This window comes from Equus quagga, chromosome 5 (genome assembly GCF_021613505.1).
Source record: "Equus quagga isolate Etosha38 chromosome 5, UCLA_HA_Equagga_1.0, whole genome shotgun sequence".
Classification (NCBI taxonomy): domain Eukaryota; kingdom Metazoa; phylum Chordata; class Mammalia; order Perissodactyla; family Equidae; genus Equus; species Equus quagga.
In genome coordinates this window covers 129,540,149-129,612,237 of record NC_060271.1, presented here as the reverse complement: position 1 = coordinate 129,612,237, position 72,089 = coordinate 129,540,149, and positions in this window count along the sequence as shown.

Here is a 72,089-nt window from a genome sequence, read left to right as displayed (position 1 = left end):
ACATATATGAAATTCTTCTGTAACTTTAAAACATAAGGATATTCTTCTGTGTTCACTTCTAAGAATTTTACACATTAGTTTCCACATTTAAATCTTAGTCAACACATATTTATAATATAATGCAAAGTAGGAATGCACTTTTATTTTTTTTCATGATAATGGATAACCATTGTCCTAGTGCTATTCATTTTTACATTCTTTGTTAACTGATTTTAATTGCTATGTCAGTCATACTTGAAATTTCAATATATGGTAAGCGTGTTTCTGGGTTCTTCTATTTTGTTCCACTTGTCTATATACCACAATGTCTTAATAACTATACCTTTATAATAATTCTCAATACTTGGAAAGGCAGGTATCAGAGTGTTGTTTTATGTCATCTTTATAGGATGTTTAAAAATCAACTTTATTGAGGGACAATTTACACATAGTCGAGTACACTCATTTTTAGAATATAGTCCAATAGCTTTTATGTCTAACAGCTTTAAGTCTGTACATGCCTGTGTAACAGCCACCATAACCTTCATGAAACAGCTGTTTTAGACATGGACAGCAGGCAGCTCAGGACTGTGATCCCTGAGAGGAGGGAAACACATCAGAGAAGCCCTTGGATTGCTCTGCCTTTCTGCTTAGAGGTACTTTCAGAAACAGGCTAACAAGGTGCAGGAATGGGGAAGCTAATCACATCAGAGCAAGCCTGCTGAGTGGAGAAGACAGAGTTTAGGATTCAGGGAGGCGAAGGCAGCTGTAATCTTTAGAGCAGAGTACTGGAGAGGCAGGAGCCAAATAGAGAATGAGCTCCAGAAATCTGTATAAGGGTCTGTTTGACTTTGTTGCTGATATTAAGCTATACACGCAAGCTGAAAAATTCCCAGAGACCACACAGAGCTGGGAGACATCAGAGTCCTGACCGGACAGAGTGGAAAGACCTCACTGAACACCTGGGACATTCAGCAGAGACTCCAGAAGGGCTGTACCTCATTAGCAGTGCTAAACCAGCCCTGGGATGAAGGGCACTCCGGACGACCCAACAAAGCTTCAAAACGAGCTTTGAAAGGATCAAGATGAACTGCAAGTAACTCCTCAGAACAATATCCAAGACTGTTTAAAAGAAGACAACAAAATTTAGCTCTCAATATTGTAACATTTACAATGAGCAGCATCCAATCAAAAACTACCAGACATACAAAGAAGAGAAAAATGTAACACATAATCAGGAGAAAGATTGGACCATAGAAAAAACCCAACAATGACAGAGATGATGGAATTACCAGGCAAGAACTTTTGAAACAGTTGTTTTAAATACACTCAAGTATTTAAAGGAAAAATGTGAATATCACAAGGAGAGAAATGGAAGACAAACATACGGAACTTCTAAAACTTAAAAATACAATGTCTAATATGAAAAAGAAAATTACTCTACCAGATTAGCAGCAGATAAGCTACTTTGGAAGTAAGGATGTTTTGTGGTTACGGATTTTCAGGATTTTTCTCTGACTTACGCCAAGATTGAGATAGGCGAGTTTCCTTGCTTTCTCCTTCTGCAAGGTGTGTATTCTTCATTCATCCTAAAGAGAGGGCATAGCAATCTAGGATTCTATATTTACACTGATATCTCCTAGTTGTCTCTGTGCCTTGGGAGAGCTCTTTATGTCCTGTCCTTGGCATCTTTTGCCTCAAAACAGAGGCTCCAATTACTGTGGTTTGGCATCTATGCTTGTATTGTAAATACTTTTAAATTTTCTGTGTGTTATGATGTTTTGACATCTTAAAAACCCTTTCTGGCTGGGGAGAGACTGCCTTTGCTGGGCCTAGCCAATTCTTAGAGACAGCAAAGGGCCAAGCTGGAGCATGCCTGTGATATGGAATCAACCAATCCAGAGCCAGGCCTCCTCTATCTGCCTTTGAACACCAGGCTTCAATATTCCTCTGCCTTAATCATACCAGGGCCAGGTGCCAGGCAAGAGGCACCACATCTATAGCCCAAAGCCCACCAAAATTATCCAAACTAGCCAGTCTTAAACTGTCCACCTCTGCTGTGGAAATTCCAACAAAGGCTCTGGTCTAAAGGTCCCCCTCGCTCCTGTCTTCTGCCTCCTGACCACCCTGGTGTCTTTCGCATGTGGCCCTCCACGGTGTGCCTGCCTCCTGTCTCCAGGACTGTGAGTACAGTCAACTTCATTTTGTCCTGGGTCTCTCCGCAGTCTCCTCTTGTGGCTGCCCTTGACCGACCATCTCATAAAAGAATACAAAAAAAGCTTTTATGCTAAAGCAAATTTTAGTGCTTGCTTACCTCCCAAGATTTCTTCTTACACAATATTTTTAGCCTCTGTAGAATCTTTACTCTCTTGCCAACTTCGTGATTCCTTTGAAAAACTTTGTTTTAAACGTTGTTTTCGTCAGTTTGAGTTGTTTTTGCACGAGGAGTATTCATGGTGTCTAATCCAACGTATTGCCAGAAATATAAAAAGTGTGACAGTTTTTTGAAGACCATCTAATATATTGAGTCACAGTATCATATGAAAAAATTAATCTCTACCTAGTGTTACATTATTATCCTTTGTCTAATGTGAGCCATGGCCACTCCATTGCTCTGGGTCCTGGGATGTCCAGGGAACAAAGGCATATTCAATCACCCCACAACAGAACAGCTGTTTCAAGGCATATGAACACAACCTAGAACATTACGTAATCCCAAGATAAAGTGATATATTACTGAGTGCCTTGATGATGAGAGAGTACTGACATGCTGAGCCAACATACAAGGCAGAGGCTCTTGGAGGGGCAGCATCTGCATGGGCAGAGGACCATGGAAATCCTCTAGCTTCAGAAGACTAGATCTGCACCCAGCCACCTACTACGTATGAGATCTTACCCAAGATGATTGACTCTTCTGAGCCTTGGTTGTCTCATTAACAAAGAAGATAAGGATCATATACATGAAAACTCATCGACATGATACCTTATAATTTGTATACTGCCAGTTACTTCTGTATACCAGGTATGACCAACTTCACTCACATGGGATTTAAATAAGATCTTTACAATTTTTTTTTTAAATTAAAATCTGTTCATGGTCTCATGTGCCAAATGAGGGAGTCAATTCTCTCTTGAGGATTCTTTCTTTCCTAATATTCCCAAGAAACTTACTCAGCCAAAAGGGGTCAGTTACTCTTGCTTCTAATTGCCATGCAATGGGAGAAATGAAGGAATAGAGTATTCATCAATTTTGGGGCAGCGATGACTTCTGCTTTGGCTGCTGTCACTATATAAAACTGTTTTTGTGTTGTCCAGTGCATCCTTGTCTGTTATTGTGATGTCCAGATTCTCATCGTAGCTACTGTTGATCTTTGCAGGAGGAATACACCACTTGCTCAATGTCACTGTCAGCCAAGTGCATGTCATACTTGCTATCTGAGATGGGTAGTTTCTGCTCACAGCCTTGGCTGTTGTGGCTGTCCACACGGTGCTCTGTCAGCTGCAGTGGTGGCAGCAACACTGTGTGGCCTGCCACACTGTCATGACCCGCTGTCTAACCTGGTTTTTGAGAACCATGGAAAAATAAATTATTTTCTTTTCCCTCACATGTTTTTTGAAAATCATGAAAAAAAGAAATTCTTTTCCAAGGTGAAAAGCTACGTCGTCCTGTGAGAACACACGGCCACTTCCAAATCACACAGTTTTCACTAATGTTCCAACTGACCAAGAGTTCAGCTGCATTGTTACATTTTCTAGTCAGCATTGGTGGTGAACTAAAGATAAAGAGAGACAGTGTGGTGTTGTAATTACTAGAGCAATTTCTCTAGATTCCTACAGAGCAGTTGGCTGAGCCTCCATGGGACATTCACAGATGATTATATCTGAGAATCCTTTGGGGAAATCCTCTGAACAGGTAGGGCCTGAGATCCAAGACATCATCATGTAACACTTTATCTTTCTTACAAGAGTGGAGGTTAACAGACCGTGACAATGTTCTCTATAAAAGTAGATACAGGTCAATTGAAAGGTTACATTTTGAGATGGGTTGGTGAACATGTAATATCTTCATCAGTATTGCTTAAAGCTCTTTAACTTAGAAACCATGCTTGCTTGATTTTAGTGTTCCTATAAAATTAGAAAGAAGTTGACATTTCTTTGTCCCCCCAGATTAAAAAAATATATATATGTTGGTTGTGGTTCCACAATTTCTATCCTGAGTGAATTGATAAAAGGAGTAAGAATGTCTCCATACCTTTCCCTCTCTCCTACAGCTTGGTCCTAGAAACTGTGGGGAAAAATGTCCTTTGTCTTCTGCCCATATCATCAAATGATCCATGCCAACTCCTTGCATAATAGAAGAATCCTATTCTTACTGGACTGGAAGTAGCAATTCTTGGCACATTACTCAGAGCAGGCTAACTGCTGTAAAAACAACCCTCAAATCTCAACAATTTAACATAGTAGAAGTTTGTATCTCCCTTATGCCACATTGGGGAAGGGCAGAAGCCACTGGGACCACGATGTTTTCGTTCCATCCTTTTCTAGACTCTTAGAGTCCTCTCTGGTTAACTAACTGATGGAGAAAGGGAGAGAGGGATGACAGAGGGAAGGGATTTTATGGGCTCTGCTTGAAAAGAGACACACATCACTTCTGCTCATATTCCAATGCCAGCATTTATCCATATTGTCCTGCCAAAGCGCAGGGGAAGGTGGGATACATAGCCTTCTTATATGGTCAGAAAGGAGTGGAGAACATGGATATTGATGAGCACTCAAAGACTCCGCCAGAGTTCACCCCTTTGGTCACCAAATATCCATTTCATTTTTCTTCACACTCTCTCTTCTTGAAGTGAGACAACATAAATCCCATCCAGTCACTACGTCTAACTCAAAGTCGAAGATTTCTGGGAAAACGCAGTTTTCTTCTTCAGGTCCCAATGTGGCATCTTGCAGCTTGACAACATCTGACCTAAAGAAAAGTCATCCGCCTAACCCAAACCCAAATATAATAGTCAATCAAGGTCAAGTTATAATAACTGTTATTTATAAGGAGGAAAAATGTGAGAAACACATTCGTCAATGATCCATAGCAATTGTGAAATCCCACTGCACAGACCCTATGAAGGCGCCCTACCATGGAAATGCAGGAAATTTCCTCTTAGCCCCTGATTCTGCTCCTTGGGAGAACTCTCTTGTCCTTTTATTATTATGATATTTTGATCTAACTGTGGAGTTTCTTCCTTGACTGTATTTTCTCCATGGCCACCTCTGAGGTTCTATGGAATAGTCTGCTCAGGTTTCATAGCTCTCCTCCTACCAGTGCAATATGGGGGCCTGAAGTTGATTCAATTCTAAAATAGTCAAAGACATTTATTTATTGTTAATTGACTGATTGATTTATTGATTGTTTATGCTCATGGTTTTTTGGCAATCAGTTTCCCCAGAGACCTAGTAGGCAACTCATCCTTTTCATTACAGTTGTCTCCTTAGGATAATAGCCACAGATAAATGTAGTTTAGAGTCACCGTTTTCAAATATATAATATTTCTTTACTTTCTGGCCCACAAACCTCTTTCTCTAAACTTAATGGAGTTCCCTTGAGTCTATCTGGAATAATGAACTTGAGTGGAAACCACACACTTAGCCTAATTTTGACCTAAGGCTGAGTTCTAATAGACGTTATTTAAAACACTTCTCTAACTTTTTCTTACGGTTTTGAGTCTAGAAGCTCAGTTTTTACCAACTTGAAATTCCAAAATTTTTTTTATCTCACTCCATTCTTTTTCAAACCAGACAGTTTTCACTCAAACTCAAGTTTTTCTTCTAATGCCTTGCTAAGCGCCGTCAGCAACATTCAATATACAGCCCTGACCTGTTTTCTGTTCCTTTCCCCTGGAGGTTGGAATCCAGGAGGCGTTTGTTCCACCTTCCAAGTTATCAATGGAAACAATTTAATCAAATGTTCTTTCCTCCAAATAAAAAGGCTCTTCGGTTTTCTGATATTGGTTTTCTTGCTTCCCACTCCTTGATTGCTAAGTCAATGCAGCATACTTCAGTTTTTATTGCAATGCCGTTTTCTTTGTTACTCAGAGTAGGTAAACTTCTGGAACAAACAAGCCTCAGTATCTAAGGTTTTACACAAGGAAAGCCCATGTCTTTCTTGTGCTACAGTCTAATGTGGTTGTCCTGGTTGAGACACTCTATTCTGAGTGATAATTTAATTAATAGAAATTTTGACTAACAGGAAATAATTGAAGAATGAGGTCTTTGACTGATTTTAATCATGTGGGTCTTTCAATTTTTGTCTCTGTGACAAAAAGAGAGATACATGAGGCCCCAAATTTGGCAGACCATCAGAAATAGCTGGTGCTCACAAGAGGCTTAGTCTATAACTGACATTGCCTGATAGAACTCTCTACATTGAAGGACATTTTCTATATCTGTGCTGTGCAATATGGTGGCCACGAGCCACATGTGGCTAACAAGCTCATGGAATGGGCCTAGTATGACTGAGGAATTGAATTTGTAATTTCTTTTGATTTAAATTAGTTCAAATTTAAGCAGCTGCATGTATTGGAGAGCACAGAATATCAATCCAAAATTTTCAAAGGCAAGGGATACAGTCATCTTCTTCTTGAAAACTTTTCTTAAAATTTTAATAGAAGGAGGATGTGGGCAGGTGAAAAGAGCTGCCTCTTCCCTGTTTCCAATTTTAGATCTGGAAAAAATCACTGTCTTCCTTGAATATACTTCACTATACAAAATAGGTCCACTGAAGACAACCAATTAATACCAACCCTTCCTCTAACTGCATGAGTTGGTATACACTTGTTGTCCAAGTGTATTGGACTTGATTTCTTCTACACTTTCTCAAAAATAGAGCCATCTGAGAGACAGGAGAACTCTTTTTTGTTTTAATTGAGTAGGAACTTCATGCTGTCCTCTGAATTTGTACTTCTCCTCAAACTACTGTGAAATACACAAAGAAGAGCCTGCAAGAAAGAAACAAATTTACAGAGATCACCGAAACCTCCATATAGTTTGGCTTCATGAAAGGCCATTTAGCTGTGCTAAGGCTGCCCTTTGATTCTAGTGAGGTTTTCCATAGTCTTGAGGTAGATCTGAGATCTTACGTGGGATATTTCAGTCAAAAAAATCTTCAAGAAGCAGGATTGTCTTTTCAGAAGTGAAATATCCACTCTCTTAACAGATGTGGAAAAAGGATGTTTCATGGAGTGTCATCCTACACTCAAGTAATTTCCCTGAGCCTTTCAGAAACGTTATCTGTTTGGCCTCGTAAAAATAATAAATGATGGCTTTGCAGCAATTCACCTAGCAGCAATAAGAGAATGAGAAACTTGCAACTCTTTTTTCCCCCAACTTAGTAGACTAGTTACAAGTTCCAAAATACAAAGGGATGTTTTTAGAATTAGATCTGTAAGCACATTGTACCCAAGATGGGATTTGAGTGAACTCCAATATAGAAAAGTCATTTTACAATCTGGAGCCATATCTCATGGGGAATGTGTTAAATAATACTTTTCTTTCCAAAATGATTGTATCTTGTATAATGAGTTTCTTATCGCAACTTCATTAAAAAAAATTATCTTCAGTTACAACTAAGAAGTTTCAAGTATGGTTAGGTAAAGATCACATTTCCATGGTAGATTCCAATTCCTCTGACTTATTAGCACCTCTTCCATTCTGTCCTGGTGTCTGCACCAGTGCAATGTTTATTGAAGTTCAATTACATGCAAAGGTTCAACATTGTGACCCATGACAGTCGCTTTGAATTTAGCTGCTCTTAATCCTCACAACAGCTCTGTGAACAGCCTCACAAAACCTGTTAGTGTTCTGTGAATATTTAATGAGATAATCCACATAAAGCATAGAGCCTGGAACAAGCCAATAAAGGGTAACAGTTCTGTCATCATCTCTGCCATGTCTACCAGAGTTCAAGGCGTGTGTGCATCTGAACAATGGCAGCGCCAACTTTCCATACGTCCCATGTCCACACATACCCAAAGTACCTGCTTTCCTTGATTTCATGCTTCATCCTTTTGTGGTCACTGGTGAAACAAATTTCAATTGACAGCTCAACACTTAAACCATTTTGCTTTGAGTATTTTCTTCTTTCCCTAAATAACTTTTTATTATTTTGAGAGCCTGAGGCTTTGTCTTCAATAAACATGTTTTAGATAAAGAGAGAAAGAACACTTTAGGTAAAACAGAAAACCCAAGGAGAAAAAGTTATTACATTTCTTCTGGAAACTAATTTCTCTCAAAGTTAGAGTATCTGTTAACTGGATCTGCTGAAACCTTGACGTCTGCACTCGCTCAGAAGAATCTTGGTGAAGTGAGTGATCACCGCAGAAGAGGAGTCTACATGGGAAGAAGAAGCCACGTGGAAAGCAGCGTCCCCACCCCAAACCCCCACTAGACATTGCTTTCAGAATTGTGCATTTTTGAAATATTCAGAGCTTAAGTTGAATATATTTAATTATTCTTTTTCTTCTAATTCATAGAATTTTGAGGTAGAATGTTAAATATCTGGAAGGCAGCCTGTGGCTGGGTCTTGGTCCAGCTCAATCACTTATTTATTTGGGGCATGTCACTTCTCACTTCTGTGAATCTCAGCTTCTGAATTCGAGAATTGGAGATGATGAAACACACTGCTGTTTCTGGAAGATTGATTAAATGATTCTTTTGAGAGAGCAATTTATAAATGCAGTACAAAAGTATGCCATCATTCAGAGATTGTTTTCCTACAATATACCATAAAGTAATTCACTCTTGAGATTTGTAAGGTGACGTTTAAAGAGAAGGGCTAGGTCATTTTGTTGTCACATTTACTTTTGTTGCAGAGAGGATACGGTCTGTGGAATGACCGAGTTGGGTAACCAATTTTGGCTGTGAATTATTCAGTGCTCTTGAATGAGTGCTCTGCAGGCCCAACATGACTCCTCGGAGCTCCCCAGTTTCCAGAAGTCAGTTGACCAGAGGATTTGGTTGATTCCATCTTTGAGCGAGATGATGAGGTAAAGTCCTTATTGCCTTTCCGAACTTGCTTCCTGAGTTAGACCCATGGATACCTTGGGTCCCACTGGGGATGATGCCCTTGAATTCTTGTGAAATGCCCAAGTTTATATCTACTCAGATGCTTGTTAAAAATTAGGGGAAAAAACCTAATGTTTTTAAAATTTAAAAGAAAAAATTTATACAAATTTTATGGCAAATTGTGAGAAAGTCAAAAGAGTAGTGATAGATAGGGAAAACATTTGCAACACAGAAGACAGGAAAAATGTTATTTTAACATATACAGAGTTCCTACAGGCTCTTAAAAGAAAAAAAAACAAACAGAAACCTGGGAAAAATATTTAAACAAATAATTTATAGAAGAGAAAATAAAAATAGCCAGTAGACATATAATGTGACATTCATTCTCCCTAATAGTAAGATAACTACAAGTTAAAGACTCAATATGATATTCTTCAACCCTCAGACTAACAAATATAAAAAGAAGATGTATTGGGCTGGCCACTCTTGGACTGATAGGAGTGTAAATTGTTACACATCCTTTAAAAATCAATCTAGAACTATCTCCTAAAATTAAAAATAGGAAAAACACTATTTCCCAGTAATCCCAGTTTGGGGAGTTTAACAGCAGTAAACAGAGGAGTGAAATAAAAGTGAATGGGGAATTAATTATTTGTATATTTTTGCAGTCTGTTGCTTGAGTGTTTAATAGAATAACCAACTAATGCTCATGTGATTTAATATATCTATATGATCAGAAAGAGATGTTTTCAAAATTTTAGGGCAAACGTAGGCAGCTTCAATAGAAGTTCAGATAAGGTCAGTTACAGTCTTTCCCATTCTCTGATGGACATACCACATGTGTTATCATCTGCTCAGTCTAAATGTTGGAGGATGACATGGATATTCACAAATTGAAGAAATTCTAGAAAAGGGAAAATAGAATGATAAAAGCCTGAAAGTCGTATTTCTTATACAAATATTTAATGACCTGAGAGATCCAAATTAATAGCTTCCTATCCTTTACTCTTCAATGCTCTGCAAACAGGCATCCTGCCTGACTAGTCCCAGACCTATTTATCAAATCCAAAACCTATTTTTCTTACTTGAGCTGCTTCAAAGATTACATGAGATGTAAAAAGAACTTAAAATGGCGTCTGGCAGAGAATTGTCAATAAATATTGTTATTGTTGGTGTCTTTGAATGGCCCTGATAACAACACTCCTCTTTCCCCACTTGAATTCTATCAAATGACAAGTAAGACAAAGAATTATCAGATGGAGACCAAGACATCACCATTATCACCAACGTAGCCTAAGATGGAAATCATGCTTCCTGATATTAAATGTCAAAATTAGTGAGGCTCATCTCCCTTCAGACAGGCAGCAAAAGACCAATGAGCATGTCAAAGGCTGGATTCCAGCAACAAGGATGTATTTGTGTCTCTGAATCTTCTTGCTCCTAAGAAAAAGAGGAGAGGAAGGCATATGAATGTCTCATTTCACTTTTCAAAAACATCAGTCTGATCACTCACTACCTTCTCCTGGGCCAGAGTGAGTGGGAGAACGGAGAGAGGCCAGGAGCAACACAGTAATGATCTCTCTTCATGTGGAAGGAAGTGTCCAGAATGGGGAAGAATCCTTTCTCCAAAGATTAGATAATTATTTTAGTGACTGCATTCTCTGGTCTCAGCTCACACTTAGACTAGATCTGTAATCTTCCGTTTATGCTCAACAATGTGGATCTGTGATTTGTTAAAGAGAAAAGGATGATTTTCAAAAGAAAATCTGGAAGAAAAAATACTTTAGTTCTCTATGCACACATATGCAATATAATAAACCCTAGAGAGGTGATTGCAAGGAAACAACAAAGAGCTCAAAAACATCTTACAATTCCCCCATGTGACTAGACAACTACGGACTCGGAAAAAATTTGAAAGAAATACTTTGAATCAATAAAAAGTTAATCGAGATAATTATTTTAAATTGTATTAAAAGAAATTGAATAGCAGTGGTTCTCATTTAGTATGGCCAAATAGGAAAAACAAATTATTTGTTTCAAGTGCAATGAATAATAATTATTGTTTTGAATAAGTTTTAAAACATTTTCTATTCATTTTCAAAAGTTAGAGTGCACACATTTGCTTTCCTAAGTTAAGTGATTTCCAAGTCAGATTTTTGAGTGTCTCCATTGTCTTTCTTGATTAAGCTCAGGCAATTAGAGAAATTAATTAAAAACTCTTCACCTGTGGTTCAAGGTCACCAACTAAAAAGTAATATTAACATTGCTTTTGTGCTCAGAAAGTTGTAAGAAAATAAAGTTCACTTCATGTTATAAAATAGATACAAATCACTTCATGTTTTAAAGTAGGTTTAAATTAGCACGAATTACAAAGTGTGAAATTAGCATTTTTATAGAAAATATGGATGATTGAAGGAAAATTTTTAAAGAAAGTATATTTAGGAAAAGTGTTTTAAGTACTGCCATTTCCAAAGAAGTTGAGTGGTGACAATGTATGGTAGAGGAAAAGGGTAAATACTCTTGTCAGATACCTCTTACTACCTTTAGCAATCCAAGAAATACTTTTCTGCAGACATTTATGCAGTTGAAGACCCTTAAATCCAGTGAAACCCATCCTCTTGGTGTTGGCTAACTGTCCTAGAAGTTAATGAGGAGCTACCAACATGGGCATGAGGGTGGTCAAAAGCCTCAAAAATGATGTGTCACTGATCACGTTAACGTTAACAGGCCTTCCATGGTGGATAGTGGCAACCTCTCCCACGCCAACCGCAAATCCTTTCTTCTTGGAGGAATATTTGTGGGAAAAGGGAAAGTGGGTCCCTTGAGTCTGATTAACTTCTGAGGAAAGCTAAGCTGTATTTTCCTATGAGGCCTTCAGTGTTCGTAACCAAACCAAGTTCAGTTGACTACTTCCAATGTACCCCCTCATTTTCCTTTATTCCGGCAAAGTCATCACCAAAGGTAACTTGGGGTGCTTGTATCTTCATATCCTAAAATAATCTGACATACTCATGTCACTAAATCCAATAGACAATTTCAGGACTTTTCTTACATGATCTTTCAACAGTATTTGGCAGAGTTGACGGTCTCCTCCTTGAAAAACTTTCTTCGCTTGGCAAGTGACTTTGCAGACCATGGTACTTTGCCTCTACGTGTGCTTTTCTCAAGGAGATCCGTCTATTCCTGGGGCTGAAATACCATGTTTGCGGAGGTGACATCCCAATAAACATTGCCTGTGTCTTAGCTTCAGACCACAGTCCCGTTTCACAGACTCCACCAGTTTAACACATGCTGGTCTGAACTCATCACTTCCTGCCCAAATCTGCCCTTCCTTCCTTTTCGCTAGTCAGCGATTGAACCTGGAATTCTTTCTCCATATTTCTTCCCTTTCCTCTGTGTTGTGTTAGGGAATCATGGCCAATAGCTTCCCAAGTGTTTCCAGGCTCTAAATATTACAATTATCTGCAATTCTGTCTGACTCATTTTCAAGGTAAAGATCTGCTTTGTTCAACTACCGAAGTATTTATATTTTTATTTAAAAATTAAAATGATCATTTCTGTCATATAAAGGTATGTAAAGAATGTGCTCATGTCCCAGCTTAAGAAATAGTTTAACTGAAGTCCTTTTTGAGTCCTGCCTTTATGACATTCCTTTCTCTCCCAACCTCACACCACATGCAATCAATCACCTAGATTGGGTGATTATTATTTACACGAATTTCCATTAACTTTTACAAATATGTCTATGTAGCTCTAAAAAAAATCTGGTATTTTTTTGGATATTTTAAGCTTATATGAATGATTTAAACTTAGGTGTATTCTTTTGCAACTTGATTTTTTTATGCTTGATATTTTGTGCGATATATGTATTTCTTCATGATATACACATATATGTGTATGTATGTAAATAAATGTGGATAATATTGGCTTTAGCTCCTTTTGTGTCACTGTTTGATAATATTCCATTAAATGAAAATTCTTCAGTTTATTTAACTATTCGCCTTTGAATGTCAATATAGATAATTTCTGACTTTTTTTGCTATTAAAATCAATGCTGATCTGAAAAATCATGTGCACATCTTTTTGTGCACATATGTAATAGTGTTTCCAGGATATGTGCCTCAAAGGAAAGTGCTAGATCTTAGGGTAGCATATCATTAAATGTATTAGTTATTACAGATTTCTCTTCAATTTGTACTTTCAACTAGCAAAGCTTCACAGTTTTTTGCTATATTGGGGCCAAACATAGCATTTATTAGTATAAATTTCCTTCTAAGCAATCCTTTCTCTGCATATATCTTGGTATGTTGTGTTTTCATTTTGGTTCCTCTGAAAATATTTTCTAATTTCCCTTGTGATTTCTTCCTTGACCCATTGGTTATTTAGAAGCATATTGTTTAATTTTCACATATTTGTGAATTTCCCAAATTTCCTTGTTACTCATTTCTAATTTCATTTCGTTATGTTCAGAGAATATAATCTGTATAATTTCAATCATTTTAAATTTATTGAGAATGGTTTTATGGCCTAACCTATGGTCTATCATATAAAATTTCCATGTTAATTCAGAAGAATGTGCATTATGCTGTTATTGGGTAGACATGACAGTTCTTTAGCTGTTTTCTAGGTGTAGTTGGTTTAATAGTGCTATTCAAGTCTTCTGTTTCTTTGTTAATCTTCAGCCTAGTTTTCTATCAGTTATTGAAAGTGTGGTATTGAAATCTCCAAGTACTGCTGTTGGATTGTGTATTTCTCCCTTGAATTCTATCCCTTTTGTGTCATGTATTTAGAGATTCTATTGTTAGGTGTGCATATAAGTGTTATGTCTTCCTGATGAGTGACTCTTCATTATTATATAATATTCCTTCTTTGTCTCTAGTAACAATTTGTGACAAAGTCTAATTTACACAATGTAAGTATAGCTACGACAGCTCTCTTTTAGTTACTGTTTGGCTATCTTTTTCCATCCTTTTAATTTCAATCTATTTGTGTCTTTAAAGTGTGTCTCTTGTAGAGAGCAGATAGTTGGACTATTTTTAAAAAATTCATTCTGCCATTCTCTACCTTTTTCTTTCCTTCCATCGTTCCTCATTTCTTCCTTCCTTCTTTCCTTCCTTTCTTCCTTCCTCCCTTCCCTCCTTTCTTCATTTTTTAAACATATAACAATCTTTGTTGCCCATTCCAAAGACCACAAGAAAATGATTGGAGAACAAGTAGTTTATTTAAGAGTGAATCTGGAAAGGTATTAAGGAAGAAGCCAGGAGGAGAAGGCAGTCAATAGCAAATACGTGGTCTAACTAGTTGCCACTGTGAGGAATCAGAGATTAACCCCACTGGGGAACTGTGGGAGTTGGTGCAGAAATGAAATCTCAGATTTATCCACTTATCTGCTTGAGTGGTGAGGGAACTGGAATATTTACATACCAAGCCATATAAGTCATTGGTTGAGACAGCATTATTTTTATTCTTTTCTGGATTGCCATTGGCAAGGAAAAGTAAGTTTTCATTGCTTGAAAAAGTCCTTATGTGGTTAGAGGTCAGAGTGTTTTGCACCACAATGGTTGTGCCTGAGGGGATATGAGTAAAACCCTAATGCCATCTACTCCATTGTTGCAATATCAACAACAAACAATTTCAACTTTTTTTCACTGATTTTCTATACCAATTCTGTCATATATCAAATATCCATTATATATGCAGGGTGTGTTTCTGACCTTTCTATTCTGTTCCATGGATCCGTTTGTTATCTCAGAACAAAGGCTGCACTGCGTCCTTTATTTATATCTTCTCTCTCTTTTTGTCTCATCTGTCCAGCAAGTGCTGTATCAACTTTATTGGTCTCTTCAGAGAATCAGCTTTATTACATAGATTTTTCTTCATTATTTTTTTCTATTTCACTTATTCCTACTCTTGAATTTATTATTTGCATTCTTCTCCTTTCTTTGTACTTAATTTACTCCTTCCCCCCCCTCCCTTTTTTTAGGTGGACGCTTAGTCTTTTAACTTGTTACTTCTTTCCAAATACAAGTGTGTAACGCTACATTTCCCTCTCAGTGCCGCTTTAACTGCATCCCACAATTTTTGACATGTTGTGTTTTCATCATTCAACTTAAATTAGTTTCTAATTTTTCTTGTAATTTCTTCTTCAACCTATGGACTATTTTGAAGTTGTTGAATTTTCAAATGTTTGGGGTTTTCTAGACATCTTTCCATTATTCATTTGTAGTTTAATGATATTGTGGTTATAGACCTTACTTTGCCATTTTCATCTCCTCTATTTGTGGAATTTCTTGTATGTGGATGTTGGACTTTCTAAACTGATCTTGTGATGGTAGATTTCAGCTCTGGCTCCCCATCTTTCGTCAACGCAGTGAGTTTTCTCTTCTCCCCGTGCTGCTGTTGCACCTTCTTGCTCTAGGTTAATCAGGTCAGCGGACGCTACTTCGATAGTCTTGAATTCAGCAAGAAACTTAGCACTCTAACTTCAATCTCTCTTTTTATTTTTGGTCTTTTGGAATTTTTCTTATTTTTTCACAACCTCAGCTGTATATTAAAAATACACTTTAAAACTGTTATCATTCGCTCTTTGTACTTGAATTGAATCGAGGGTTTTTTTTTCTGTTTATCTTTTTTTTCCTGACATATTGCTAGAAACAAAAATCTTGTATTAACATTTTACTATTTTGATTTCTTTTATCTTTCTTCATTATTTCATTCTAATATCTTAACTGTAGTTTTTGGATGCTATTTGCCTTGGTGATATTCCAGTGGTTTTGCAAACTAGTGGTGAGCAGGAGAAATAACACATAAACTATTTTATAAACTTCAAAGTACCATACTAAATTTTTATCACAAACATTTACCACTTTCCCTACATCTCAGACACTTTGCTGGGTTCTTTGCATAAGTTATTTCACTCTTCACCACGACATAGGAGGAAAGAGGTCAATTTTGCCAACACCATCTAGCCATGTGGAGGCCAAGCTGAGATTTGAACTCAGGTCAACCTGACTCCAAAATATGTTATTTTCTCACTGTACATCAGAGTCTCCAAAAAGGTCTGCAAAGTGCTTTGAAACACTTGAAAAGGGCTACTCCATTAATCCCAAAGCAGGTTGCTAACAACTGAAATCATGAAAGAGCATTCCTGTCTGAGTGCTTGGCAAAAGAATTAATCCAAGTGGCCATAGTTTTCTAGATACTGACAGCCAAATAGTCATTTCCTATTTTTGCCCAGAATTCTTCCATTTAACACACAAATTTAGCCACCTGCTGATTATATGTAGGAGGCATTTTGGATAATTCAGAGACATGTGCTTTAATTTTTAGACAGTAGACATCCAGCCCACACATGAGTAAATAATTGGGAAAGGGAGACAAAATTTAAACTATAGGTGCCAGAGGTTAACAATGATACCTATTTTAAACAACTTTCCCAATGACAGATGGACTATCTGGTTGGTCCTGCCTAAGGAAGTCTGAGTTGCTTCTAAAAATATTTCTAAAATAAACAATTCTCCATTTGTCAAAAATAAAATTTATTCTAAAAAAGTCCATGTGTACAAGCTCATTTGATAAAGCAATCTGGGTCCAAACAGGTGAAAGAGGCAAAGGTGAGAAGAATTGCTTTTGTTAAATTTTTAAAGTGTTATTAAGGAGACCAGATTCAGTGAACTCGTGATTGAAATCGTCTGATTAGATCGATGGAACGAACTCAAACTTCATTGCACCCGCGCTTCTATGAACAGACTGCTTTCAAACCAAAGGGGCAGCTTCCTCTTTTTCCAAGATGAACATTTAGGTTATTGAAATATATGTTTTCTGATCACAAGGTCACTCTTCAGCAATGAAACATGATTCTGGCACTTTCTCTGTCCTTTCCACACGCCCACCTCTAATATCCCCTTGACATACACCTTCTCTCCATTTGTTTCCAAACCTTTGCTAAAATAAAAGAATGAGTCATTCTAGTAGGGCTCGAATGGAAAACCCATGTGGATTTTCCAAGTATTGAAAAACATACTGAGTAAATTATTAGAGAACTTCAGAGCTTAATGGAATAATTTTGATGACTGCGAATTGTTGCTTAATCAGCGCTAATGGAAAGATGGAGACCTGCTTTATGCCTCTGCCAAAGATTGCATCTGCTGGGGATTTGACAGTATATTACTTGCCATTCTAACTCACTTATGTTCAAAAACAAAAACAAAAAAGCAAAAAGAAAATCCTACCAATCATTTTTTACTTACAGATGAGTATCACATTCAGGGGACCATTAGGAGAAAGAGTGAGGTTTGGTCTTCCCGCAAGGTTTGCTGCACATTCACCCTGGATACAAAGCCTTCTGTGGCTGGTTTAGGTGCATCATCTTCCTTATCTAGTGACCTGCACAAGTCATGTAATATCCAGTTACTACCTTTGTTTATCTGTGTCTAGGGTTAGTAGAATACGCAAAGGATAGGTAGGAAGGTAGAACAGTCATTTAATTACCTTAATGGAGAGATGGGCAGATCGGGACTCAAGAAATCTCAATTTAAGACCTTACGAGATACCTATCTGATGAGAAATGTGTCCTTGGAACATCTCTGAATCTCATTTTTCTAATGCACAACATGTGGCAAATAGCACCTGACAGATTGCCCTGAGTAATAAATAATATTTGCAGGAGCTGGAAAAGCTAATGGCATCTGGACCGGAAATGGTAAGAGGTAATTTAGGGAAAGGCTATGAGCAAAAAGACCCATTAAATCTGCTCAGTTATTTCACAATAAAACTCATGTTTTAGAGAGTGTAAACATTTATTTTACATTCTTGACAGTACAAATGACATTTTTAATGGTAGTATATCTTAGAATAGTTGTCTATTTGCATTTCACCAATGCTACACCCAATATCCACAGCAATTTTTCAGAATACCATCTCACATGTGCAGTGAATACATCCAAATATCTCCCAGAAACAAAATGAAAATCATGGGAGTCCTCAGAGAGGATTCATCCCATACTTTTCAGCGACAAGGAGCCCATGTGAAAAACAGCTCTAATTCACTGGCAATTCCTTTTTGGATTGAGTTAAAGATGGTGTTCTTGTAATTTTCATGCATTATGCTTTCTTGAATAGTACGCAGAATTTTTTTTTTTTTGCTGGGTAAGATTTAGCCTGAGCTAACAGGCACTGCCAATCGTCCTCTTTTTGTATGTGAGCTGCTGCCACAGCATGGAAACTGACACACAAGTGGTATAGGTCCAGGCCCCAGAACCCAACCTGGGCCGCCAAAGTGGAGCATGCTGAACTTAACCACTAGGCCACTGGGGCTGGCCTACATAGAATATTTTTAAACATACTTTGCACATCCATCTCCAACTTTTCTTTGTACCTATAATTCCATGCACTTTGTGATTTTTATAACATTTCTTTTATGCAGGATTTCTAGGTAAAATATTACATGAGACTAAAATCTTTTTTGTTGTTTATCTGAGATTCAAATTCACTTGATCATCTTGAATTTTTATTACTAAAATTTGGGATGGCTTGCAGAATACTAACCATCCTACTAGCCTCCTCTGGCTTGTCTGTTAGGAGTCAGACATATGTGGATTCAAGTCTCAGATCTATCAGCTGAAAGCTATGTGATCCTGGACAAGTTACATTATCTCTCTGAGCCTTCATTTTTATCATCTATAAAATAAGCATAACATCCCTAATGGCAAAGCCTACACCTGTTCACCAAAATCTGTGCATCCTCTTCTTCCTGGGCACACAGCTAGACCAAATTTCTTGGCCGCTTTTACGATTAGGAATGGCCATGTGGTTGACTTTCAGACAGTGGAATGGGAGCAGAAGTACACGTGCTATTTGGGTCAAGGCTTTAAGGAAGATGCTGAGCCTCCTCCACACTCCATGTTCCTCCTTTTGCCAGCTGACTGCAGAGGCAATGAGGCCTCAGGGATTGGCGGAGGCTGGTCTCTGCATCGCTACGGGAACCAAACCGAACCAAACCCTTACACACCAGGAACATTTGTATTCACCCTTTACGTGAGAAAGACGTCAACTTCTTTGTCTTATGCCACTGAACTTCGGGAGTTAATTTATCACAGCTGCTACCATTACCATACCTAGTGTAAAAATTGCCAGTGTAAATCAAATGCTGCCTTAAGAAATACCCAGAATAGGTGGTGTTGACTTAGCAGTTTGGCAGGACCTGTGACAAAGAAAGATATTTCTGCTTAGAATACTATTCTATTCACGTGATTAAACTGCTACCCGAAACAGACCGCATTCCTACTGACCTGAATCTCTTAAGGGAAGCAGTTAGGAAGAACCACAGTGCGCGTGTGTCTTGGCCTTTATTTCATGAGAGGTATTACAAGAAAGAGATGAACTCAGGAAAGGCCAGACTGGTGTGAGGGCAGAAGCATTAAGAAATAGAGTTCAGAAATGTGGGTTCTTGCTAGGTTGAAAAGAGAATGGCATCTGGACCCCACATGGTAAGAGAGAATTCTAGGAAAGCCCGTCAGCAAAAAAAAAAAAAAGACCCATGAAATCTTGGCAGCTAAACCAAGGGAATCAGCCCTATGACAAAGATCAGATCAAGGGTAAATCAGGCCTTTCCACTCAAGCCCATTGTTTCAGGGGGCTCCATGGTATCAAATGTGAAGTTGAGAGATAGAGGCACAAGGATTAGGAAGTAGAGAAATAAAGCACAGTTGATTATTATGTCAGAAAAAAAAACTTGAAGTCTTGTACATGGAACTGTCTGGTAGAAATCGATCAGAAACTTTTTATGGAACTGTATTCATTTGCTAGGGCTGCCATAACAAAGTACTACAAATTGGGATGCTTAAGTAACAGAATGTATCGTCCCACAATTCTGGAGGCCAGAAGTTCAAAATGAAGGTGTTGGGAGGACTGGTTCCTTCTGAGGGCTGTGAGGAGAGAATCTGCTTCAGTTGTTTCCTCTTGGCTTGTAGATGCTCATCTTTGCGTTCACATGGCATCTTCCTATGTACAAGTCTGTCTCCAGCTTCCCCTTTTTATAAGGACACCAGCCATATTGGATTAGGGCCCCCTAATGACATTAATTTAACTTGTAAAGACTCTGTTTCCGAAAGCTCACATTCTGAGATATTGGTGGTTAGAACTTCAACGTATGAATTTGGGGTGGCACGATTCAATCTATAACAGGGACTTTTTAAGGATATTATATTGCCAGAGAAACAATTAACCTAGATGTTAAAAACAAAAACAAAAAGCTCTGTGACTGGGGCCGGCCTGGTGGTGCAGTGGTTACGTTCACACGTTCTGCTTCTCGGCGGCCCAGGGTTCACCAGTTCAGGTCCTGGGTGTGGACATGGCACCGCTTGGCAAAAGCTATGCTGTGGTAGGCATCCCACATATAAAGTAGAGGAAGATGGGTACGGATGTTAGCTCAGGGCCAGGGCCAGTCTTCTTCAGCAAAAATAGGAGAATTGGCAGTAGTTAGCTCAGGGCTAATCTTCCAAAGGAAAAAAAAAAAAAGCTTTGTGACTATAAAACAACTCTTGGGTGCAAAAATTTGAAAACAGCAGGAAGTATACTGCAAAAGCTCTTCAGTCCCCAACACACCCATGGGACCATGGAGAATTACAGGCAATGAAACACTTTCCACAAGCCAGAGCCGGGGTCACGGAGACCAACGGAACAGGGAAACTCCCCCAGGGAGCGTTTCCAAGGTCTAATCTCAAAGAACTTCCTCCTCAGCCAGAGCAAGGATGCTACACCCACCCAGCAGGACACCATTGTGACTGTGGACCAGTGAGTGCCTCCTGTTTCCTGTTCTTCCCTTTCTCAGTGGGAGTTCATGGGATTATTCTGGATGTGCTACACTCTGGTATATTGGATGCGTGTTTGGAGGACAGACGCCTGCTCTTCTGCGTTCATAGCTCACCAGGTCGTGAGGAGCCACCTCTGGACTTGATGGAGAGGTCACTGGATCTGGAGATCACGGACTTGGAGCTGCTGAATGCTGCACCTCAATGGTGAGTGTGTCTGTGGGTAGGAAGAAGGGTGCATCACAGATACGCTGGTCAGAGAGTGCAGGGGAACAGAGATCGCTGCTCATCGTTCACCAATATCACGTTTTCCTCCACATTCTCCAGCCTCTTTTTCAATTAACCAGCTACGTGAGAGTATTAGCCAATGAAATGTAAGTGAAGCTATGTGTACTATTTCTCAGCCCAGCTTTTAAGAAATGGGAATATCATTTATGTTCCCATTTCTCCTTCCACAAGCATACTGAAACAAACATACTGAAAGTGACTTGGCCCTGGGGGAGCTGTAAGATGGAAGGATCCTGGATCCCTGAAGCAGCATGTGGAGGAAAGCTGTCCTCAAACCAAAATACAGACGGTCTCTGACATGGTGGTTGAACTTACATGTTTTCGACATTATAAGGTGCAAAAATGATATACATTCAGTAGAAACTGTACTTTGAATTTTGATGTTTTCCCAGGCTAGCGATATGCAGTATGATACTCTCTTGTGATGCTGGGCAGCGGCATTCCCAGTCAGCCATGTGATCAGGAGGGTAAACAACTGATGGTCATACACTTATGACCATTCTATACACAGACAATTATTCTGTTTGTCAGTTTCAGTACAGTATTCTATAAACTACAGGAGATATTCAACACTTCATTATAAAATAGTCTTCGTGTTAGATGATTTTGCCCAACCATGGGCTAATGTAAGTGTTGTGAGCACGCTGAAGTTAGGCGAGGCTAAGCTATGATGTTCTGTAGGTTAGTGTATTAAACTCATTTTTGACTTACAATATTTTCAGCTTATGATGGGTTTGTCCGTAAGTAACCCCAATCAATCTCCTAAGTTGAGGAAGATTTGTAGTAGTATCGGACTGTAATTTGAAAGAGAATTAAAGTTCTACTTTAAGTTGCTGAAATTTCAGAATTTGTATTACGCAGGTTTCCCCCGCTATCTTTCCCTTTACGCCCCTTTACTATTACAAAAGACCTACATTACTACCTGTTTTCACTAGCGGAAAGAAACCCAAAGAGGATTATCACTTTTACGAAAAAAGGCGAAATGCGAAAATAACGTTCATTTGTTTTGCAGCGAGCTGTTACAGAAGCAGCGCCCTCCCCGAGCAGTGAGAAGGGCGCCACCACGCTCCTCTCCTGGGAACTACACTTGGCGTCTCAGCATCATGCCGCCATAGCTGTGACCTGTCTCTGAGCATCTGAGCTTCATCTCGGTCTATTTTGGTGGGTTATTTTTGGGGTCTGGGAATGCTCAAAAACTTTTCCCATATAAATTAATGGTAATTGCTTCTTCGCTTTATGCCATTTCAGCTTATGTAGGTTTCATAGGAAGCATCTGCTTTCAGATGCCTGGGGAAACCTTGTAGCAGGTAGTGTTTCTCTAACTAGTACCTCTGTCTAATTTTAAGGCTCTCTGCAGACCTGGGAGTATACAATTCTACAGTAAGCATCAAGAGCTATGACACACCTGAAAAAAATAATAATAGTAGGTCTACCATTTGTTGTACCAGAAATTTTCTAGCTGTTTTGCATTTTATTTACTCTTAAAAATGAAAGATAACAATAATATCTGACTATCTGATAGCTGGTTGCATCTGCTATTGATTTTTCCTAGTATTGAAAATTCAACACAGCCCAAGGAAACACAGAATTGTAGAATTTTCAGACAAGAAAGGATCTACAAGTTAGCAGGCATTATCTTCATTTTACAGACAAAGACAGTAGACTCAGAGACGTTAAAGAAATTTGCCCAAGATCAAACTAGCAGTTACTGATAAAGATTGAACTTTGACCCAGCTTTACTTTAAAGATTCTGTGCTTGCAACTATGCAACTCTGTGCAAATGATTTCTCAAATATTATTATCTGCAATGCTAATCTTTCTCTGTCGGTCTGGTCTTGCAATCAGGCAAAATCATATTCAAATCTTACTCGGCCACTGTCTGCTGTGTGGTTGTGAGGAAATCATCCACTATCTCTGAGCCTTAAGCACCTCATTTGCTATGTCAGTCTATTAATAGCTAACATATAAAGTTGTTCTGGGGATTAAAATGTGATCCAGTGCATAAAACACAAAGAATACAATGTTTTCTAGGCAGAAAGTACTCAATGATAATTATTGTTATTGTAATGAGGATGGTTTTAGAACAGGAATGTTTTTGGTTATATGTCTTCTATCTACGGAGAGGTATGAAGAAAAGACTCAGAAGACTACTACACATCTTTATAAATTGTAGTGAAAACTTCATACTGTTATAATAAAGGGACAGTCTCTGTCTATTCCTATTTCACTTTAACTGCAGCAAATGAATTAACCACAGAAACTTTCCATAAATAAAGAAAAAGAACCCTAGCCTAAAATGGAAGTAGTAAAATTTATCCCTGGCATCTTTGAAAACAGGAAGGTAATGGACATAGTGTTACTGTGAGACGCCATGATCCAGACTAGGAGGTTTCATAATCTAGTCTTACAAAAGTTATAAATGAGTAAAGCTCAAAAGAATTTATGTAATAAAGGCATCAACACAAATGGAATGTAAATTCTCTTTTCAAGCTGTGATGAGAGATGAGATTACAAAATCAAAGGAACTACACACGATATTTCCCAGCTCACGCAGCATTGTTCACATTCACAATCTTGTTTAGACCACCCACAGTTCTAGAAAGTTCCGATGGCTTCTTACCCCTATTTTACACGTGAAGACTCTGAGACTAATGAGTTTTAAATGACTAGTCCAAAGTTACCTACATAGCAATTCCTGGAGCTGGGACCCAGCTCAGAATTGATTCCAAAAACCTTATGTTTTCCATGAATAAATCACTCTCTCTCTAGATATTCAAAGACCTAGTTCAGTAGGTGAGAAAGTTTTGATGAAACGCAAGTTTGAAAAGCAGTTGAAGGACTTGATGAAAGATGAGCCTTTAAGAAATTGACCCATAAATAAAAATGAAGCAAACCCTGTGGACAGAGGGAAGCTCCTAAGAAAAAGCTTGTTAGGAAGAGAATTCTAATCAAAAGCATATGGTTGTTTATGAGATAATTAGGAGCAGAAAGCATCATATGAAAACTGTATTCATAGGATAATAAGTGCTCTTTTTCATATAAACAGGTTCTCGAACATCACCTATCCTTGACATTCCTCTTTATTAATATTGAAAATGATTATTAGAACTAAATATTTGGAAGTTCCTCTTACCTACCTCTCTACTACCCTACAAACCTAACACACACTCACACACAAAGACACTTTTGTGCTCACATTTATTCTTCTTCTAATATGCTTCCTCACCTGTTCTACGTGGTTGATGCAGGCTTGATTGACATGTTGTCTAATCTATTTCCCCAGATCCCGCTAAACTAAATACTCCTGCTCTCAGCTCAGCTCCTGTGACACTCCGTCTTTTCGACTGTAATAGATCTATAGACTTGTCTGTTCATTTATCCCTTTCTTTTCTTGTCTTCAAGACCAGGTAATTGCACTTTCTTTTTAGAGACAAAGGCAAAGGTTTATTTAGAATGAAAAAAAAAATCACAAGTTAAATAACTAAAAACCTTGAAATGCACCACAAATAACAGAAAAATAATACCATATTTTAATTCATTCATGTTTACTTTCTTTTGGGATCCACTCAAATGTCATTTCCTCCTTCTCTGACTACTCTCTACAAAGGAGCCAGCACCCTTTCATCAGTTTACACTCCCTTCCCCTGCTTTCTTCCATTCCATAGTCCTCATCCCTTAGCTGTCGTATAAATTCTTATTTATTTCATTATTGTTTTTCTTCCCCTCTAGAATGTAAACCCTCTGATGACAAAGACATTTTCTGTCTAGTTCATCATTTTGCCCAACTCCTAGACATGGTAACTGCTTGATGAATGCTTGTTAGGTAAATATTGAAAAATTTCACGTTGAATTCTATAGTTTACAAAATGTATCCAGTTTTTGTTTAAAAAAGTAATAATATGCGTAGGAAAGAGACCAGAAATAGATCAGAATATTAAAAGTGATTATCTGTGGATGATAACATTTTGGGTGATTTTCATTTTCTTCATCATGCTGTTCTAGACATCCCCATTTCTTTTTTTTGGTAACTGCTTGTTTCATCTCTATGTTTTGGTGCCTTGTGCGGTGCTGTGCATGGACCTTACACTTTGGAGTTCTTCAAGGCTGTGTTATTAGACTTCATCTCCCTGTTCTCTGAATTACTTTCCTGTGAGATCTTATCCGTATCTTCAAACATCACCTACATGCCATTCATTCCAAAATCTTTATTTCTAATCCCTTACTTTTCATGAGCTCCAGACCTTTCTTCCATGGGGTAACTCCATTAGAGCATCTGAAAGTCACTTCGAATACAATTTGACTAAGTTCTCATTCATTTCCATAAACAGCTGTGAGCCTGACCCTGTGATAGATGTTTGCATAAGCTACTCCTAACCACACTGTAAAACAAATGAGAAAATTGAGGCTAAAGGAGGTTAAGGGAGTCACAAAGGTACTAAAGAATCTAATTTTGGACAACTGGAGAGCCTTAGTAGCACAGAATCCTTTGGGGCTCAGCAGGCAGCAGAGTCCAAGGAGACAGGTCAGAGGCTCTGCTGGCCCAGCCCTGGGCAAACAGCCTTCTATGAAATGGTCGTCTTGGCACAAAACCTTTTGCTAGCAACATAAGCAGAGGGATAGATATTTTAATTGGTCCATATTACTTTGCATTCTGTCCATGCTTTGCAGGCTCACAGGTCTGTGCCGTGGCTCAGGTGTTGGCTCTGTTTGACTCCATCAGTTACAACCCTCCTTCTCCTTAAAGTCCAGTCTAAAGGACATCAGCTACATTAGCCTTGCTCCAATTCTTACAGTACGAATAAATTCTCCGTCTACTTTCTCATGCAGTATTCTTCTTCTGCTTCCATTAGAACTCTACTTGCCTAATATTGGAGATAGCTATTGAACTTCTGCCAATGGACTTGCCTGTAAGCTCCCTGCATGAAGAGCTTCTGTCCCATTCATTTCCGGATTTTCCATTGCCCAGCATAGATATTGCTTAGGTAAATCCTCCACAGCTTGTATAATTAAACAGTTACCCACTAAGAGCTGTGGCAATTATTCCCTCCACTTACTATAATAGTCCTTTAACTATTAAGTAAACAGAGGAGCTTAAATATATACTGAAACAAATGAAATAATTCAATAAGACTTTCCATAACAGTAGAGAGAAAATTCATGGAGCAGTTGGCCCATGCTAGGCTAACTGACATTAACTTTTACTCTCAAAACAATTCTGAGCGAGTTGAGGAGAGGAAACTATAACACAGGGAGTGACAGAGATAGTTGTATCTATTTAACTGTAGAGCTAAGACTATAATAAACTTGAGAATTATGATTACAGAACACAAAGAATTATCCCATAAATAGTGTAGGGACAACTGGGTAACCATCTGGAAAAAGTAATGCTGATAGTTCTTTCACAACTTGCAATAAAATAAATTTTGAATGGATCCAAGATTTAGACATAAAAGTGAAACTCTATACTAGAAGAAACATTAGAGAATTAAAAATAAATCTTGGAGTGGGAAGGCCGTTACAAGTAAAAAACAGCCACAAGTCATAAGTTTTACTATATAAACAAACAAAAAAACCAAGAAAAAAATTTGCATAGACATCATACACAAAATGTCCTCAATATATAAAGAGTTTCTATGTATGATCACAAAAGATCAACAATGCAGCAATTTAATGGGAAAATGATGTGATGGGATAATTCATAGAAAAAGATACATGAACGGCTGTTAAACACATTGAAAAATATTTGACTTGACTCATGATAAGAGAACTGCAAATAGAAATTATAATGACATAAAATCATACTTATCAGATTGGCAAAGATCAAAATATTTGATTTCACATTATGTCAGTGAGTGTGTGCAACAATGTACATTCTTATGAATCGTTGGTGGTTAAATAGTACAACTCTATGAAGAATAATTTGGCAACATATATCAAAATAAAAAATACTTAGACCTTTTGATTCAGTAATTCTACTTCTGGAATTTTATACTGTTGATAGATTTGCTACAGGCCTCACACACATTTAAGGCTATTAGTTAGAGCATCTTTATTTTGGAATTATAGAAGAATGAATATAACTTAAAAGCCCATCAATAGGAAACCAGTTAACAATTATGATAATCCATAATATTGAATAATAGGCAACCATCAAAAAGAATGAAGTAGCTTTATACCATGGATATGCAAAGATCTCTAAACTAAATTACAACAAATTGTTAAGTGAAAGAAGCCAGGGGCAAGTTTAGTATGTTTATATACCAAGTTTAGTATACTGATAGGCATAGTATGTTTCTATTTGTGCAAAAATAAAAGAACATATACATACATGCTTATAAAAACAAAAACAAATCCAAAAGAAAATTATACTGAGAAGCTTCCATCTAGCAGGGAAGGAGATGGAGAATCAGAAATCTTATGAATCACCCTCAAAGTCAGCCGGTTAGCTAAGTAAGAAATTCAAACCTAAGTCACCTGACACTGATCGGTCTGCTTTTCTTGCTAGTTGGGATGCCAGGTTTTCTGGTGGGCAATGGCAACTCAAAGAGATGTGGTTCCTACTCTGGAAGAACAGACAGCGAAGGAGAAAAGAACAATCATCTGGAGGCATGGTGACAATGCTAAGCTCAGGATTCTGGGGGATCACAGACAAGTCAGAGGGCTATGAAGCGTTGGAGAGATCAATGCTTAAGCTGTGTTTTGGAAGGAGTCTTGTGTGTTTATGACCTATGAGTCACATCACAAAAAGAAGAAAAGAAGGACGAGAGCCTGAGAGAAGAATCAGCATGACTGAAGGCTCCGAATTCGTTCATTCATCCAGATGGTATTTATTGAACATCAAGTCCCGGCATGACGTGTTGACCAAGTCAGACAAGGTCTGCAGGCTTATTGTCATATCCTAGGGAGGGAAGGCAGCCTGAAGATGCAAACAGATAAGATAACCTATGAGGTTTTATGAAGAAAATAAAAAGAGTGATAAGGATGGAGGTGGTGGAAAGGCTGTGTTATAGATCTGCCAGATCAGGTCTCTCTGTGCAGGTGACTCAGGCAGAGATTTAAATCTCCTTCTTCCCTCCTCCTCCTGCTCCTCCTCCTCTTCTTCCTCCTTTTCCTTCATCATCGTCAACTATCATCTGTCTGTCTATCATCTCTCTATCCGTCTATCTATAATGTAAACCACATACATAATTTAAATTGTTTTAGTTACCACATTAATAAAGTAAAATGAAGCAGTGTGATGGTCAATTTTATGCGTCGGCTTGACAGGCCATGAGATGCCTAGATTAAATTTTATTTCTCGGTGTGTCTGTGAGGGTTTCTGAACGAGATTAGCATTTAAATCAGTGGGTTTAGGGAAGCAGATTGCCTTCCCCGGTGTGGGTGGGTACCATCTAATCCACTGAGGTCCTGAATAGAACAAAAGGCCGAGGAATTCACCTTTCTTCCCCTCTACCCCTTGAGGTGGAGCATCTCATCTCATCTTCTCCTGCCTTCAGACTGGGATTTACCCCACTAGCTGCCTGGTTCTCCCACCTGTGGACTGGGACTGAAATATACCACTGGCTCCCCCGGTCTCCAGCTTGCCAAGGGGGGATTGTGGGACGTCTCAGCCTCTGTAATTGTGTGAGCCAATTCTTACAATAAATCTATACATTTATTCTATTGGTTCTGTTTTCCTGGAGAACCTTGACTGATACAAACAGTAACCACATTAAAAAGATAAAAAGAAGCAGGTAAAATTAATTTAAATAATGTATTTTACTTAGCCAAATATATCCAAAATATTTTCATTTCAACATGTAATCAATATAAAAATTTATGAATACAAAGTTTTACATTATTTTTCATACTAAATCTTCAAAATCTGATGTGAATTATGCACGTATAGCATATCTTTTACACCCGCCATAATGCAAGTGCTCAGCAGCCACAAGTGGCCCACGGCTGCCATACTGTACATCTCGGGTCTAGAGACTGCACTGTCTACCAGTACACTACTCAGTAGAACCTCCTGGAGGAAAATGCCAGGATTATCATTTATAAAAATGCTATAGCTGACTATAGATCTCTAAGGGATAGGGCAAACAATGACAAAATTAAGAGCTGAGACAAGATGAACAGAGACGGAGGATTTTGGATTTCTGAATTCCAGACTATTTCCAGAGAGGTGGTATAGGTTTTCCTTAGGCTTCGCCACTTCTTGCTCCGAAGATCCCTCCTTCCCCTTCCCAGCTCTCTGTTTCCTTATTTTTTTTTTGTAAATGGATAGAGGAGGCAGAAGGTGGATGGATACCAACATTGATAGCAGTGTTCACCTTTGTACCCCAAGGCTTAAGAACATTGGATTTCTTTATGTACAGACTGAACACATAACATACAACCCAGCAGGTAATGAGAACACTAGCGTCATCTTGTAGAAGGACATTACTGTAAATGGTACAAGTGTAATCACGGGCCTGCTAGAACCAGTTCAACAGACCCCATCTTATCAACAGAATAACTAAGAGCTGTCTTTTAGGAACTGAGACCCCTTGTCCAGTTCAGGCCAGTTGAGATCACCAACCCATCAACTGGGCCTGTGCAAATGCCCGCTAAGTGACATTTTTGACATCAAAGGGGTGAAAACTCAGATCATGCTAACACCACCATTTTGTACACACGCAGCCTATGAAGAGCCATGAAGCTTCACTATGCTTGCACAGATCATCCATTATCTCTTTTCTCCTTACCTCCACTCGTCTATCTCCACACTTCAGACCAACCTGCACTTCACCCCATAAATTTGGCCCTAAGCCCTGAATTGGGGACACATATCTGAGGGCATATGCCCCTGTCTCCTTGCAGATCGATCTATCAATAAAGCTATTTTCTTTCCCCAAAAGCTGATGCTGTAATAATTGGCTTTTTAAAATGCGCATCGGGTAGGAGAATCCCAATTCTATGCGGTAACACAAGCTATTATAATCTTCACAATTTAGGAGTCCTTTTCAAACTTTCTAAAATCACCATGGAGCAAATCCACAGCCTGCATTTCTAAATATCTCCCTGAATAAAATAGAAGGTTGCTTCCTTTCCAACACGAATAATATTTATGCTTACATGTAGGTCAGAGTCAGCCAAACAGCTCTTGTGTCTGAAAGTCTATTTTAGACTTGGCTGTCATGACAACCATGGGATTGGGCCCAAGTGTCTCTATCTCCTGACACACAGACAGCAAGTTTGCAGGCCTGGCTGTGATTTCTGGGGAGCAGCACTTAGGAACTGCCATAGAATGAATCAGCCCACTTGGTCTTGGCAGGGGTGCTGGCCTAGCAGACTGAAAAAAGATTCTGTTCCAGGTGGATCCTTCGTTTATTGATTTAGATTAGAAGAAGGCACAGTGCAGAGGGTTGGGCTTACTAATGGGCAGTTTCCACAGTACTGCAAGAGCAAGGAAGGCTGAGAAAGTGTAGAGAAAGAGCAGAGTCCAAAGGATGCTTGCTCCTAGAATCCAGATTTGAGGTTTCAGTCTGTTAGGCTCACATCCCGGGACAAGGGCAAAGGCTCTGAAGGAATTCCTTGGGAGGGAGGCCCTAGAATAGCTCACATTCCCCAATCTAAATAGGCTGGCTCCCCTTGAGTTCAGCCCCGGGATTCCGGGTGGGTGGATGACGACCTCTTCCCTCTCTTGCCCATTGACGAGTTGCTCCTAGGATCAGATCACCCATCCTACAACAGTGGTTCTCAAATTCTGCTGCATAACAGAGTCCTCTGGGGAACTGTTAAAACTCCTGATCCCCTAGCAAAACCCCATACACATTAAATCAGTCTCGGGGAGGGGGCTGTGGAATTCAGGGCATCGGTCGTTTTTAAAGCTCCCCAGTGATTACAACGTACAATCATGGCTGAGACACACTGACTTAGAATGAATTTGGGGAGGCATCTGGTAACTTATAGAAGCTTGGCTTATGGATAGTTTTTTTTTACTATCCTAAAATGTATACTAACGTAGACTTTATTTGATGAGCTGGAACAGGGATTATCAAACCTTTTGGTTTTAGAACCCTAGCCGCTCTTAAAAATTACTAAGGATTCCCAAGTATCTTTGTTTATGTGTCTATAGCTATTGATATTTACTGTACCAGAAATGAAAGCTAAGAAGATTTTTTAAAACACAAGAATACACAAGCACACATTCTATTGGCCGTCAGAGCAACGATGTCATCACAAGTCATGGAGCCTTTAGAAAAGCCCACCAAAATCCCACAAGAGAATAAGAGTGAAAAGCAAATGGTGTCTTAGTATTGTCATGGCAGTAGTTTTGACCTGTGGACCTCCTGAGAAGGTCGCGGGGATCCCAGGATGCTTCCGGACCACATTTTGAGAGCTGTTGGGCTAAATTTTCTCATGATTTTGAGAAAAATAAAGACCTTTTTTCCTGTGAATAATTCCTCTTTTTATTCATGTTTTGCATTTTGGGAATTGCAAACACACCAACTAAGCATATTTCTTAGCAGAGAAAGAGGACTAATTAATTGTCGGAGTCTTTGGCAAAACATACAATAAGAGAACATTTTCTAGCAAACCGTTCTCTACCTCTGACACATTGTCACCTCTCACCTCTGTGTCCTCATTACTGGCCCTGGGATGTCAGATGATACTAACCTATTAAGTTCACATAATAATAACTAAAAGTTATTGACTGCGTACTGTGCATTAGGCATTACAGTGAGCAATTTCTGTGTAACTCACTGGGTTCTCAGTGGGTTAGGGATTGTTGCTATCCCAATTTTATTGATGAGGACTCAGAATCTGGGAGAGATTAAAACCCAGCACCGTCATGCTGTTATTATACATCAGAGCAGAAGTGACACACCTGTATAGCCCAGAGCCCTCATCTTCACACTCTATGTATGTAGCCTCCGTGAGCTTTTCTAGCGCATAACTCCACCCAAGCAAAAAAGACTGAACTTGGATGAGACACGAGGCTTTATTACACAGCTGCCAGCAGGATGCAAACTGACCCCCTGCCCTCTGAGGTCTGTCCCCTGCCTTCCGCACGAACCTCACATCTCACCTCTGTCAGCTTTGCTTTTTATTGTCCTGTATTACCAATACTTTTTAAATGTCTCTTCCTGTCACATTTTCTATGTCTTCTTGTATAGGAAAAATACTAACCACTCCCAGTGCTCCTGTTCGCCACCATTGCTCCGTTCCTATGGAAGAACTCGTGGGGTTAGCTAAAGGAAAAACTAGACCACTCTGAAGAGGGTGGAAGGCACATGGAAGATATGTGTTCGTCCTTTTGGGATTGTTCATCCTTTTAGATCTCTGGATGTTTGGTGATATAAGATAGACCTGGATGGTGGTATTAGGGTTTTTAGGGTTTTTATAATAGCTGAGTTACACATCACCACAAACTTAAAACAGCACATATTTGTTATCTCACATTTTGTGCATCAGGATTCCAGGAACTGCTAATCTGGGTCTTCTACTCAGGGCCTCACAAGGTTGAAACTGAGGCGCCATGTGAGCTGCATTCTCATCTGGTTGCTCAACCAGGGAAGAATCCACTTCACACTCATTCCAATTGTTGGTAAAACTCACTTCCTTGTGGCTGTATGACTGAGAGCATCAGCTTCTTACTGCCGTAGAGGCCGCTGCAGTACCCTGCCATGTGGCCCTTTCTGTAGGCAGTTGGCGGCACAGTTATTTGCCTCTTCAAGCCCAGCAGGAGGCGCTTTCTCTGTTCTTCTAAGGAGGAGTCTTATATAATATAATGTAATCATGGGGTGATATCCCATCCCCTTTGCCATATACTGTTTGTTAGAAGCAAGTCACAGATTCTACCTGCACTGCGTGGGAGGGGATTACACGAGGGCACGGCACTTTGGGGTGTTGCCAACACAGTTGATTGCACCTTGGGAAGGATCTCTTAGATCCTTCCTAGAGGGTGAAGATGAGGTCCAGAGAAAAGGGGGAGGAAAGGTTACGTACTTGTTTTTAGGGAGGAAGACTCTCATCTTTAGGATATTAAATGTTTGAAGTCAAAGAGAATTGCGTGCACAGGAAGGAGTGAAGAAGCAGGCCACATGGTCAGCCTCTGACCATATAGGCCTTAGATTGGAGAACAGAAGGAGTCCCTGTGACTCCTCTGTGGTCCTCATCAAGATGGAGGCCAAGCTAGTAGGGACACCAGCAGCTGTAGCAGATGGCAGAGCAGGTCTCTAGAATCTTGGACAACTTCTACCATGGTATTTCACGTTGCAATACCTCTGCTAAGACTTTGCTGTTTCCCCAGGAGTTGTTCCCTCTACTTTTCTTGTGGCTAAACCTATCCGTGCTTCAATATTAAGCTCAGATATCACTACCTAACTCCCTGAACGCTCCCCATATTTCAATGTTAGACTATCCCCCTCGGGCTAACACAGACCTGCATCTGCCTTCTTCTTGCATTACTGCTTACAAAGTCCTCTTTACATGGCTGACCCACGGTGTACTACTGGAGATCAAGGAGGAGGTTTTCTCTTTTGCTACTATTTGTCATAAAGCCTATCATATAACAAATGCCCTTTAATTCTGACCTGTGTGTACACAATGGTACTGCTTACATAAAGGAATATTTAAAAGTGAACAATACTCAGAAAACACTCAACCATTATTTTCTTCCCCTTTTATGTTAAAACATAAAATTAATGAACTAAAATGCTTAGCACATTTATTAACACAAAGTTCTATTCACCGTGGGGGGCGGTTTGTACATTTGGAATCAGCTACTTAATGCCAGTGCGCACTTGCAGGATTAATGCTTCTTATTCCCCTGAGAGTTCTACTAAAACTTTTAGCTGTTTGTTGACCAATCTGAGCATCTCGAGTCTACTTTTGAGCCCTCTTGCCTTTCAACAAATTTTCTTTGGAGTTGCCCACGTGCTGACCCGGCAGAGAAAAACCCCCTGTCTGAATTCTGTGCCCCACCGATGCACCCTCAGGAATCCTCACTCGAGAGAAAGGGGATGTGGAGAGTCCTCAGGAACATTTGGAGTTTTATAGATCCCAAAAGTGGGATTCTGGAGTCCCAGGCTGGGCACAGGGAGCTTCTGTCCAACTAGAGCTCTAGGTCCCCTCTTTCACCAATTGTTCACAACACCGAGCAAGTCATTTATGCTCTAAGCTCCAGTTCCCTCAACTGAAAAATGAAGATGACGCTCCTTCATAGGATTAACACCAGTTTTCTTTCTCTCTCTCCTTTTTCAGAATTTCATATGAAATCCAAGGAGCCTGGGCACCAGAAATAGATTTCAGTTTTGTAGGCCTTTCTTCTGATAGCTAGCGAAATCACTGACGCAGCATGCTCTCAGTTAGCCTTCCTAGAAAAATGAGAAATTTGAGTATAAAGAAGCCTGAGAAGTATTTTAATCCAGAATGGACTGCCAAATATGTAATCCACACAACAGCAATAGGTTTATCGAACCTTTAAACAATAAAGGTATAGGGTGAATCTTGAGGAAGGGAATGTAGTTGCAAGACTGACTTAATTATAGTATACTTTTCAAAAACAGGAGTTATACAACGTTTAATTTTTAGGCATGCTTCTGTAGTCTGCTTTCTCACTTTTCAGAGGAGGAGAATGAGGCCCAGAGAGGTGAAGTAACTTTTCTAATATCACACAGTGCATCAAAGATGGACTTGACTTCAACAATCTAATCTTTCTACTTGAGATACTTATTTAATTTTAATTAAGTTTATTTTAGAAGTAATTGCAAGAGGATCTCTGAGAATTACTTAAAATGGTCCTTAGAGTTCGACAATAAAAAAGTCCCTCCACCCCAGTTTCTTAAATGCCTTAGGCAAACTACAAATGCCCTGGCAAACTACTTTAATGCCTTAGCAAACTAAGGAGCCTGTACAGGAGTCTCAGAATAAACAACAAATTGCATAAAAGTGAGTATTTCCTCCAAAACACACAATTATATTGACGCTTATAGACAGGCTTTGTGGGGTCTAGTAGTCAGCCCTAAGTCCACAAAGGATGTCAAGATGGGCAGAATTACCTGGATTATACAGCATTTTAATTAAGGTCCTGCCACCAGAATATTGTCTCAAAAAAAATTTGTTCCATGTGGTCTGACTATATTTTACAAGGAAAAGAGAATGAGATTTGAGATCAGCTTGTTCTGAGCATTTCTTCACTTCTTTACTCTCTATCTTTAAGCAATTTATTTAACCTGTCATGCTTGTGAAGAGCTTGGCAGAGAGTGGAAACTCAGCAAATGGTGAGACAGTGTGCCTCACAGTGTTTTCTACGGGGACGACACACATGGGGATCAGACAGCTACCTTCTGGGCCCCACTCTGTCTCCCACATTCATTGCAAAAGGGCAGCTCTACATGAAGCCCTTTTCTGAGTGAGGCACAGACGAGGGTCCTTGATAAACCTGTAGAGAATGCCAGAGATAGGATTCCTTGCCTACGTAGAAAGGAAGAAGAAACCAAGGGAAACAGGCAGAAAAGAAACGGGTTGACATTTCTTTGAAATTAACCTACTTGGGCACCCACAGTAATGAATTGCTTCTCCAACACCCGCTGTTTCCTAGTTTCGCTGGATTGGCAGCTTTGATCCGGAAATCCCAGGTGCCGAGTGAGGAGCAGAGCTATGAAAATTCAAGCAGAATGACATTTTCCAAGAAGAGTTGGATTAGTGGAAGGGAAAACTCTGCCAAGCTGAAAACCTTTCAGGATGGAGGAACGATAAACGGCATAAGCAACATCATACCTTAAACCTGATTTGATTCACACTGAAGAGATGGTAACCTTTGTGCTAAGGGAAACTTGGGCTCCAGAGTCAACATTTTCCTGTGTCTGATGCTAATGTTCTTCTACCCAGCTGCAGAACCCATCTGCACTCTTCTAATGCTTTTTCTCTCCTTCCTGCTCTGGTTAATTTTCTGGGCACACTTCTCAAACTGTCAGAATTTAGTATTATTATAGAACCCTGAGCCAAACCTTGGTAGCTGGAAGAATAGCTGAGAGGCAGACACAAGTGTGAACTAACTCTTTTTAATGCACACACACACACACACACACAACACACAAGCGTGCTCCTAAGTAAAGGGAGAAAAAGTCCAGGACTCTGCTATTGTGGGAACTAGTTTATCCTTATCTGAACTTACTTTGTGTCCTTGGGGCCTCCTTCAGAAGCCTCCTTTGCTGAATCACTCTCTCAAGGACATGCTGAGGGTGATTAACCCAGAGCACCTGAGACAGAGGACTACAAAAGAAAAGAAACGAAATACCCCAGGAAGCCTTGAAGGCCAGGGGCTTTCTCTATGTGCTTTAGTCTTTATGACAATCCCGTAGGGTTAGTATCATGAATCCCATTTTACAGATGAGAAAACAGGAGCTCAAAAAAGTATTATTTATTGGGTGTTAGAGGGGTAGTAATCATGAGGTCAGAATTTTATCTAGATTTACTCACCTTCAATGCCATAATGATAACTAGTGCCATTCACTGAGGATTGAAGATGTCCCAAACACTCTAAGGATTTTATATACCTTATCACACTTATTCCTCATAATTCTATCATACCTATTTAAGATGGAAGAACTGGGGCTTAGGTTTTGTTACTCACTCATGTATGTCAGGAGCAGACCTTTCTATGATGGGGAAAAAATATAAGGCCAGTGAGAGTTAAAGGTTCGTATTACTGGTGCATCAGGCGTTACGATAGCATGGTCTTCAATTACTGTGTTTGATCCTGGAGAGTCTCATAATAATAATCTAATAATATGGATGCAATTGGGGAGCAATTTCAAGCACTTTCAGATCACCAGGCAATCCTTCTGCCAACAAAAGATTGTAGCATGGGCCTAACAGACCCTGCACAGTTATTAAACAATTCACACCCAAGTCTGATGAATTTCCCTAATTGTAATTGTCATTCTTGTCTCACCTCCCTCACCGAGCTTCAAGGAGTGAACGCATGACAGCTGCGGAGCAGAGGAATAGTTCTGGGAGACACGTATTCAGTTTCGGTGAATTGGAATTCAGCTCATATTTGTTAAGACTGAATATTCTATTTGTTCAGTTACCACATACGTAGTAGCTATTATGCTTGAATGTTTCAAAGACAATTATCTTATTTAATAGTCACAACCATTTGTGGTAGGTATTATTCTCTACCTTTTTCAGATAAAGAAACTGAAGCCCGAGGAGGTACAGAATGTAAAATGATTAAGTGGCAGAACAAGAATTTGAACCCAGGACTCTGATCCTACACAATATGCTTTTATTACAACACTGTGAAACAAACTCTTGACTTTCTAATTCTACGATTTCAGTCATGAAATAGTCCATCGAGGGTGTGGACGTGCCCAAGCGTGTGTCCAGTCAACCCCGGTCAATACACGCAGAAGCTCTGTTCCCATAATTGCTCCAGGGTCCTTAAATACGTATAGTAATCTGGCTTGCTTCACCTCCTACTTAGGCTGGAAGAATGACAGCCTTTTTAAACCTGTAATTCAGTTTTCATAGCTCTCTGGTGGGGAATGAAAGGAATAAAAAGAGGGCACACAGACCTGTTTCCAAGGCTTCCAGCTGTGTCCATGAGGTAGTAGGCTGGAAGGAAATTCAGAGAGCTATTATAGCATGATTTTAACAAGAAAAACACCTTTTTAAGTTAATTTCTGCTGGCTTTATACAGAAACCAGCCCTGAGTTTCCTGGAGACCCGTTTGCGAGAGAAGCCCTGGGGGAATGCTTCATCACAGGCATCCCCCTTCCCTCTCTGGTGCGTTTTTATCATCTCCCTGCAATGGCCATTGAACTTGGACTGCAGATTCATTAAGCAGGACGGGTCTGCTCCGAGTCAACGTAAAACATCTGTCATATTGTCAGTACTCATTTTGTCTTCAATAAAATATCATACTTGGAGTGTTTTAGTTTTAAAATATACCACCATTCTATTTTTCAGCAGGCAAGTCTGGGCAGACCTTTTCTCCATGGCTTTATAGATATTGTTATTTCCCATTATCTGCCTTGAATAAAGCTGGCTTTTCAATAACCACCATTTACAAACTAATGGATTACAGATGAATTTGAGGCAAATGCTTTACTGATTCAAGAGCTGTTGGTATTTTATTTGATATAACTTTAAAAAGAGAATCACTTTAGGAGTACTTTCTACGTATTAGAACTGTTTTGTGTACACACCCCAATTTCCTGCCAGGCTCTGACCAGAGAGGTGCTTTCCCCTACAGTGGTTGTAAAAGGTTGGACTCCATGAAAATGGTTAAAAAACTGTCTAATACCACCAATTTCATATGGTTCAATCTAAAAACACACGTAAAACATAGCAGGTAACAAATAAATATTTATTGGATGGATGAATACATGGAAGACAGACATCTAGGTGTGAATTTAGCCAACTAAAATTTAAAAGGGGGTGGGACTGTTGACCTGGTAGCAGAAAATCACTCCTTCTCTTCATGTCTGTGTCCAGAGGGAGTAAAGACAAATCAATATACTTCTCTTGCATTCCCTGGTTCATTTGTTGACCCTTTCAGTAATTGGTTAGCATCTGCCTTGTGACAGCACTGTGCCAGATGGGCAGAAGAAGAGAGCCCATGGCCAAATGCAGGATTCAGAGCAGTTAGCCAATGGTGACAGCACAGAGTAAGTGGTACCACGACACAGACGCCATGAACACTCAGAGGCTGAGCTCCTAAAACTGCCTGGTGTGGAGGGGACACCTGAACTGAGCTCTGATAGACCAGTTAGGAGGCCTCACGTAATGAAGACACCCCAGAAAGAAGAAACAGTATCTACAAAAGCCTGGAGATGTCACTTCTACCGAACCAGGTTCATTTTTGCCTGTTGCCCAGAAAGCCAAACACCAAGATGATGAGATTGCAGCAGAGAGAGGGTTTAATCACAAGGCAGCCAAGTGAAGAAACGGGGGAATGAGTCTCAAATCTGCCTCCCTGAAAATGGGGACTCAGGGACATTTACTGGGTAGGGAGCAAGGTGGTCTGAAGTATGGGGATAGATGATTGGAGGTGAGGAGAGGTCAGGTAATTGGTGACCTGCACAAGCATAGTCAGACTCCATGCCTCTTCATAGGATGCATGTTCACAAAATGGTGATGTTAGCATGATCTAAGGCTGGAGTTTTTAGCCTCTTGACATCAAAAGATCACTTATTGGGAATCTGTGCAGGCCTAGTTGATGGATTGGCGGTCTCAACCGTCCTGAAGTGGACAAGGGGTTCTAATTCCTGAAAAACAGCTCACACACCCATTACCATGGTGACCTAGGGCCAAGGAGATGTTATCTGTATGAACCTAGTGAGTCTCAGATAGCGTATTGCCTAAGCAACAGAGTTAATAATGGTGGGGAACAAAGAAAAGCTATAATCAGTAATTGCAAAGAAGAAAAAAAAGTTAGTTACTAGCACCTGATCATCAATGGCTGTTTGCCAGTTTCACCACTTCCTGGTGAGAGCAAGGGGAGCTGAGGTGGAAGAAGGAAGTGCAGCCTGGCCAGGAAAGCCATTTTGAGGAGTTTGTACTTTACTTTGAGATAAGTGGGGAGACACTGAATGGTGTGAATCAGGGAAGTGCCTTAGACAGCTTGATGTATTAGGACAAATCATCTGAAAACTGATTTGAGAATAAGTTTCTCAATTAAAAAAAAAATAATGTGAATTTTTTGCAGAATTGAATCAAATTTGTAGATGATTTTGGTAAGTGTGATGACATGTTTACCTCTTTACTATACTGAGTCTTTTCATTTATGTACATTATTGTCTCAACATTTTGGAATGTTTTTATATTTTCAAGGATGTCTTCTACTTTTCAAGTTGTCATTGGTAGGAGAGTCTCCTTCACCAGGAATTCAGACTTGAACAGACACTTCTCTAGAGAAGATGTGCAAATATCCAACAAGAACATGAAAAGATGTTCAACAGCATCGGCGTTAGGGAAATGCAAATAGAAACCACAATGAGGACCACTTCATACCTACTAGGCTGGTTATTTTAAGAATAAACAGAAAATAAGTGTTGGCAGGGATGGAGAAATAGGAACACTTGTAGCTTGCTGGGGGAATGTAAAATGGTGCAGCCACCATGGAAAGCAGCTTAGTGCTTCCTCAAAAAGTTGAACGAAGAATGACTGTATGACCCAGAAATTCTACCCCCAGCTACACACCCAAAAGAAATGAAAACAGGAGCTCAAACAATTACTTTTTCAAGAATGTTGATAGCAGCACGACTCAAAATGTGAAAAGGTAGAAACAACTCAAATGTCCATCAATGGATGAATGGATAAACTGCGGCATAAAATACAATTACGCAGCCCTAAAAAACAATGAAGTGCTGATATATGCTACAATTTGGATGAACCTGAAAAACATTATGCTAAGTGAAAGAAGCCAGAAACAAAAGGTCACATATTGTAAGATTCTTTCACATGGAATATCCAGAATAGGTAAATTCATAGAAACAGAAAGCAGATGAATGGTTTCCAGGGTGTAGGGGTGAGTAATAGAGAAGGGATGCTTAACGGGTAAGGGTTGTTCTTCTGGAATGATCAAAAAGTTTTGAAACTATAGAGAGGTGGTGGTCTCACAACATTGTGAATACGCCAAATGCCACTGAACTGTACAATTTCAAATAGTTAATCATGTGTTATGTGAATTTCACTTGAATAAAATAAAAAAATGTTAACAATGGACGTTGCAATAAAAGATATAAGGAAGTTATTAGAATTCTTTAAGGAGTTTATTATCTCTGGTTTTGAAAACTCTGACAACATAGCAAAGCAAATATCCACAGGCCTAGAAATAGAAATTAAATTTAATGATTATTTTATTTTATGGAAAAGAACACTTTTTTTTTTGATAGGGAAGTTTGGCCCTAAGCTAAACTCTGTTGCCAATCTTCCTGTTTTTGCTTGAGGAAGATTGTTGCTGAGCTAACATCTGTGCCAATCTGCCTCTGTTTTGTATGTAAAACACTGCCACAGCATGGCTTGATGAGCAGTGTGTGGGTCTGCGCCTGGGATCCAACCTTGCAAACCCTGGGCTGCCAAAGCAGAGCATGCAAACTTAATCACTACGCCACTGGGCAGACCCCAAGAGCACTGTTTTTTATAGGAAGCTTCAGATAATCCAATTATTGATAGGAAAGAATTTTAAAATTAATTTTCATTAACTAGAGATATAGTGGTAGAATGCATGGAGAGATGTTTTGAATCATATACAAACCATAGAGTCACTTTTAATTTCTTATATGACCTTCATTGTTATAGGAAATGTCAGAGGAACATCCAAATGCCATTATATAATCTCATATTTTAGCTTAAATTCCTTTTTTAAAAAAACTAAGAGAGTTATGCTTTGTTACAATAGGATTCCACTCGAAAAATCTCTTTGAGATACATTGAAAAGACTGTCTGAGTAGAGCCGTTACACTGTTTACTAAGGTTACTAAATATCACAGTTTGCCCAGAACTGAGGTTTTCCAGGGTGCTGGATGGCTCTGGGCAAACTAGGACGAGGTGGTGGTCACTCTCTTGTTTACTCTCCCATTTTATAAAGTTGTTGAAATGACCAACAATATCTTTTTATGAATTATCTCTTTATATAGAAATAATATTCCTGTACTGTTTAAAATTAAGTATTTCATTTTGGTTTCTCTTATTTGACAAGTTTATTAGATTTCTTTGATATATAAAAATTATATATATGTAAGGTATACAACTTGGTGTTTTGATATGTGTATACATTGTGAAAAGATCACCATAATTAATAGTTATCATCAATCCATCACCTCTACGTAGTTACCACTGTGTGTGTGTGTGTGTGTGTGTGTGTGTTTAGATTTAATTGCAGATCTATCCTCAGCAAATTTCAAGTATGCAGTACAATGTTGTTAACTATCATCTCCACGGTGTACATTGAATCTCCAGAACTCATTCATCTTGCGTAACTGAAACTTTGTACCCCTTCACAATCGTCTTCTCATTTCTCCCTCCCACACCCCACCCCTGGCAACCACCATTCTACTCTCTGCTTCTAGAAGTTGACTATTTTAGACTCCACGTACTAGCCACATCAGGCAGTGTTTGTCTTTCTGGGCCTGGATTATCTCACGTTGCACAATGTCCTCTAGCTTCATCCTAGGTGGTTGCAAATGGCAAGATTTTCTTTTTTTTGAAGGCTGAATAATATTCCATTGTATATATATATGCCACTTTTTTTAATCCATTAATCCATCAATGGATATTTAGTTTGTTTCCGTATCTTGGCTATTGTGAATAATGCTGCAATGGACACAGAAGCGCAAATATGAGATACAGATTCCATTTCCTTTGGATGTATCCTCAGATATAGGATTGCTAGATTGTATGGCACTTCTATTTTTCATTTTTTGCAGAACCTCAGTACTGTTTTCCGTAAGTGCCGCACCGATTTACATTCCCACCTATAGTGCACAATGGTTTATTTTTCTCCACATTCTCACTAACATCTATCTTTTCTCTTTTTGGTAAGAGGCATCCTAACACATGCGAGGTGATATTTCACTGCTGTTTTGATTTGCATTTTCTTGATGATCAGTGAAAACTGATTGTATGAAGAGTCAAATAGTTTAGAAAACTTGTATAAAAATTTATATTTTGAAATAATTTATCAGAATTATTGCAACGTGTAAAATACTCTTAGCTCTAGTAACAGTTATATTGGCGGAAAGATCCTGAAAATAAAAATTACCAAGATCATTTGTGATTTTGCAATTGCCACGAGTAACAGATATCACTTTAAATTATAGAGATTGAAAATTAAGTTACTAAAAGTACAAGTTTTGATGACCTAATAAATGAATTTGCAGAAAAGCATGGCATAAAAACCTTATGATCAATGAAGAAATCACATTAATAGATTTATTGTATTACAGAAAATGGTGACACTGAAATATTATTTTTTGCAATTTGTAAGTTTATGTCATTAGTCATGTGTCACTTTTATCCTTATCATGTCTTATAATTAGTAAAATATCTTTTAAAGGAAAAGTTTTATATTTTTTGTATCTTTACCTGCTCTCTTTTCATACTGCTTTTTGAAATAGAGACCCTGGTGATCACATTTTGTTGCAACTAATCCTTTATATAACATTCTTTACAGTTTTCTTTTTCCTATACATTGTCTCATTTCTTCCTCACAACAGCCATATGAAGGCATTACCCTAATATCAAGTTAAGAAATAGATGCTTTGAGAAATCAAATTGGACTCTTGACTCAATCAAATGTTTTTTCTGATTCTCATGGGTATGCATGTGCACATCAGTCCAGAAGAAGTAGAATTTTCCATTTAGATCACTTGCCAAAGGCGCTAAGAATGCTTTGATATATTTGCTCTTTGCCCTTTAAGAAAACAAGTCTCTTACGGGGGGCTGGCCCAGTGGTGTAGTGGTTAGGTTTGCATGCTCTGCTTCAGCTGCCTGAGGTTCGCAGGTTCAGATCCCAGGCACGGACATATGCACTGCTCATCACGCCACGCTGTGGTGGCATCCTGCATACAAAATAGAGGAACATTGGCACAGATGTTAGCTCAGCAACAATCTTCCTCAAGCAAAAAGAGGAAGATTGGCAACAGATGTTGGCTCAGGGCCAATTTTTCTCACACACACACACACACACACACACACAAACCCAAAAACCAAAAAAAAGAAAACAGCTCTCTTGAAACCAAGGCTACTTATTTTAGCTTTCAGAATCCAGAATGAAAGGAAGCAAGCTTTCTATGATAAAGATCTTTCCTGAGGTTTAACCTTGCCTTCCAGCGTTTCCTGTTACTCATCTGTTAATGTGTCTCTGCCAATTAAGGAAGGTATTTTTTTCTGTACTCCCCTTTCTTCACTTTTGCTATTTATTCTCCATTTGTAAATCATCTAAAAGTTTGTACCTGCCACCAATATTAGACTTCCTTTAACTTTTCATATGATTCAGGTCTCTAGCCAATTTCTGTCATTCCTCAAAGAAAAATAAACAAATAGCTATGGAAATAAAGCTTGGAGTCACCCTGCTGAGGGAGAGGTTCTGGAAGGTGTCCAGCTCACAGAAACCAATCTCTACATGTCCTTCCAGGCTGACAAGGCAAGCATTGACTGCTCTGTGCCTTCACAGCACCGACAGAGGAGTCTTTTGGGAACCCTGGGAAACACTACCTATCTAGATGAAGATTTGTCTCTGCGTAACCACCAACACACACTTGATATTATAGCACAACGGCCAAGAACATAGGTGGTCCTGGACTAGGCAACCTGGGTTTGAGTCTTGACCTTGGGAAAGTTGTATAACTTCTCTGGGCTTTTGTTTCCTCATATACAAAATAGAGCTAATGATAGCATTTACCTAATGGAAAGTTATTATGAAGATTAAATGAAGAAATGATTAAATGAGCTAATGTCTGGTTTAAGTAAAGTACACATTTGATAACTATTACTAATTGCTATTTGTGAAACACTTCTATAACAATCAAATCAATCTTCTATTCTCTTTCCAATCAATTGATTTGACTGTACTTTTATTTTTATCACTCAAAGGATAAAGCTCATTAAGTCTGGTTAAGATAATTAATAAATTAAACCATAGAACAGGTTGCTGGAGAAGAAGACTGACAAGGACTCCTTTCCCACATGGCCAGAGAGTGGGGTCACCTGCTTATCTGAAGGAGTGACCCCATCTCAAGCTTCCAAGACCCATATTCTGATCCTTTCCCATCCCTGTTGGCAGTATTCCCAACAAATGCCTCAAGAACATAGGTTCTCCTTTCTCTCATCAAACTATAGTTGGAAACGTGTTAACAGACAAAGATCCTAAACTTAAATGGCTGAAAATGTGTATCGGGTGGCTCCCCTCTCTGATTCTTTGTCTTTGTAATAGAGCCCTAGAGTGTCAAGACAATGAACTTGTTGTCCTGTTGACATCAGCCTTTTGTGGGTGTTAATGTTGGAGGAAAAGAGGGCTTCCTGGAATACCCTCCTTGGGTCAGAGTGTGTGTATCTGCTCATAGGTTAATGTTGCCCAGGAAGAATTCATATCAGCAGCAAACAAGATTTGGGGGTAAAAATAGTCATGGGTATTTGTCTAGTTCTGGATAAATTCAGGATAAATTCTGAGTGCATTTCATTTGGTTTTCCCAGCATCGGTGTGGTCAAACAAAGGATCTCAGTGCAGGAGCAGGGACACAAGCCTTGGCTTCAGAACTCCAGGTTTCTATTTCAGCTCTAGCATTCCCTCTCTGTGTAAGCTTAGAAAAATGGCTTATCTCGCTAAGTCACAGCTACTAACCTAGGAAATCGAGAGTTAAAAAAATGCTACACTTCATGGAGTTGAGGGCGTTGATGAGATAAGGCCACTGATGATATCTTTTCTTTCCCCAGAAATCTGCAGTTTGGGAAGTTCAAGCATAATAAAAAGCAGAGTAAAATCAGAAAGTTGATCTTGGGGTCTGAGGTTCTTCCCCAGCCCCGTCTCCCAGAACTGCTGCCCTGCCCCCAGATACAGCTGGAACTTGGGCAGCAACGTGGGACTGCCCCTCAGTCCCAGTCAGGTCTCTGGGCACAGTGGTGGCAAACTTGGGGACTTGGTAAAACAGATGATCAGCACAGCAGATTTTGCCTCCCGGGGGATAGATAATGAAAGAAGCCATGGCTGCCGACACCCGTGTGGGGAAGGAAAGATGGATGGAGTCTGTGACATTTCTGCAGTGAGGCAATGAAACATCTAATGCATTTCCAGGTAGTGTGAAGTGAGCTATAATGGTCGTAAAGGAACTTGAGGCCTCACACTACGATATCGGTAAAGAAAAACAGATCACCATAAACACAGAGCCCTAAGCGACAAGACCATTTTCTCTTTGGAAAAAACGGCTTAGCAGAAAAATTGCAGAATTCGGGCTCAGCATTAGCAACTTCCGGAGCTTCCACAGTATGGACTCAATCTATTCTTCTCTTTTTCATATCTTAAAAGACAGATTTTGTAGATGGAACTATTTCTATATCTTTGTGTCTTAGGTAGGACTTGGGAATATATTTATGTTTTATTATTCAATTATTCTCTAATATTTTTCATATTTTTATGTTATTACTAATAAGATTCAAGTTATTTTGTAAATTCTGTTTATTTTTTGCGTTCCAGTTGCCACATTTTTTTCCTTTGTAAAAAATTTTCTTGCCTTCCTTTGGATTGACGTAAGCATTATTTCTAGAGAAATATTATTTCTTATTCCACCTTTTCTGCTGATTTGGAAATTAATTAGTCTACATTTTCTTATCAATTAGCCTAGAAATTATAATAAGGCTAATTAAACTGGCACAGTACAAAGCTAATTAATAGCTTTACCTTCCTCTCCAACAATATAAAGCTCTTAATTCTTTTTATTACCATCATTCTTCTTCTGAATATAGTTGTTATAATATTTTAATTTCTTTTCTCCTTTTTTTAACCCCATGAATTAGGTATTTTTATTATTATCGCTGCTTTTTGCCATCAATACGAGCTTAGACGTAACCATCCCATCTTCTTGATCACCATTTCTTCTTCCTTCTGTGACCTTATTTCCGGGGGCATTTTCTTTCTTTCTGAAGAGCATACTTTTGAATTAGGTCAGTGTGTGTCTGTGAGTAATAAACATGCTTAGGCTTGTGTATGTTAGGGTTCAAATTTTGCACTTATGCTTGAAAGATATCTTTGAACAGTTTTCAGATGCTGCTTCCGTGTCTTCCAGTTTCCAGTGTTGATATAGTGAGCCACTGTCGGTACAATTATCCTTCTTCCGTAGGAAATCTGTCCTTTCTTTCTGATACTTTTAACGTCTTCTGTTTGTCTTCAATGGCTTTCAGTTTCACTAGAAGCATTTCTAGATAATATTGCTTCTTTAAATTTATCCTACTTGAGTTATGTTGGGCTGCCTGAATTTGAAGACTCAGTTTTTCGTCAGTCCTGGAAAAGGTAAGTTACTATGACTTTAAAGTTTGACTCCCCACCCTTTCTCAATAAAATGCCTTCTGGACCTCTGATTTTCTTTATGCTGCACCTCGTCATTCTGTGCCTTTTACCATTTATTTCACAAAGCATACCTGTCTCGCTGTACGGAGAATTACCGCTGATCAGACTTCAGCTTGTTTAATCCAATGGTTGATTCACTCTGAACTATTATAGTGTTAATTTCTAGATAATTTATTCGGTTATTTTTTAAATCTACCTGGTCATTTTTATAATTTCTTAATCTCATTTTTGATTCCTTTTTTTTAGGTTAGCATATGTGTCTACAGTTATACTCCTATGGATTTTAGCATCTGAACTTTTTGCAGAATCTAATATATTCTTAGCTGCTTTGGCTGACTCTCATCATGGTTCCCAGTTCCCTTGTGTGTATGTGTTTTGTCCTGTTGTTTTAATGTTCCCTGAAAAGTTGTCTGTTCAAATTATTTGAAGTCTAGTTTGAGTTCCCAAATTACTCCAGGGAATATCTGCTTTTGTTTCTGCTGGGCACCTAAGAAGACTATCTCCGATGCTTATATAAAATTCTTGGCTTGGGCCTTTTTGGAATACACAGGTATTTCAGACCCCAGAGGTACCTGAGGTCCAACCGATGGTTAGTAAATCTCTGGAGATATGACTACCACCTTCCCCCAGGATTCAAAGCCAAAGGGTTTCTTTGCACTCTCTTTCCGGGGGGGTAATTTTTCTACTCTACCCCTTTTTTAGATTAAGGACATAGCTCTTGGTTATCCTGGCTTTGTGCCGGAGTTTCCCATACAGCCCCTCTCCTTGTGCAGGTTCTAGGCTTTGCCTCTGTCCCCTTGGGCCTGTTAAGGTGTGTGCGCTCTTTCAGGGAGGATCACAGACATCCCCCAGGAAGCGGAGGCTTTAGTTCTTATCTCTGGATTCAGGTCCCATTTGGCACTTGGCCTTGAGTTTTTTCTTTAGCATCTTTTCAGATTAACCAATCGTGTACATTATATATAATATGTGATATTTATTTGGTATAATATATGCAAATATATGTTATAATAATAAAAGTATAATAGATAGATACAATAAATATTTATATGTAAGTATTTACATTTTATCCCTCTTACCCAATTCTCTCCACCTGCTTCCTTACCCCTTTTACAAAGCTCCACTCCTTCCCTGTCCCCAGTCCAAAGACGTTTGTAACTAGCTGCAGTATTCACTTCTTTATTCATTCACACTTCCATGTATTTAGCAAATGCTGACTTTCTCCTCCAATGAATCAAGCCTTGTGCTTGACATTTGGGACCCGAGGATGAATAAGACTTGGTGTTTGTGGGCAAAGAATACACAGTCCACTGTGGGAGAGAGACCAGTAATCGGGTGGTAACCTAGAGTGTGAGAACTGAGGCAAGTGCTGGCTGATCTAGAAGCACAGAGGCAAGGAACACAACCCAGACTGGAGTGGGAAAACCTTTCCAGCTTCTAGAAGACACGACACCTGAGATGTCTTATGAAGCAAGCATGAGAAACACAAAAGGATTTTCAGGAGTAGCGTAGGATTAGGCAAAAATTACTGATCGTCTAAACCTGGCCGATAGTTTTCCAGCACTGTGTTTTTGCACATTATTTTCTTCCAATATGATTTTTATGCTTTATAAAAATTTTGAAATTCTTATATCACTTTAAAGTTAAAGCTTAGTATTTCTTCCTCTCTGAAGTCCCCTCTCCCCACCCAGAACTCTCAGTAAAAATTAATATTTCCCCATTTTCTCCTCAGTGTTTCCCATCATTTGACTCCTAACTCACTCATGGGAACTCTTTCTCAAATTGTGGTTCTTTACAAGTGGGTTCCCATGGTTTGTGACTTTCTTCACAGCACGGTACTCACATTACTCTCCTCCGTAACCTCATGGCCCTAAACTTTCACTTTTACTCTCCCACGGCTCTGCTTTACTAAATCAGGAAATAACAAGATCAAACAACTTTAAACACAACAGGATGGACCTGGGCTAGACATGGAGTAGGACTGCTCAATAGGAACGGTTGTTACAGGTGGAACAAGTCAAAAAGGGGCAGCATGAAACAGCGGCTGGCATTCTGTCCTGAGACACAGCAGTATAGTTGTGAGTTCTTCCTCTGCTTCCAACTCACTGTGTGATCTTAGGACTCTCATGTTGAAGGTAGAGGGGTCACCTATGGGAACTGGATTGATCGGAGAGATAGTGGAGAAACGGGCCAGAATGATTTGCATATTTCTGGTTTGGCCATTGGCCAAGTAGTGATTTCATCCCCTGAGAGAGATCTGGTCTAGTGGTGGTGTAGTATGGAGATAATGACTAAGAGTGGGACATGCTTGTGAAACCTACAGGTGGAAATGACTAGTAGGCAGTTGAGTATAGAGATCTGGAGCTCTGTAGTCTGCTCTGGTGAGGAGTTATAAAAACAGAAGGGCATAAGTTCAAATTTGCCTAATCCCTTTTCTTCATGATTTAGTTGATTCATCCATCAGTTTTCAGCTTTCAAATGAAGCACCCAAAATATTTTACTATGACCCCATCTGGAGTATACACCCACCACTCCTAAATTCTCCCTATCATTTTTTTTGTTATTTTTTGGACAGAGGATATGAGATAAGAAGACATGAGTTTGCCTCTCCATAATTCCTCTGCCTGTATCGACTGGGACATGACCTTAACCCCCCCCTGAGCATCAGTCTCCTTTATCTGTACAAGGAGGGACTGGAAGAAATGATCTCTCAGGTCTCATTTGCATCTAAATTCTTCTGATTCTCACTTTGGTGTGGAGGGAAAATTAGGATTGAAATTAGGAGCAGAACTTTGTCTAGAACTTCCCAGGCTTTCTTTGACTCTTGCTGCATCAGTAAAAACAGAAGTGCTCTCCACCCCCATAGCAACTCTCCTGCTGCTCCAGACCACAGGATCAAAGAGAAGAACTGGCAAATAAAGAATGTAATTGAAGAGTGGGATCAGAGGTCAAATTTTTGTTGCCTTATTTTCCTTTTTATGAAATAAACAATCAACAACAATAACGAAACCTTAATAACTTAAGACAAAATAATGGAAAGAATTGCATTGAAATCTTCATAAGCAAAGTTTCCCTTTAGTGAGAATGCTCCAGGGTCTGCAGTTTAGTGCAACAAAATTACATACAAGTAAATAAATTATTAGACTATCATAGTAGAGGTATGTATTTGATCTTCTGGGAGAACTCTGTTCATATCTTTTTAATGTTATTTTTTTTCTTTTAAGTCTTTCTCCTCTAGTAGACATCTTAAGACCAGGGCCTGAATCTCATTCATCTTCATACCTTCAATTCCTGAGTCCATGCTTGACACTCAGTAGATGTTTGTTGACTGAATGAGAGTCATTATTATAATAGAATTGTTTAACACAAAATCTATACCTGCAAATGGCTTAAAAAAAAACCAGAAATGAGTCATTAGAAAGTGAATTTTGACTTCTTATTTACAGGGTCTTATTCTTATTTACTTTCCAGAGTAAATCCCTTAAAAGATATTGTCCTTGAATGGTCCAGAATGGTCCTTGAATGGTCCTTGGGCATCGAGCCCAGTAATATTTACCAATAGATTCTAGATAGTCTTGAAGAGAAGAGAAGGAAATTAGGAGCTCCTGCAAGTTCCACATCAGAGGCTTTAAGAAGTGCCACTGTAAACAGCAGGGTTGAGAGAGTCTTGAATCACAGAAAGAGCTTATAGTGGGGGGAAATGATGCAAATAGATGCAGTTAGTTGAGGCTTGAGTTGAGATTTGACTTACCCAGGAAGCACGTTTTCTGCTTTGACTCTGAAAATTAAAAGTGAAGCTTGGGGTAGACATGAGTCATCAGGTGATAGGAACTTATGTGGTTCCCATAGCGTTCGGGATCCTGAAATTATGAGCGATCTTGATCTGCTGAACCCTGACTGGGTGGATTATGCAGGCACAGAATGAATTGAAAGATCATGGCAGTGTGTGCAGCAAGCATGAGCTAAATTCACTTATTCATCCATTTATTCCAGAGAACAATTTTTGTGAGCACTGTTTTATGCACAGGATTTATAACTATGAATGACATCCCATCTCTGCAAACAGAACTTGGGAGGGAAGACAAGAGGAATGAATGGATCATTAGAAGAGAGTGTGCTCAGTGCTATGACAAATATAAGCACAAGGTGTTCTGGGAACCCATCATAAGAGTACTTAGAAGTCATCTTGGGGGATGAAGGAAAGGTCTAGGAAGGCTTCCCAGAGGAAGTGATATCTAAACTGAGACCGGGAGGATATCTCTGAGTCAACTAAGAAAAGGCAGGGTAGGAGGATTCAGGTAAAATGGATGGTATGTGCTGGAGCCTAGAAGTGTGGGAGCCTAACAAATACATGAACTGCCAGAGTCTGGAATGTCTGAAAACAAAATCATAGGTGATACAAAGTTGGGAAATGGGGAGGGCAGATCACGAAGGGTTTTGATTTCATGAGAGAGGTCTGGATTCCTCCTTATGCAGTTGGGAGACACTGATACATGTGAAAGGAAGTGACATGACCAGAGGCCACAGACTGCAGAGCAAAGATGGGACTGAAGCGGAGCGGGAATGAAGGTACGGAGCCCATTTAAAGGCTGTTGTAGTAGAGGTGGTAAGAGATGATGGTGGTGTGAAGGAAGTTGGAGGAAGTGAGGGTGGAGGTAGGTGGAAAGAGTTCAAAGAAATTAAGAATAGAAGCCATAGAACTTCCTATGTGATTGGAAGCGGGAGCCACAGGAGGAGGGGAGGCTCAGGATGACAGCAAGGTTTCCAGCAAGAGTTCGAGATTGATGTGTCACCCCTCATCACGGGACAAAGGAGGAAGAAGAGTTTCAGGGACTAAGAGGAGTTTAGTTATATTGAATTTAAAGTAAATTTGGGATACTCAAAAAGAGATGTCCTCTAGCTAATTGGAAAGAAATTTGGATTTGTGCTAGAATTATAGACTTGAGAGTCATTACAAAATAAAAATTAATTATAGCTCTGGGAATGGGTGAAATTTCAAAGTTGAATTTGACAGAGTGAGGACCTAAGGGGAATAAGAAAGAAACCAGGAAAGAAATGGGCATTTAATGGGTGATATAAAGAAGGGGAGATGCCTAAGGAGTACTTAGAGAACTGGGAGGAAAATGAGAGAAGATAGGTGTTGAAACAGAGGGAAGAAGGTCTTTCAAGAAGGAAATGAACAGTTAGATGGGCAAGAAAGATCAAAGTCCAGACAGTGTCCTGTGACTTGCATAACAAGAATACCAATGGTGACCATTTGTGAAAGTCGTTCCAGTGGAGTGGTAGAGATGCAACCAGGTGGTACTTGGTGGCAATGACTGGAGGGGACTATGGGGAGGTTATAAGGGTTGGCATGAATCTCAAGAAGCATTGTCAGCCTGCACAGCCAGCCCTGGCTGTCCCATCAATGAAAAGTATAGCAGGCAGACCTAGAACTCTCTTCTTTTTCTTTCCTAATCCATTAATCATTAATATGACCCCACCCCACCCCATCCCCATTTTGAACCATTACCACTCCTAGAGAGAATGAAGAGAATTGGATATGTCTATTAAAAGTATGGGTCCAAATGGCCTGATAACACAGTGGATGTCTAGTCTTGAGTTTTAATTCTTGTACCCTATACTATCCATTCCATTTTGCTCAAAACTCTTAATTTCTCTGAACCTTAATGTCTTCATTTGTAAATTTGGATTAATAATAATAATATGTACCTGATGGATTTGTTGAGAGAATTCCATGAGAATATGGTGCTTGTCTGCAATCCTCTAGACTACCTTATTGCATTTGTGAGGAAATTAAGGCCCTAAGAAGAGGGCTGACTTGCTTTCACTTGATTCAAAATATTGAAGGCAGATTTTGAGCTGTGGGTGAGAACTTTCCTTCCCTTTTACAGATGAGAAAACTGAGACTTGGGGAAGCAACATGCCAATGTTGACGCAGGTAATTTGTTGGGGTGCTGGAGCTGGGCCCAGGTCTCTTTATTCCAACATCTAGGCTCACCCGGGCATCAAAAGTCTGGGACAGAAATGGAAAGTAACCATACCTTCTACCTCTTTCCATCCTCCTCTGCTCTGCCAATTTCTCAAGACCAAAAGAGCAGGCTGACTTGTAAGGGTTTCTTAGAATTATCCCAGGATCTGGTTTAGCATCTGGATCGAGCTACAATCAAACGATCTACAAGGCTCTAAGGATGTCGTCGCAGGCTGGTCGGCAGGGCCACTGCACAGTCCCCTCTCCAAGACCAGCACATGGGGTGCTCTATCTCCTCCCTCACATCCCCTCTTCTCCTCTGCTGATCCCTCATGATAAAGCCAGGCAGATCCGGGTTAAGGTCAAGCTCTACTGCCACCTCTGTGACCTTGCATTTGGTGTGGAACTCCTCGAAGCCTCAGTTTCTGGAGCCGTGTATACTAAATAATTAGATATTCCAAGTCCACCTCAGGGAGCTGGAGTGAGGTTAAAACGAGACAATATGTATGTGAGTAATAAACTCTCATATGGAAGGTAAATACGTAATATTGTTATTAAGAAATCAGCTTATTTTGCTGAATTTCAAAATTAGGTTTTTAAAATTACCACGTTCCTGTTATCATTGTCGTTGTTGCCTCTGTTGATTCAAGGCCGTGGAAAGGGCACAGGGTGCTGCCTTTCAACCTTTACGTGTCTGTCATCCACTGTAAAGTTTGCCTGGAATAGTCTGGAATTCCTCAGCTCCTTCACCTGAAAATGGAGATTAAAATACTTGGCTTGCAAGATTGTTGAAAACTCAGGATGAAATAATAATCCTGGAACTAACCTTCAGAAATAAGTATCCATGTCAGTCCGTGTGTCTTCATTTCCTGGTGTTTAAGGAGACGGGAGCAAAGTAAGCAAGTGTGGTTTTAAAACAAACAAACCAAATGGAAAACGGAATCTGTTTCCAGAAAGGACATGTTGAAACACCCGAGTGGACTAAGTCACTCAGCTACTAATTCTGAGTTTGGAGTGAGGCTTGCTTCAGCTCACCCTCCTCCAGAGAAAACGAGGACTGAATCTGAGAGGTAGCAGATAAGGGAAGGCAGGGGGCAGTTGAGGGAGGTGTGGGTTGGAGATGACAAAGAGAGAGAAAGCCCCGGAAGCCCTGAGCACAGGGAAGTGTGTTCCTGAAATGCCCACCTGCCTCCAGCTGCCCTGCAGAGCACGGGAAAGAATGCAGTGAGGTAGAGTAGGCCTGGATGAGAGGGGTCCCAGGGGGCCTGCTCACTTACCCTGCACTGGAAACCATCTTTGAGGCCCATGGCTTCTAGTCCATGAGGATCGGTGTGTCACCTGCTATGACAGCTCGTGTCCCTCACATGCAGCTGGCTTCATCCTCAGGGAGAGCCCTTCAAGGTAGCGGAGGGGCAGGGGCATCAGGGGCCTCACATTGGATCCTCTGTGGGTCTCGTGCGGAACATCAGCTTGCGGACAGAGCATCCACCGCAGGCTTTCTTCGGGTGTTGTCACCTCAATTTTAGTCTCAAGTCTGATGTTTTCTGATAACATACTACATAGTTCCTCCTCCTGCCCCAAAGAACTTTACAAGATAGACTCTTGCCTAGAGGGAGCTTTGGGAAAATATTAATAAGCCAAGTGGCCAACTTCTGCCTTTCTCTGTAGGTAGAAGTTGAAACCTTGTGAACAGAGTGCAGTCCAGATTACAGAAATGTGGTGAAGAAGAAAGAACAACCTGAAAAAGACAGTGCACTTTATTTGCTTAAGAATTACTTCTAGGGGCTGGCCCCGTGGCCGAGTGGTTAAGTTCGCGCGCTCCGCTGCAGGCGGCCCAGTGTTTCGTCGGTTCGAATCCTGGGCGCGGACATGGCACTGCTCGTCAGACCATGCTGAGGCAGCGTCCCACATGCCACAACTAGAGGAACCCACAACGAAGAATGCACAACTATGTACCGGGGGGCTTTGGGGAGAAAAAGGAAAAAATAAAATCTTAAAAAAAAAAAAAAGAATTACTTCTAAATATCTATTATGCAGCAGGAACTCAGATGTACAATGGGCCCTGTCCTCGTGGAGATAACAGACTATTGGGAGATTCAGTGTTAATCAAATAACTATGTTCAAAGAGGACAGAGGACACAGTGGGATAAGTGCTTTGAAGGAGAGGAGTATGGTTTATGAGAACATGTAAGAAGGGACCTGGGGTCAAGCATCATGTCCTTCAACTTGAGTCAGTTCAAGGAGATGGGGAGCGTTGGGGAAGAATTACAGGAGGGGAGGGACGAGCATGCGCCCAGTTGCTGTGGTGGGAGGGGCAGTAGGAGGAGCCTCGAAGATGGCCACGCAGGCATCCTTCTCCCCGCCTGAGCAATAACCTGTCTTGAGTGGTTTGTGTGTTCTGGGCTCTGAGCTAAGCACTTTATCAGCATACAGTATCTTTTTCAGTGCAGCTTTACTTGCTTAATAACTAGTCTGTTAAAACTATCTTTTAAAGCAGTGGAACATTTTCTCCCAATGAAGTCTTAGCCTTAGCCAGAAGTTCAAATTATAAAACAAACACAAATAGAGGTGCTTGGGTTGAAGTAGGGCCGAAGAGCCAGTGTCCCTGAGTTCTGGAATCCCCTTCTCTTCTCTATGGGGCCGCGAAGGACAGCTTGATGACCATTAGACTAGGTGGTGATGACTCCATCGTGCTTCAATTTCAAAGGCAAAATTAAATTTCTTTCAATCTAATTGAGCAAGAGTTCAACTCAGAGTTTGATTGCATTCACTGGAAAGAACAGCAATCTTGGGAAAGTTAGTGAGTTGTTCGTGTTTCAGACTTTCGAACTCATAGGGTTGTTTTGAGGCTGAAATTAGATACTAATTAGTACATCGAATTAGTACATTAGCAAATCACACGGAAGATGCTGAGCACGTGGAGAGTGATCGGTAAATGTTAGCTCTCACCGCGGTTGCTATTACTTGTTTCTGAATCTAACAGTCAGTGTAATGGTGGCACTTACAGTTTACAACGGCTATTTGACAGGCCTTCACAAGGATCTAGAATCTCACGTGAACTTATTTACACACTGTAAGCTCCTCATCTCATGGTTTTATTGGAGAATGGTCTCTGTATTCCTCATTCTAGCTATTCATTACCACGTGTCTGCCCAGATTCTCTTTATCATGTGCAGTTAGCATCAACTTCCAGTCTTCCAGGGAGGAAACAATTAGACTCTATTTACACAGTTGTTTCACTATTGCAGGATACTTTCCCAGCTAGAATCGGGTATCGCCTTCTGCCAGGCTCTGGCCACCCACTTCTAGAAACTCTAGGGTGATGTTTGTGTTGGGCTTATTTTTATATAACAATAAAGCCAGATATTCATTCATTTATTCATTTCCTTTTTCTGAATTAAAAAATAGGTCAAATAAAGGGTAAGCCTCCAGAGGGTTAAAAATAATACAAATTCTACTCTTGGAGGACTCGGGGTCTCACAAGGAAAATAAGATATGTGCCTAGATGATCATAATACAAAGTAGAAAATGATCCTTATCCTAAAAAGTTTTTAGATAAGTTTTCTCGAGTAGTGAAAGGATGGAGTGAGAGAAGGCTTTGCAGAGAAGATGGAGATGCGGGTAGATGGTGAACAGCGCTCCTGCTTAAGGAATTAGGGAGAGGATGTGTGGAGAGTGGAGAGAGAGGGTTTGGCAGGAGCAGAGCATGTGAGGCTGGCAGTGGAAATGAGGCTGGCTGGCAAGACTGGGGACAGCAAGTGGAGGGCCTTGAGGGGCAAGTCCAGAAACAGTGCTTTGTTTGCTAGGCAAAGGGAAAGCTGGGGTCATTTTGAGTAGGAGATTACCATAATTATGACTGTACTTGAGAAAAAAGGAATCTGCTGGTGACTTTTAGGATGGGCTGTGTCTGGGGTGCCTGATGCCAGGGGGGTTGCATCAGTGGTCCAGGTGATAGGCAGCGATGGTGGAGATGGGGAGATGGGGAGTGGGGAGCAATCAATCAATAATCATTGACAACTGTGGAGTATTGCCAATCAGGAAGAGGGGGAGTCCAGAGGCCACTGCGATGTTACCTACCTGGATGATAGGAGCGTTGTTACACGATTCCCAGGTTGGCCTGGGGCCTGCCTCTTCCTGGAGCTCTGATGACCGTGTTGCCACAATTGGTGTTTCAAGCTGTTGCAGAGAGCACCTGGCACTTACTGCCGTGCAGTGTGCGTGCGTTCATTTTTGTTTTCCTTCCAATGTCTGCAACAGCCCCCAGGCCTGGTGCTCCCTCTGGTCCCCTGCTGTTACGAACCACGCTTTGTTCCTCGTCTCTCATTTCCATTCAACCAATGTAGACGAAATGATCGTCAAATGATTTTTTTTTTTCAAAATGGTTTCTTTTCTTTCAAAATGACTTCTTTGACTGTTACCTTGCTCTTTATTAAAATGCTCAAAGTTCTTTCAAGTCCTCCATAGCAGTATTTACAAAATTTGGTATTTATTGAGCACTGGCTATTTGTTCTGGGTGTTAAAAACAGAGCAGTGAATAAGGACAGTGCGATTCTGCCCTCGCGGAGCTTACGTTGTCGTGAGGGAGAGTCTCTCTCCTCAGTGTTCCCTCCTCACCCCTCCTGCACTTGTTTGTTCTCCTTCATTTCTTGTCTGCTACATTCTCTCCTCAGTGGTCTCCTTGGCGCCAGTGCCAGCCTGTATCTCCATCCTCTACTTTGCTATTTCTTAAGAACAGCGCTGGTCATGTGCCTGCCCCCCTCAAAAGCCTTCAATGGCTCCCTATTCCCTATTGGATAAAATCATGCCTCACAGAGAGACATTCTAATACTCACTATAACCAGGTGGTCTGCTCTTGCTTCTGGGAATCTATATTGCCCAGAGATCAGGAAAAAGAAAAATAGGTCTAAACTTGTGAACAAAAGGACTTAAGATCTTTAAAAGTGTGAGAGTTCAGTATGTCCTCCACGCTTAAGCACGACTTGGTTATAGTCACACACACAAAAGGCTTCGCCTTATGGAGATGTCCGTGGGGTTGTGGAGTGGAGTGAGGGAGGGAGTTTTAAAGTTTCCTCTGGATCAGGGCTAGTAAAACTTGGCGACTCTGATCACTCATGGAGGAAGGTGGTTTAGTGGGACAAGGACTGGCTTTGGAGTCGCTGAGACTTGGGTTCCAATCCAGCTATGTGATCTCTGCAAGGCCCCTCTGTGAACTTCAGCTCCTCAACTATAATATGGGGCGATGGCACCTCTTTTCTGGTGTTATGATGAATACAGGTAAGATGCTGGTCTGTCAGAGTCTCATAGGTCCAAGTAGCCTCATGGAATTGCAGAATCATTGCCCATATCTGGTATGGGGACCATGTGGAAGTTTTCCAGTGGCAGGGTTTTGGGGGAGGCAGCCAGCAGTGAAAGACAGCGGCCCTTCTGTGGCTAAAGAGAGTAGACATGACCATGGCTGGGAGTGTCTGAGACATTTGACTAGCAGAAGTGAAGATGGGCCAGCTCACTGGGAGTGTGGGGGCCTGGGTGATGCTCAGCTTCACAGTCCATCTCATCACAGCTGTAATCTGCTCATCATTTCATCCCTGAGTGAGTACTTTTTTTTTTTTTTAAGATTTTATTTTTTCCTTTTTCTCCCCAAAGCCCCCCGGTACATAGTTGTGTATTCTTCGTTGTGGGTTCTTCTAGTTGTGGCATGTGGGACGCTGCCTCAGCGTGGTCCGATGAGCAGTGCCATGTCCGCGCCCAGGATTCGAACTCACGAAACACTGGGCCGCCTGCAGCGGAGCGCGCGAACCCAACCCCTGAGTGAGTACTTTTGGATCTCTACTATGTACTAGGTTCTAGGCTGTGAGGAGCCCGACCTCATCAGGGAGCAAATAGCCAGGGGCTGGAGGGTCTGAGCAGAGCCGAGTTCAGGATGGGGGTGAGGGGGTGGGGCGGGAGGAGGTAAGCAGAGAGGAGACAAGGGGACAATCCAGGTCATGTAGGTCCCCAAAGGCTTAGAAAGAGAGCCTAACAGAAGGCTGTGAATGAAGGACGTAAGAGTGAAAACTCAGATAATTAACAAGAGCTATAACTTGGATATTTAAAAAAAAGCTAAAAATAGATAAATTAAGATGTGACAGCAGGACTGCCATGTGCCCATGCCTGCACAACTTCTGGGGCCGCCATGCACTGAAGAGGGAAGGACTTGCCACCTGAGGACGAGGGAAGATGACATGTGAGCATCAATGTCTGCACTAACAGGCTGACTGGGCATCCACTTCCGTCGAGATGCTGAGGACCAGAGTAGGCCAAGCACCAGGGGGTGAGCCTTTTACGGGCATAGATATGGCCACAACCATCTTAACATCCCCCCATGGTTAGCCTACCATGTTAGTGATACCTAATAAAAATTTGTGAAATGAGTGATGCCACTAGGATGCAAACTCCATAACCAAGACACAAGCTATGAATCCAGGTGATGCAATGGCTAAATTCACTAGTAATAGCAGACTGTCATGTGCGGTCTGGCAGGATGTTCCCTGGACAACGCCGGGGCTGATGTGCACAGCGCATCACGGTGGCCTGAGATGGCAGTGAGTGCAGTAGGCTGGAGTGGATGTCACAGTGTCTGCACCTTATCAGGCTCCTCAGTCCATCTTCAGTGTGGGGTTATCATGGGGGACAGCTGTTATTATGGGGGACAGCGTGGGGTTATTAGGGCAGGCATGGCTGCTGTCTTTTTCTCCATGTATGTGAGCTCAGCACAGGATACCTGCATTCTGTCCCTGGCCTGTCCCAGACACACCACCTACATGCGGCAGGTTGCTGAACCTCTCTACCCTTACCCTCCTGAGAGATAAAGTGCTGATTTCTGCATCTAAAATGCTCTGACTATAAGATTTTCAATGATCCCGTTGGAATAATAAACCCGAGGTGCCTCTCCGTCTCCGTTCTCTTAACCAACTCCTTCCATCCTTTCGGACACAGTTCAGACTCCATGTCTTCTGAGAAGCCTTCTGACTCCCAGTCTGAGTTACACGTCCCTTCTCAAAACGTGTGACGTGCTGGGTCACTTTTGCCATAGCTCGTACCACGTCATTCCTGCCTCTCTGTGAGGCAGGGGGTTGTGTCTTATTTATCACTGTATCTCCAGTCCCACACACAACAGATGCTCCATAAACACTTATCAAATGAGAAGAAAGGCCTGCTGCTTAGGTTATAATTATGATGTTAATGTACGTGCATTCAAGAATTTCCGTTTATACCGCAGGCTGAACAGAGGTGTAACAAACAATGGGACGTACATTTAGGCATTCAAATATTTCTTTCCTGAGACATTTCAATCCTGAAGTAGGGGGAGGGATGCCAGGCATGTTTGCAATTTTCTTATGTATAAGATGGAAATGCAGGGAAATTTTCAAGGGTCCTCCAAGGTCTAGTGGGGCCCAGGAAGCCCAGTGATTTCTCATGGCAGAATCTCTGATGAAATCAGAGCCTCAGGGTGCTGACCTAATGTTCCATAAAATAGGCGATGCTGAAACCGGAGAACTTTGAAGGAGGGTATTTTTCTTGGGGCAATATTAGGAAAACATGTTTGCCTATGACTAATTCCCCTCCTGCCAACTGTTGGTATTATCTTTGAGGGTTTTCAAGATAAATAGATTTAGGCTGTTGTCAAGTTGCGCCAGACAAAAGCAAATAGACCCCAGATCCTTAATGTGTCTGCCCTTCACAGCGTCACCCCCCACTGCCTTGTCGCTCTGTGGTTTTGTGTGCTGCGGGTGGTGGGGAGATGGGGGAAGTGTGTGGAGAAGGAGTGTGTGCTATGGAGAGCAGAGCATCAACTCGGTCACGAAGGGGGCTGCCAGAGGAGTCCCCAGTCCAATCAGTGCAGCAAATTACCCAGGACATACTCTGTGCTCAGCCCTGGGCCAGGTACTGAGGATACAAATGCAAATAGACGCTGTCCTTGCACTTAACCTTGAGAAGTTACTTATATTAAAAATATATATATATGCAGAATAAAATTGGCTTATTGCTCTGTTGGCACATCACAAAATTGCTAATGAAAGCCCACTCCACCAGTGATCAAACGTGACAGTTTGAGCCCCAGCCCTGTCATGAACTGTCCATGTGATCCTGGGCACATTTCTTCCCTGTCAGCGGCTCGATGTCCTCACTTGTAAATAGGAACTCCTTCTTTCTTACGAGATGCACTCTCTGGATCCTTCTAGCTTAGCTAATTAGCCTTTCAAAGTAACTAGAAACTGTAGGATGAAAAGAATTCATCTACCTGCCATAGAGTGCTGAGTCCCTTTTGCCTTCCTGTAATTACGTCATTTCACAAGGAAATTAAAACAACGTAAGGATGCTTTTCCTATTTTCAGTATTGGCATGGCCTTGACTCTGACAGTGAGACAATAACTCTTGGTTAGTGCCAGATGCAGCGTCTCCTTCATGGACTGTGTCATAAAATCAAAACAGTTGTTTGGGGCTAAAAGTAACTTTCACTGAGCGCCAGATGTTCTGCTGGATTCCTTCTCCTGGGTTACCTGATTCGGCCCTCCTGGAAATACGCGACCACCCACCTGCCCCTGAAAATATTTCTGTAGTGTCCATACCAGGTGTTGGTGATGTTTTTCCTTTATCTTTGCTAACCTGAGAGTATGGCTATATGTTGAATATTCTAGTGACAGATACAGACTCTGCTGCAGGCAAACAGCTCACCCCCAATAAAAATCACCTCTTGGTTGTCAGTTCCCACCAGCTGTGCCTTTCTCGCCTTTCCCAGCCTTCCTGGGAGCACTTGGAGTTGACTGTGTGTTGTAGATGTGCCGTTCAGGATTTATACCCTTCTCTTGTATGCTGTACTTGATTTGAGAATCACCCACTCATGGCCCACAGTCTGGTGGTGGTGTGAGAAATATTGCCACATGCAGCCAGTGGTGTGCTGGCCCAGCTCAGCTCCCCGGCCTGGGAAGGGGCATCGCAGTGAACACGTGCATAGGCCCAGAGGTACTCTGTTGCTTCTGCGGTGAGAAACTCGCGATTAAGCAAGCCCCTCCTTTTTACTTTCATCCTCTCTGTCCAGGCTTGATGGTGTGGACTAGTTGTGAACTAGGCAGGGGATGAATAAGATGACCTCTTAGAAAGCTGAGAGGTGGCTAATAAACACACAAAGGAGCTTTCCCCCTGTATTAGTGAGCACAAAAATACAGCAAAATTAAGGAGGATTTTTCATGCTAGCATATTAGCAAAAAATTAAATCTTTCAAGGCAGAGCAGAGTTTATATACTTCTGGTGTGAGTATACATTGGTAGAACCTAAATAAAAATAATTTAGCAAGTATGTATCAAGAGCCTTAGACATTTTAGGCATAATTCCTTTTCAATGATTGTGTCCACGACTGATTCTTTCACTCTTTGTGTAATCTACATGTGAATAGCCATCTTCATCATCTTGAAAAATAAGATTTCTTCTTTGGGTGGGATTCATCTTAAAACAGATTTTTCAAGAAGAGTAGGTTGTTAATATTTTTCTTTATCTTTACATCTCTGAGACTATGGCTGTTGGTAGAATTCTTGGGTTGCAAGTCAGTTTATTCAAAAGTTCGCGGACAATTTTTTCCATTGTTTCCTGTCACCTACTGTTGCGACGGTCACTTCTGAGTCCATCTAGTGTTTGCAGTTCTGTAGGTGGACTGTTTTTGCTAGGACACTTGTTGGTAACATTCTTTATCTCTAAGGTTTAATAATTTCGTCAAAATATGGCATAACGTTAGTCATTCTCATGAATTCTTCCTGGAACATACCACACCCTTTGGGATTTCAGATCCAAGTCTTCATTTTCAGAAATCTTTCGTTTACGTATTTGAATATTTTTCCTGTTTAATACATCCCCTTTACTCTATTAGCAATATCAGTCACCCACACTGTTGGCAATAGTGCTTATACCTACCTATGCCTGTACCCATATCTCCTCATTTTTAATTCTGTACCTTTTTTCTCCTCATTCTATGGAGTTTCTCTCGTTCTATCCTCTACGTCACTGTCTTAGTTTTCTGTAATGTCACATTAGTTCTACTTTTTGATGTTTCTAATGACCTTTTAAAAATTCTGCAATGGTATTGTATGTTTTTCTCCCTGGTATTTTCTTTATCGCTGCTAACACCATATATCATTCATTTTGTCATCTTATCTCTGATTTTCTTAACATTCACCTTCTTTTTAATTTTCTTGAAAATAAAAAGCACTAAATCTAAAATTGGCTCCTGTTCCCTGGAAAAAAATCTTCTTTTCCAAAGAGTACTTCATAATCTGTGTCCCTCTTTTTGTTTCATTTTCTCTTTGAACCTAAGTTTTGCATTGGTTTCATATTGTTTTGCTTTCCCTCTTAATTCTCTCTGACCAGAGGGTGCTGCAGTTATGACAGGTAGCAGCCAATGGTGGTGTGGCTCAACCAAACAGGGGCTGGAGGGCTGGATGGGATGGCTGAAGTCTGTTCAGTCCTTCAGCTGCCTTACAGGGAGGAAGAGAGCGAGGACATCAGACTTCAGCAGATGGCACTGGCTCCTTTTCCTTAATCTATAATTTTATTAAAATCTCTTCATAGCAGGGACTGATCATCAGTCTGACATTTAGGGCATATTCTGCCTTTAGTCTCTCTTCCCATTTGAGTGGCTAATCCAGCCACATTAACGTAAAGGGATTGTGATTCCAAGGGTTTGCGGAATCTACACACGTTTAACCTCCCACCCATCTGAACTTTTGGTTTCCACCAGTCTGTGAGTTTCTGTGGATTTATCCATACTACTTGGACAGCATGTTTTCACCTAGTAGGTGGTCAGAGAAAACATTTTTTATTAAGGTATTCCAGCTGAATTGACTGAGAGACTCAAGGTCAAGAGCCTAAACATAAATCAATAACCACACACAACATCCCTGCTGAGTTGCACGACCTAAAATTACAGTGTGTAAACGTGGACTGTACCAGGACAACACGATTTAGTGAACATCCCAGTCTGCTGTGAAAGGGAACTTTACTTTTTGCTGTAAATTAGGAGCACAAAGATTAGGGTCAGAACTCATTCATCCATTCTCCTATGCAGCAGGTGAGCCCTGGTGAAGATATTTGGCAACGTTGGAAAGAGAACTCTCCCCGTTTCTTGAGGTTTCATGGTGCCTACTTACTGATGTCAGTGCCTCAAGCACCATATGTAGATTTGTGTAGATGAGAGGCAGTTTAAAATAAGGAAGAGTATAGCAGATTTCAAACAGTTCTTTCTATGCCATTACATGCACTATAGTATTAAAACATAACAAAAAGGAAAATAAAAAAATCTGTTCTAACAATCTGCTTCATGAATCTTGAAAGATATACAAAACAAATCACCCCAGATGAGATGTATATCTCAGTTCCCATCACCTCAACCCAATAAAGACAATCCCATGAGCCCAAGAACGGAGAAGCCACTAGAGGTCAGCTCATACATCCCCTTCCTTTAGACAGGACTGTAATGAAATCATCGTTGACCAAGAGCTGTTAATGGCTCTGGGTGACCAGAGCACAACAATCATTTCCATTATTCTCTGTAGAATGACTTGTGAATTGCCACCTCCCTCAAGTCCTATTGCCTAGAAACTAGATCAAATCGTGTCCAAGGGTCTGGTCAGTTCTGAGTGTGATGGTGGATGACCTCACAACTTCTAGAACACTGTAACTCTGAGCTCAACATAATGTGTTCACCCTTTCATCCTTTTGTAAAAGTAGGACACCTTTTCATCCTTTTGTAAAAGGGATCGAGGAGCTGGGGTTCTTCAGTGGCCTCCAGCTTCCATCCCATATGTTGATGGACTTGCTCACCAACCTTTGCAGGAGTCAACTGGGAGACAAACAGGTCTGGGTTCAAATCCTGGGTCCATCAACGTGTGGTTGACTATTTCCTCTGTCCTTTATAATGTGGCTCATACATGCCCCACCTGGCTTTTATGAGGCCTGGGGGACTGCCCACCTAAGGCAAAATGGGAACATCACTTATTCTTAGCCTTTCTTAGTGTCCCACACATGTGGCCTGAGAAAGAACATTGGTATTAGCCTCAGGAACACTGTGTCTGCCACGGAGAGTAACCCCTGCGTAATCTTGTGTACATCAGTGCCCCCCTCTGAGTTTGACTTACCTCTTAGTTAGATGAGAGTCAATCAAAATTGATCTCGATGTCACCTTCAGCTTTAGAAAAGGCAAAGTCCTATGGATCATTCTAAAATCAGCCCCAAGACTACCCACTGGCACCTCCTTGTCTCCCGCGTGCAGTCTTGAGGGCCTCCTCTCTGGTTTCTTACTTATTCTGTGAGGTCGGATCACCATTCCCGCAGTGTTTTACCCCCAGCTGTTCTAGAATTGCCTGTTTTACACTTCCAGATGGTGAATTCCTGGTCCCAACAGCTGTGTTCCATTTACCTTGATACTCCTTGGGGCTCATCAAAGGCTTAGCACATAGATGCTCTCTAAATGTCTTTTGATTTATGGTGATTTATCCAACTTATTTACCACAATGTTATTGAACACATCGGCTGGCAACCATATTCTCTTTTCTGTGGGCAGTGAAAAAACAGTGTACTTCTTTAGTGTCTCTAACCATATAATTTCAGGTCAAGGCAGCCTCTGAAGGAAACCTCAACCTTGGATTTCAGTGAAACAGGCGGATGGATGCTTATTTCACCTGTGTATAAAGACAGGAAGGATGTTAGCATCCTTATGAGAGCAGATTTTCTAATTTGAAATTTGTTCATTCATTAAAAAGTTGACTAAGTGCCAACTATTTGTCACATATAGGACAAGGCACTGGGGAGACAGATAACGGAGTAGAATCAAAATGTGCCAGTTTGAGATTTATCAGCACTTTGACCCTGGAAAATTCACTTAAATTTAGAAAGCATCCCTTTCGTTATCTGTTGAAGATAATGATAATTGCCTTGTGGAACTCAAAAGGCTATTATGGGTAGCCCCTGAGATTTTGGATGTGAACTTTGTTGATAAACTGTAAAAATGTCCGATTAGATAAAGGCAATGATTATCCTTCTAGATGCTCTCCTTCTCTCAATTAACACTGTTTAGATTCAACAGCTGCTTAAATATCTAATATGTGCATAATTCTTTCAATATTTCAGAGCAACAAAATACTTTCAGAAGACAGACCTGAGAGCGGGCTTCTGTGACCTCACGTTTTGTTAATTAGTTTCTGCTTCCCCTGGGTCCCCAGTGCTAGTCCACTTGTAGACAAATAAAGAACATGAACTATATTGCCCATATTTGTAATGTCGCTAGCGAAAGTTCTCAATCACTGACTTTTTTCCTTTGTATATGTTTGGTCCTCAAATTCTTTGTATTTTGATAATGCTTGATAAGCATTCTACGTCTCTTCTGCATCTTTCTAGAGAAATATTAGTGTTAATTATTGAAAATCTTCATACGTAGCTTCCTTGAAAGCTGGAAGGAACAGTAAGGGCATCGTGGTCCTCTCCTCTCATCGTTCGTTTGGGAAAGCCAAGGACTTGAGAGAAGACATGATCCTAGGAGTTTGTAGCAGGAGGAGCTTGGCTTATGGAGTCAGACAGCTCTGGGTGACCTTAGAGAGTTAGTAAATCTTTCTGATTTTGTGTACTCTTACCTACACAATGAAGGTACTAATCCTTAACCACAAAACTATTTATAAGACTGCAATACGATGAGAACCAATATACCTCCGAGCCCTGGAGCCAGGTGACCCTGGGAGCAAATGGCAGAGTCGAGGTTGGGATCCAGGACTCCTGGGTCCCAGACCTGCTCCTCCTCCTTGAGCCCCCCTTCCTCCCACATACCTGAAAATACTCAGCACTGTGTGGAACAACGTCCCAGCTTTGTCTCCCTCAGAGGGACATTCACTCAGATTGCGCCTGGGAACACCTGGATGAGGTGGCGCTGCCATTTGCAAACACGTTTCTTTTTCATTTAAATTTCTTGCACAGAGATTAGTTAAAGAAATACATCTCAACTAACTGCATAATAAGAGGCAAATGCAGTTCACCAACCCCAAAATCTCATTATGGTGAGTACAAGATATGCAAAAATTTGGAGATGGAAGGGCCTGGGTTTTTTGTTTTTCAATTTTTTTTTCTCTTCTTTTCTCTTTTTTGAAGATTAGCCCTGAGCTAATGTCTGCTGACAATCCTCTTTTTTTTTTTTGCTGAGGAAGACTGGCCCTGAGCTAACATCTGTGCCCATTTTCTTCTACTTTATATGTGGGATGCCTGCCACAGCATGGCTTGCCAAGCAATGCTAGGTCCATACCTGGGATCTGAACCGGGGAACCCTGGGCCACCGAAGCAGAATGTGCAAACTTAACTGCTGCACCACCAGGCCGGCCCTGGGCCTTAGCTTTTTATTTTGAGTCTGATTAAATAAATCCTCCTGGCCATGAAGGTCTTGTTTCCGAACCTGTACCGTGAGGTCTCTCCAACTTGGAAGGAGAGGCCAGGAACTATGTTTGTTTTTTCCCTGGTATCCTTGGTACATGTTATCATATGATAGATGATCAATAAATGTCTGTCTGTGAATACCGTATTGGTAAAGATTTGCTCTGTTTGGTGCTATTTGCTTTTCAAGAGTGGGATAAATATCCAATAAACCAAAAAATGAGACCCCGTACTCTTCCTGAGATTTAAGAGATCTGTGTGTGGGAATCTCCTTTCTGATCTCATTGTTTATAAATGATGTCAAGAGCCGGGGCTAGGGTTAGGGCTATATTGGGAGCAGAGTGCTGGGTAGAGGAAAGCAAACATTCTGGGTCCCCAGCACTAAAGTTTATATTTTAACACTGGTTTCTGAGCCCCGACATGAAACCGGCTCTCACTGTGCTGCCAAACCTGGGACATTAGGGACTGAAGTTCCCTTGTTCTGAGAGGATAAGTGTTGTTAAAGGAGGATGAATAGAGTCTGTGCTGGCTTTGGCTCCAGCAGCCTCCTGCCTATAGAAGTGTTTTCCTTCTATGGGGCTGGGCTGAGCTTCATTTCAGAGAGGCGTAAACAAGCCTGAAATCCTCAGGGGATCTGGCACAGGAAAATGAAGTCATTTTACATTTGCGGCATGATTCAAATTGGAATTGCACAAGTCAGAACGACAGGATGCTGGAGTTCTTTGTTTAGCTCCGCTGTGCTTCAGGAGCCGAGTTTTCTCCAGCTTCCCGGAGGGAGGAAGTGGATATGTATGGAATACCCATTTGCATTATATAGTCTTCAAGCTCTTTTCCCTTACATAAAACCGCCAGCCTAAATCTTACATTCAGCTCTGTAAAAGGCAAAACAAGGAGCCATTGAGTCCTTGCAGTGGGACTGACTTTGCCATCCGCCTCGGTGTCAGTGGGGACAGGGCTTAAATTCCTTCCAGCAAGAAAACCCACACAACTCTTACTTCATCCGGCTGGGGGAGGGGATCCAGGAAACACCTATGCAGTTGTCTTTGCGGTTTGGACTCTCGCCTCCACACAGGGCAGTAATAGGGATTCTAAACTCTCCAGGTACCCTCTGTTCCCCATTTGGTCTTAGGTGGTTTATTTTGTACCTCAGTAGCTTTTGAATGTTCCCTGCGCTGGGTGCAGGTAATACCTCCCAGGTCCTTCTTTTCATTCCCCGCAGCCTTATGCAGCCCAGCTGCCTCTACTTTTTCTGCTCTCTTCCTGCCGCTGCGTCTCTGCAGTCCGCATCACCAGGTGCTCATTCATCGCATCATTTATGCCACCATATTCAATAAGCACAGCATCCCCATGGAGTGGATGTCACTCCCACTTTACAGAAAGAAATCTGAAATGCAGAGACAACGAGTAAGTGGCTCAGGGTTGCATAGCTGGTGAAACAAGGAGCCATCTTTTGTCGACTGACAGATACTCTCCATACTCCGTCCACCAAATCCTGCTGTGCTTTTAGTTTAGAGTTCTTTATTCTGTACCAATGCTTAGCCCAAGCGTCTCGGGCAGCTCAGGCTGCTATAACAAAATACCACAGCCTGGGTGGTTTAAACAACAGATGCTTATTTCTCAGGGTTCTGGAGGCTAGAAATCCAAGATAAAAGTGCTGGCACACTCCATTCTGGGTGCCGGCCCCCTTCCTGGCCGCCTGTCTGCTGTGTGCTCATGCGGCCTTTTCTCTGTGTACGCTCACGAAGAGGGAGGAGGAAATCTCTCTCTCTTGCTCTTCTTATGAGGGCACTAATCCCATCCTGAGGGTTCCACTCTGACGACCTCATTTAAACCTAATCGCCTCCCAAGGCCCCACCCCAGAAACCATCACATCGGGAGGTAGGGCTTCGACATATGAATTTTGGGGTGAAAAAACGTTCAGTCCATAACATCAACCATTTCTATGTTTCACCATCCTCTGAAATAAGGAACTTGGCACATGTTTTTCCAGGCTGCATTAGGAGATGTTTCTGTGGACCACTCAATGTGGTATCTATTTCTCTATCCTGATAGGGTACAAAGCTGAAGGTTGTCACTAACTTCAGGGTCCTTTTCTTGCCTGCACAGAATGTGTCCTCAGAAGTACTTTGTTCTTTGGTTCCCAGCCTTTGGTCTCAAAGCTACCTCCCTCCTTTCTCCTGGATTGCTGAGGAGATCTTCATGCAAATAGGAATCCTCGTCTATCTTGGATAAGCCAGACCAATAGAAGTGAATTTATAGATATGACCTTTCTCTTGGCCAGCTATGGTAACCTGAGATTGAAGTCTGCTGCTCAGAAAATTTGGCTAAGCCAGCTTCTCCTCCAAACAGCTGCTTATCCACCCAGCAGAGGGACGAGCAGAAGGGAATCTGCTTCTCCCTCCTTTCAAACTCAAAACCTTAGATATACATTTTTGTAAAACTAATTTTGGAGAGCAGAAGGGCAAGGAAGGCTAACAAAAAACTGGCTTTTTGAAAGAAAGCAGCATTGTGTTTGCGTAGCCATGCAAATAGCCCCAAATGGCGTACCATTCCAAAACAGTCCAGATGCTTTTTTAGATATGCAATGAGTTGGTAGTGAGCTGTGCCAAGTGCCTGCTTGCAGAGCTCTCCTCTGGACGGGACAGCCATGGAAAGGCTGAGCAGCAATGCCCCAGCATTGCCCTTTGGGAGCTGAAATGTCACCGGCCACAAAAAATAGATCCCTTTACCTTTTGCATAACCTAGGCATGTGGTTTGGAAGAGAAATAATTCATTTAAATCTCTCCTGCTCCTCAATTTTGCATGAAGCAAACTCAATTTCATTCAATTTAGCAAAGATTTATTGAGAATTTACTTGGGGCTGGGCCCTATGCTAGGTGTTATGGACATAATGACAAATAAGACACTGTTTTGGCTCCTAAGGACTCACAATCTGGAGGGAGGGACAGTCAGCTAAAAATTATAATGTGCAGAGATCAGTCACATCCTCGTGGTAGGGCTAGATAGTCTGTGTTGACAGGAAGGCTGTGTCAAGGCTATGGAGAAACCAAGAGATACTTCAGGGGGGCAGCAATAGCAACTGGGACTTGGACATGGATGTGTCAACCTGGCAGGCAAGGAGCAGCAAGGGTGGGACGTCGGACCCCATTCCAGGCATTGGGAACATGATCAGCAAAGCTACAGAACTGTGAGCAAGCCACGCATGTCGATGGAGCAGAGCGTAGGTGTGTGGAGAGAGTGGTGGTGGGAAGAGCAGCAAAGGCCAGGATTAGTGAACTATCCGGGTACTGAACCAACTTGGATGATATCGTACTGTAAAGCAAGTCTTCAAGATGTGTTATCAACAGGGAAAAGACACAACCAAAATGCATATGAGAATGACGGCTGTGACAGCTGGGTGGAGGATGGTCTGAAGGCAAGACTTACAGCTGGCAGCCAGGGACTCCTTTGGGAGACTATTCCAGTTATTCAGTAAAGAAATGATGAACCCCGATAGAAGAGTGCAGGAGGGTAGTGAGGAGAGGCTGGGTCTGAGGGATGGGAAAAAGGCATGATTGGCAGTTACTAACTGGACGTTGGATGCTGGGTGACTGAGGACGCTGGAAAGCAAGTGGATGTCAAGTCGACACAGAGGCAAGACTGAAGCTCTGAGATCCCTGGGGTTCTCTGACGAGCTTGTCGCTCCTTGCGGTGACCTTTATTACCGTCCTTGGACACCTGCATCAGAGTCACTTCTTTTCACTTCTGAATCCCTGCCTCTGCCTTTGCAAACAGATCCCCCAGTACCAAGTGAATCACAGTCTCACGGTACTTTTCCTCTGACTTCAGACTAGTCATAAATTTTGGAGTTCTTCCACGGTGAACTTTCACACTCGGCACAGAACACTCTGGCCCTCAGACTCAGCCCTACACCATTTGGTGAGACCTTTGGTGAAAATTCAAGGTCTGGGCTTATGACACAATATTTTTTCCTGGTCTGTTCATCCTTGGCACAGTTTGGGCCTAGCATATTGGAACAGGCGGATCCACCCTACTCAATCACATTGGCACCTTCTGACACTGAAGTAAATCAGATCCTGTGTCTCCCAGATCACATTTTGAGATCCTACACATGCGGGGGAAATAGACTCCAGCGCATCTCTGAGAATATATGCAAATCCTAAAGCTCACATACATTCAAATTGCTTTTCAAAAACAAAGACCATGAAAACCAAAGCTATAAAAGAAGATGAGTCATCAACCCAGGAATCTTTCCCCCAGGCACACACGACACCGTGTTCCTTCCCGGATGCTCTTCCTTCACAGATTATAGAGCCTGCCGACATCCTTCTGGGGAAAGCATTATCTGATTCCACAGGCAGTTAAGAATAACATGTAAATGTCATTTAGCTGAGCCATTTCTACATGGATCAAAAGACGTGCTCAAGTTACTAACTATGATAGCCAAACCCTTTATTTCAATAAAATCACAGCAAACCCACAGAGCTCTCCCAACTGAATTTAC